Source organism: Ananas comosus, linkage group 17 (genome assembly GCF_001540865.1).
Source record: "Ananas comosus cultivar F153 linkage group 17, ASM154086v1, whole genome shotgun sequence".
NCBI classification, from domain to species: Eukaryota; Viridiplantae; Streptophyta; class Magnoliopsida; order Poales; family Bromeliaceae; genus Ananas; species Ananas comosus.
In genome coordinates this window covers 5,818,474-5,886,718 of record NC_033637.1, presented here as the reverse complement: position 1 = coordinate 5,886,718, position 68,245 = coordinate 5,818,474, and the positions used below count along the sequence as shown (strand labels likewise).

Genomic DNA, 68,245 nt, shown 5'->3' with positions numbered 1-68,245 from the left:
CCGTTCTTTCCGCATGTAAGCGCATTGATGCCAACTTCTGGGTCTCCGAAGGATACTGCACGCACGACAAACAACAAAGGAAACGAATAACCTTTTTGTAAAAAAACTTCCTTCTCTGCCAAAACAAAGGGGAACGGGATAACTAATCCTACAAGCTTGTTACAATCTAATGTTGGAGAAACTTTTAGTAAGTTTTTGATGTGATACATGGACTCAAGCTGGGTAAAAAGCATTACAAACTTTACGGTAAATACACACAGGTATATGCATTTGTCATAATCAAATTATATACTCGGGCATCAATTTAGCCCACAAAAACTAACTTTTCAACTTTTGAAAATCGAATTCTTACTTCCACATCTGGTTTCTCTGAATTAGACAGCATGAAACAACAAGGCATTGTCAAACAGTGCATCGTCTTTCCAGGTAGAAATGTAAATTACATAGAGTACTGCTTACCTGCACTCCGACGCTCGATGATTTGAGCAATGAAGGTTTTCTAACGATCGATCCTGAATGTGTGACTTGATTCGAGGTCGGGATTGGTGAGTCTGCTCTTTTATCTGTTTACAAAGAAACTTACGAGATTGAAGACTTCTGGACGCCATGCCAACTCAAACACGGTGAAAACAAATTTCACATCTATATGGACACGAATCAGTAGATACTGAGAGACCAAAGTGTTTCATTAAAAGAGATAAAAAAAAAAAGTGTTTCACCTCCACCTGCAACTTTTGCAGGTTGTGACGACGGTGACTGAGAACGAACTTTTTGAGCTGGTGATGAGGAACGAGCATGTTGGGAGTGTTTAATTCGAATAGATCGCAGCTTCCTGAACAGGAAAACCAATAGATCAAAATTTTCAGTATGCCATATTTATCGTGCGGACTTGATATTTCAAGAACTACAGTTCCATGGACTGGGGTTTCAATGTAGACCTGAATGAAGGTGGTTTGTCTTTTGTTTTTTGTCGAATTTCTGCAAAAGGTTCGAGCGATAATCAACAGGTTAAAGATGCTCAAGTGTTATTCCTAATAGAGCGGAATGACTTCAGGAGACGGTGAGTCCAATGGAGCATACCAGCCTGAAACTGATGAGCTTCGGCACTATCCTGAAATCTATCCAACTCTTGATGCTTCGGCACAGCCTGGCTTCCAGACTCGGGCATGGATCCGCCAACTACGAAGAAGGTGGAAGATTAAATTGGAAGGAACAATGTAATAATTATTATGAGCATAAAAGCAGCAATTTCATAGTATTTCCAAATTTTGGATTTAAATTCGAGAGCGAGCTAACAATCTGGTAAGAGATATTGTGCGGCGGTGAAGGGAAGGACAGGACAGGACCGGACCGGACCGGACATTACCGGGTAAAGTGTATCGCTTGTAGAACTTGGGGGCTGTGATCACTAGAGACTGTTGAGAAAGGCCTTGTCGATCCGTATGCTCCTGACACGTCCGAATTCTCTACAAGTAGTTTCATCACGAAATGAGCACTTTCAATGCCAGCATTATGTAGTCTACGCATCTGAACTTCTAAGCATAACTAAGCATTCAATGCCCTCTCCATACATAAACACCGAAAGCAATTTCTCCATACCCGCTCAATGCAAGAAACCCGAAGCTCCGTCTCAGAGACCTCATCAAACTTGCGGTGGAGAAGACCGTTGACCTTGAATGATATGGATCCCAGATGATCTACGGTGTTGACGAGAGCCTTTACTGCATAATCCTTCAAGGTGTTCACCACTCTATGCCAGAAACCAACTCATCAGTCAGGAGCAGCAGCAGCAGTAGCTTCGTAAGAAAACAAAGATAGAATAAGGAGAAGACGGAGAAAGGAAGGAACGATATAGGCAGGCAAATTCTGACCCTCAATGGGATCCACATACACATACATCTCTTTCTGATCGTCGTTGGTGTAAGTGGACTCGAAATACTCTGCTGCTGAGTACAGCTGCGACCGCAACGTCTTCAAATCCTGGAAGCAGAGGAGGCAATGCGGCGGCATTCAGGGATTGCAAAAACAGCTCATTTTTATGTCACGGAGAAATCACAGGAAAAGGTTAACTAATTATGACGCATAGACACCGACTTTCTCTAGAACAAGTGACAAAGGATTTGGTGGTTGGTACTCGAGACCCAAGTTCGAACTAGACCCAAGTTCGAATTCTAGTTGATTCACATTTCTAGTTTAGTTTATTTCTAAATAAAATAAATGAAGCGGATAGCAAAAAAAAAAAGTTATGACGCATAGCCACCTCCTCTTCCGGAGTAGAATAATATAATTCAGATGAAGCGAAGAAACCCTACTAGCAAGTTAGTTTCCTGTTCAATTTTGCGAAACAGAAGAAGAGGAAAGCCCATGTATAAAAATAAAAATAAAAAAAGAACAGCAAAGTCCTCTACGTCCTAAGGAGGGAGGCAAACAAATTTCGTGTCGTGTAATCCGGCACGCGTAATTAATTAAGATGATGATGCTCTCTTAACAGATGCTGCATATGCGTGGTGTGATCTGGAAATTCGAACGGAAATAAAGTGAAGAAGAACATATATATATATATATATATATATATATATATATATATGCACACTTAGTGTGTAGGTAATGATTTTATCATCTATACTGATAAACTAAGTGAAACCTTTTTAAGAGCTTAGAATCCTGATATTGCATAGTTCAGCTAGGATATGAAGCAGGAGTCGACTAAGAATAAGCAATTAGCATTAGCAGTTAATTATACTTTGGTAAAAATATATAATACTCACCTCACTTCGCCTATTTTGACATAACTTATTTACTTTTAAAATTTTTGATTTTACAGTTTAATATTTTAATTTATTTGATTTGAGCTAATAATGATATTTTAACTTCAAAATTTAAATGAATCATTTATCTTTACGAGTTTAGTTAATATATTTTATTTAATTCACGTAACTATAAATTTATTAAAATAAGTGTTGGGTTTGATGAGATCAAAATCACTCATTAGCCGGTTAGCTTTTATTTAGGTTTGGTTCAATAACTCATGAAGTAGGTTAGCAGGTATTTAGTTTGGGCTTCAGTTAACCCGTTAGCATATTGGGCCAAGTGGGTTGTGATAAGAGATATTTTTATTTGCTAAAGTATAGCGTTAGTTCTCATTTTTGGCTAGTTCGTATAGAGAGAGTTGGAGAAGGAGCTTTCTTATTCTTCTTGCTTGATTTAAAACTTTCAAGGTTGATTTGAAAATTTTAAAAGACATTCCGAAACAGGACCCGAGATCAGAAAGGCTTGAAAGGAGGTGCAGTTAGAAAGTTTTTTTCCTAGTTGAAACATTGTATATTTGTATGCCATCGTAATAAATGAGTAATCTCTAACCAAATTTTATAATCTCTTCATTTGACGTTCTGCATGTCCATGGATGTAGTCCGGTTTGGATGAACCACGTAAATTTTCTTGTGTTATTGTGGTTGTATTTGGATTTTCTCTTTCCATTTCGTTTACTCTCATTTTTACGCTTCTTAATTGTGGGTGATTTAGATATATCATATTTATTTATTTGTGTGGTTAATATCTTGATAGTGCGGATTTCATCATTGCCGCGCTATAGTAAGCAAGTAGCTTAAATTTTCTATCTGAAGAGTTATCAAATTATTGAATCAAATAAATGAAAAGTTAGATGCTAAAATCAAAATTTTGAATTCGGGTAGTTGAATCAAACTAGTCTATAGTTGAAATGAGTTTTATATATTTCAACTTCATACTTTTTAGACCCTATTCTCACATGCAACTCAACAGAAAGCACAAATTGCATAACCAAACCAGAATGAAATGTGCTTCCAGAAATTTTTCATTTGAAATAACCCAGTACATGTACAGCCAACAGCCACAAAGCCAAGAATGCATAAGAAGGCTATTAGCAGCTACCTGTCACAGGACATCATTTTTTTTTTTTTTCTTCTGATTTCTCCTTTATAATTATCCAAATTGCTAAAGGAGATTATTATTGTTAGAGATTTTACTGGGCTTTTTAGAAGCATCTCTATGGGTATCGAGACAGGACGCGGATGCTGAACAGTCAAGAGTGAGTTTCTAAAAGAGTAATAAGTGCAGTCTTGAGGATGTTAGATAGATAGAATAGAAGTAACAAACTTGTAATCTCATAACAACCTGGACGAGTCTATCCTATGCCGGCCAACAATAGTATAGATAAGAATAAGGGTTTGTTGTAAATAGGTTGTTAGGCCAAGATATGGATCGGCTTGACTGGTTGTTATTCTATGAAAATCTTGGCGCGCTTTGTCGCCCTATATTAACACGCAGGCAGCGCAGGGAGAAGGTGCGACTGCTTCCACCAAACTGCTCTGCTCCTCTGATAACTTTCATGGTATCAGAGCCTAGGATAGATACAATCTAAATCAACATGGCCGGCACCTCTTCCTCCTCGCCTGGTCTTGCTTCCATGATCTCTCATCCCGTACAAGAGAAGCTCGCCAAGAACAATCATGCTACCTGGAAAGCCCAGGTCCTCGCCACAATTCGTGGTGCTCGTCTCGAAGGATATCTCACTGGCAAGGCTGTTAAGCCTCCCGTGCAGATCGATGGCAAAGACGGTGACAAGATCATCAAGGTGGACAACCCCCTGTATGAAGATTGGCTGGCGGCTGATCAGCAGGTTCTCAGCTACCTGCTCGCCTCCGTGTCCAAGGAAGTTCTGGCTCAGGTTGCTGCAAAGCAATCTGCGGCCGAAGTCTGGACGGCAATTGAAGTAATGTTTGCGTCCAAGACGCGAGCTCGCGCGGTGAATACGCGCCTTGCCCTAGCCACCGCTCAAAAAGGAAACATGACGGTGACTGAGTACGTTGGGAAGATGCGTGCTCTTGGGGACGAGATGGCTGCAGCAGGGCGGCCACTTGAAGATGATGAGCTGGTTGAGTACATCCTCACCGGCCTTGATGAAGAATATGACCCGGTCGTGTCCTCCGTGATTGGCCGGTCAGATGCAATCTCAGTTAGCGAGCTATATTCTCAGATGCTTGCATTTGAGACTCGACTGAGCCTTCGCAACTCCGGTGGGCACTCCTCTGGATCCTCCGCCAACGTTGCCAATCGGCGTGGGCGAGGGGGGTTCGGGCGCTCCGGCCGTGGAGGTCGTGGTGGCCGCTTCAACAATGCTCCGGCAAATAGGGGTGGTCGTGGACCTAACCCCAACAACCCTCATCAAGGAGGGAATGGCGCCCACAACAGCAACAACTCCTCCGATGATCGCCCGCGATGTCAAGTGTGTCGCAAGTTTGGGCACACGGCGGACAGGTGCTGGCACAGGTACGATGAAAATTTTGTTCCAGATCAAAGATATGCTGGTACTGCTGCCTCAGGATCCTATGGTGTCGACACAAACTGGTACACTGATACCGGCGCCACCGACCACATCACTGGTGAGTTAGAGAAGCTCTCGCTCAGGGAGAAATACAATGGCGGCGACCAGATTCACACAGCGAGTGGAACAGGTATGAATATTAGTCATACTGGTAGTACCAAAATTCACACCCAGCATCGAGATCTATGTCTAAATCACGTCTTACATGTCCCGCAAGCCACAAAAAACCTTGTGTCTGTTCATCGTCTGGCCTCAGACAATAATGTTTTTCTTGAATTTCACCCCAATTTCTTTTTGATTAAGGATCGGGACACGAGGAGCACACTGCTTAAAGGGAGATGCCACAAAGGCCTTTATCCCCTGCCATCCATCCCTGGAAAACAAGCTCTTGGAGTCACCACCAAACCATCCTTTGACAGGTGGCATAATCGCCTTGGTCATCCTGCGGCCCCCATAGTTCAGCGAGTTATTAGTAGTTTCAATCTCCCGTGTCATGCTGAGTCCAATAAACAGGTCGTTTGTGATGCTTGCCAACAGGCAAAGAGCCATCAGCTACCTTATCCTAAGTCGTCTCATGTATCGAGTCATCCTTTAGAACTAGTTTTTTCAGATGTATGGGGGCCTGCACCCAACTCTATTAGCAAGTACAAGTACTATGTGAGTTTCATTGATGATTATAGCAAATTTACTTGGATTTATCTATTAAAATTCAAGTCTGAAGTGTTTCAAAAATTTCATGATTTTCAAGCCATGGTTGAACGCCTTTTTGATCGCAAAATCATCACTATGCAAACTGATTGGGGTGGTGAATATGAGAAGCTCCATTCCTTTTTTACTAAAATAGGCATCTCCCATCATGTTTCTTGTCCTCATGCACACCAACAAAATGGATCTGCCGAGCGTAAACATAGACATATTGTAGAGGTTGGGCTATCTCTCCTTGCTCAGGCTCGAATGCCTCTCAAATTTTGGGATGAAGCTTTTCTAGCCGCCACTTTTCTCATAAATCGTACACCAAGCAAAGTAATCTCCTATGCTACACCTCTTGAGCGTCTATATAAAGTCAAACCTGACTATTCCTCTCTACGGATTTTTGGGTGTGCATGTTGGCCACATCTCCGACCTTACAATCATCATAAGCTTCAGTTCCGATCCAAGGAATGTGTATTCCTTGGGTACAGCAACATGCACAAAGGGTTTAAATGTCTTGACCCTGCTTCTGGCCGTGTTTATATCTCTCGTGATGTTATATTTGATGAAAATGTCTTTCCTTTCTCTAAATTACATTCCAATGCAGGAGCCACACTACGGTCTGAAATCCTGCTCCTTCCTACACAGCTTCTCCCACATAGTCCAACCTCGGCTGGGCCTGAATCTGTTGGGAATCCAGTGATTAATATTTTGCCTGCTAATGATTTTTCTGGAGAAATATTTGGTACACAGGAAGGCGCTCAGGCCACAGAGGATCTGGTCTCACCTACCGAAGCTGCTCTGCCGACCGAATCCTCCCCGGGATCGCCACCTCGTACGGCAGCAGGCTCTCCCATACAGGACCTGGGTGCGTCGGCTCCGCCCCCACAGGACCTGGCTGAAGGGGGCACTGATGCAGCAGCCGCCAATTCTGCGCCGTCGATAATCACGCCTGGATCTTCTGCGTCGCCGCCATTGTCTGTGGAACCGGCGCCAGTGTTCACCGAAGCAGTACAACAAGAAACTCAGCCGCGACCTCGCACCAGACTTCAAGCTGGAGTCAGAAAACCTAAGGTATATAGAGATGGCACTATTCGCTATGGTCTCTTTACTGCAACGGGTGAACCCCAGAGTCTTGAAGAAGCACTAGGAAATAAAAATTGGAAATCTGCAATGGATGACGAATACAATGCTTTGATGCAAAATAAAACATGGCACTTAGTTCCACCTCAAAAAGGTCGTAACATAATAGATTGTAAGTGGGTCTATAAAGTCAAACGTAAAGCTGATGGCAGTTTGGATAGATATAAGGCCAGACTTGTTGCAAAAGGTTTTAAGCAAAGATATGGTATAGATTATGAGGACACATTCAGCCCTGTTATCAAGGCAGTCACTATTAGAGTGATTTTATCTATAGCAGTATCTAGAGGGTGGAGTCTTCGACAACTTGATGTTAAGAATGCTTTTCTGCATGGTCTGTTGGAACAAGAGGTCTATATGAAACAACCACCAGGCTATGAAGATAAAACCAGGGTTAATTATGTGTGTAAGCTAGATAAGGCTCTATATGGGCTAAAGCAGGCTCCAAGGGCATGGTATTCAAGGTTAAGTGAGAAATTACAAAGTCTTGGTTTTACTTCTTCAAAGGCCGACACTTCTCTGTTCTTCTTTAATAAGGGGGGTGTTATTATATTTGTGCTAGTATATGTTGATGACATCATAGTAGCCAGCTCAACGCAGAATGCAACAGATTTGTTACTAAAGCAACTTGGTCAAGAATTTGCCCTTAAAGATTTGGGAACACTTAATTATTTCTTGGGGATAGAAGTAAATCCAGTACATGGTGGTATAGTTCTGACGCAGGAAAAATATGCATCAGATCTGCTAAAAAGGGTTGGCATGTCAAAATGCAAGGGTGTACCTACACCCCTACCAGCCGATGAAAAATTATCTTCGGTCAAGGGATCTCCTTTGGGATCTAATGATGCAACTAATTACAGAAGTATAGTTGGTGCTCTCCAATATTTGACACTAACAAGGCCAGACATTGCATTCTCTGTTAACAAGGTATGTCAGTTTCTACACAGTCCTACTGTTGATCATTGGGCAGCAGTCAAAAGAATTCTGAGATACTTAAAACAGTCCATCAAGGTAGGGCTGAAAGTTAGGAAGTGCAGTTCATTGTTGATTAGTGCCTTCTCGGATGCTGATTGGGCCGGATATATTGATGATAGGAGATCTACAGGAGGTTTTGCTGTATTTCTGGGATCAAACTTAGTGTCATGGAGTGCACGGAAACAGCCTACTGTGTCAAGATCGAGCACTGAAGCTGAATATAAGGCAGTAGCTAATGCAACGGCAGAAGTAATGTGGATACAGACGCTATTACAGGAAATTGGTGTTAATGCACCACGAGCTGCTAAGCTCTGGTATGACAATATTGGGGCAAAGTACCTTTCTGAAAATCCTGTGTTTCATGCAAGAACTAAGCATATTGAAGTTGATTACCACTTCCTGCGAGAACGTGTTACAAGGAAGCTTCTTGACATTGACTTTGTTCCATCAGGAGATCAGGTGGCAGATGGTTTTACAAAGGCCCTTCCTATACAGAAGTTAGAAAAATTCAAACACAATCTCAACCTAGTCCGGTTGTGATTGAGGGGGGATGTTAGATAGATAGAATAGAAGTAACAAACTTGTAATCTCATAACAACCTGGACGAGTCTATCCTATGCCGGCCAACAATAGTATAGATAAGAATAAGGGTTTGTTGTAAATAGGTTGTTAGGCCAAGATATGGATCGGCTTGACTGGTTGTTATTCTATGAAAATCTTGGCGCGCTTTGTCGCCCTATATTAACACGCAGGCAGCGCAGGGAGAAGGTGCGACTGCTTCCACCAAACTGCTCTGCTCCTCTGATAACTTTCAGAGGAAGCTCGTAGCCTTCCGTGTTGGCTTTTAATATTACGCCAGTTGACGTCTTTTTATTTGCTAGCTTGGGTGATGAGTTGCCTAAATCAATTGTAACACCTATACTCTCAAATATAATACAACATTCCTCAAACTCTCTTTCTTATACTTAGTCGTTGGGCGAGTAGGTCCGGACTAGTGAGCAGAGAGGCAAGCTTGTCGTAAGTTTGAATCTCCGAAAGTTTGAATCTCTGCATGCTTGTTTAAAAATAGATTGATTTAGCACTGGCTTATTAGGAGAAAATAAATTGTGACTAGTGTAGAGGTTAACAAGAAATATATCTACATTGGTCATCCAAATCTGAAAAATATGATCAACGGCGAAAAAACGATCCGCGGCTCACTTTGCGAAGGAAGGCGAGTATCGTACGGGCTGGATAAGCGTTTTCGCTTAAGTTCGTGACATACTACTTGCTTATAACTCCAGGAAGGTCTTTGCATAAAAAGGTTATCATGCATGTGGACCGTAAACGCTAATTAATTATCCCGAAAATAAGCACTGATAAGAAGAGCACATCCATCGCATTAAAAGATCAACTACAACTAGTGATTTATGCGTTTCGATCTAACTCAACCAACCTTGACATTAGATCTATTACTCGGTCTTTTGCCGTTAGGTCTATTGTAGACTTGAATTCCACTCAATTTATTGGGTTCAACCTAATTCAACTTATTAATTTTCTGGTCATATAGATCTATTCTAGCCAATAGTAAATAGCCAACATATATATCAGATGAAGAATGTAATTAGGGGGTAATATAGCTCCAAGAAGGTTATAGAGCCTGTGAAGTAATTAGCAAAATTTAAATTTTCTTTTAACCCTGTAACAAAAATAAAAAAAAAAATGAAAAGAGAACTCATATTCACTCTCATTTCTTTATAGGTTCAAAAAAAATATTTATACATTATTTTTGAGAGAGAAAATTAGTATGCTATCCTCTTCGTTTATTTCTTTTAAAAATAAACTTAGCTAAAAATGTGAATCAATTAAGATTAAATCCCTTGCCACTTGCGCTAGGGACAGTCGGTAGAAATCATACGTTTCCATGTTGCATTACAAGATTTTAAAACTTTTCCAAGAACTCTATCTTGCTAACGACAAACTTATGCATGATTCAAATTTCTGTCAGTTTGATGCACTGTGGCATCTAAATAATTCATCTCCATATTTTGTTACGACAAGCGCACAAGCAGAAAACGAAAATGGCGAACACAAAATAAACGAACCACAAGCGGAAATAAAAGAATACATAGATTTACGTGAAAAATTCTTTATAAGAAAAAACTACGGGCGAGAGAGAAGAGAACTTCACTATCGAAAAAGGAAATACAATATTCAGAATACAACCAACATCGATCCGTTGCCTCTAGGACAAAAAACGAAAAAGAAAACTCTTGGCAAAACTATTGGCGAGTTGAAATTTCAAACTGAAATCGATTATTAATTTCGATCCTCATCTAACATATTCCATTTCAATCTGGAAAAACAAAATTGACAATGAAAAAAAGAAAAGACGAATTAAAATTTTTGTTACGAATAAGTAAGAGCTGCGAATTCCCGAAGAAAAGGAAAAGATAAACGCCTCCCTAAATTTCTTCGCATGTCATTTGCAATTCCCACGGAGGAAGAAGCGGCTGCCGTCAAAGAGGAAAGCAACAGCACTAAAATCTATCGACTGCCTTTTGCAGTACGCCTTCGCGTGGTTCCGGTGCTGAGCCAGATGTGTGATTCTCAACAACACTTCATTACTCTCCATTCTGTGTAATAAAATATAAACCGTTAGAAGGAAAAAAAAAAAAAAAAAAGCTTTTCAACCATTCAATACATATCAATATCAATGCATGTTATTAATAGCATTAATTTGATTCTTAGTTTAATTAATTCAAGGGGATATGAGTATCTTCTTTGGAACGTAATTAATTTGTCAAAACTAGGGATGAAAATGGTCAATCGGACGCTGTCCCGCTTTGGTCGACAAAATCATATCCACATTTATATTTTTCTTCCACCGCAGATATGTATCGAATCTTAAATTTTCATTACCATATATATTCGTTAAAATAGATTTGAGTCATATATATAAATACATACTAGATCGAATTTGTGCAAATAAAATATAGTGCAACTAAAGATCTACACTTGTGTTCAAATTTTATATAACTATATTTATTCAATAAAGTTTAATATTTAATTTTTAATATGAAACTCATAATAAAATCAACGAAACTTGTTTTTTTTTTTTTGAGAATAGAAATCAACGAAACTTGTTAACTCATAACGATGAAAAGGGTCCAAAAATGTTAGATTTTTTGACGAAACCATATTCGTATCCATATATTTTTTTTAAAATGCAAATTTAGATACAAATACGTGTGGTATACTAAATTTTGACATCCATATTCACAACTTATGAAATCTGATGTCGGATTCGATCGGAGTATATTATAGTTACCGCTTTCACCCGTAATCAAGCCCTAGAAAAGCTCAAAGCTTCTCCAACGAGAACAACATGATCACTAAACTCAAACTGTTCTGATCACCCCAAAGGGCATGCATGCACTTATATATATATATATGTACCTGCCCCATGACCTTGAGATTAATGTGGGCATGCGCATGCATGGCAATGTTTCTTGTCCTCCTCTCCCACTCCACGTCGTTCCTAATCACTTTCTTCTCATCTTCTTCCTCCGCTTCCGTCGACATTCCTATCTTCTTCTCCTATTCTCTCACTCCCCTCTCCTTTCTATTTCTATTTTTCGACTAGGATAGTTTTTTTTTTTTTTTTTTTTTTTTTTTTTTTTTTTTTTTTTTTTTTTTTTTTTGCTCCTAGGGTTTCACAGAGAAATTAACGAGCTTTTCTATGTCGATCTCTCGTAGGTTAATCTCACCCTCTCTTTCTCGAGCGAAGTGGGAACCCTACGCTCTTCTCTTGCCATGGGCTAGGGTTTATATAGGGCTTTGAAGAGAAACGAAACGGACGCAGCGTCGCGAGGGTCGCGTGGGTTGGGGGGTTTGGTGCTGCATGCGAGGAAAACGATACCTCCTGTGGAAGAGCTTTTTTTTGAACCCTGGCGCGCGCTCCTCGTGAACGCACCCGTCACCAGAAAAATCTACTTTACCATATTTGCATCACATCATCAATAATAAATTAATTATATTTTTTATTTTTTAAAAAATATAATAAAAATATTTTTCTATAAATTATGATGGAACGTATCAATTCAAAAAAATTGATTTTATTAGTCGGAGACAACACGTCAACGTCAGCAATGTAATCGGTACATTCTTTTTTCTTTTTCTTTTTTTTTCTAGCGCCCACGCAAGGAGCGTGAATCATGACCGAGGGAGGGGAGAAACTGTTGCCTGCATGCAGTGTATTTATGTGCTTGACGGACTGCATTTAATTTTTATAACAAAATACATAAATGCTAATGGGGGTATTTTGCTTTGCCTAAAACGAATCAAAAATTTATTTCTAATTTCCAATATAGAAAATACGCTTGTTTGGCTCAATCACAATATTTTTACGGATTTAGGAATGAAGTTATCACTTTACGCAATTTTTCAATGAAAAATGAAAATCCCAGCTGCGTAAAACTTTTTCATTTATTTTTTTCACCAAATCAAACAAATATAGTTTTTTTTCTTCCAACTAAATAAATATTAATGAAAATTATTTTTTTTACCTACGGATCAAATACTACAAAATCTAAAAGAAAAGTTTCACCGAAAATTATTTTTTGTGATTTTACGTTGAACCAAACGGACCCTTAGCCAGACATTCAAAATGGAGCGTATCTCTTTTATTGTACTAACTAATAGCATATATTGCATTTTCGATAAATCAATTACTTAAAATCAAGATCTAATCCGATAAAAATGTTCTACACTATCAATATTATTTATATTTAAAAAATTATTAGATTTGTGAATCTATAATTTGATGTCTAAAGTTTTATGAGTTTTTATTTGTATGCCTTTGAATACCACATAATACACCTAGTGGGTTAGATTTTAATTTTCATGCTTCTACAATAGGGTAAATGTTTGGATTAGTTGTTTTTTAGGGCAAATTGTGTTTCTAATCCATCGAAATTAAATTTGACATTCAAAACCCTGGCTTTCAATAATATTTTGCTTTGGTCCATAACCTTTCAACAATATTTTATTTTAGTTCTTATCTCAGAACAAAATTTATTACTTGATTTTAGTTCATCTGTGTTCCCGTACATTATAAATTTATTTATAATTAGTCTTTTATTCATCTTATACTTTTAATTTAATGGTACAAATTCTAAATAAAGGTGGGATTGAGATTGGCGCAATAGATGATATAGGGCGCTAGTTCACAAATATTTGTTATTTAAACATAAAAACACACTAGATCTACTCAATAATTTACTCATGAACAGTAAATATATTTTGAAACTAAAGTGAAATTAACCATTGTAAAAGTTCAGAGTCACTAACATCTGTATTGAAATTTTGAGGACCAAAATAATAATTTACTGAAAAGTTCAGCAGAACTAGTGTAATTTACCTAGGGGTGAAAGTGGGTTGTAGTGTCCCGGGAGTTTGGTATCGGATTGGCTATAGTTTTAGCGATTGCTCGACACATCTGGAGAGTGTCGGACTGAATCGGAATCGTTTTTTTACAAATGGATGCAGAAACAGACTTGGTTTACTCAAATAAGTAAAACTGAAATTTTGCCAGTTTCGGGCGCCCAGAACTTGGCTTGGATCGCCCAGAACTGAGTGCTGAATTGAACTGAAACCGGAAGCCAATTCGGATCCTGTTTCCGGGCGCCCGGTTGTGGGCTCGAATGTTTACCTTGGAAATATCGTTTACGTTGACACGTGTTTTGTGGTAGGTGAGGTACGCCAGACCACGTTAAGGACACACCATACCGCAGGCGGAGGAACCGAAGAGGGAGCTTTGTATGGCCTGGAGGTTTCGGCGCCCAGAAGTGGGTTCCGGGCGCCCGAAAGTGCTCGTTTCTGCAGGAACAGTAGATTAGTCTTTTCTGTTCCTTAGGGTTTTTGTACCATTCCACCTCCCTATAAAAGCTTGGGTGCGATCCTCTGAGAAACTTTTTCACCCTTCTTCATAGTGGAGCCTCGAATTTGCATTTTAGCCCATCTAAAGTCTCCAATTTACCCAATTCCACCTAAAGGATTTCAGTTCCAGCAGAGTTCCAGCAGCGATCGTCAACGTTTTGGCTCGTGTCCGACGTAGGAAGATCGGATTGCTGCGAAACTTAGTTTGGTGATTAGCTAACTTCTTGGAGATTTCGCGAGGCCAATTTGACAGCATTTGATTGAGGTTTGTTTAGTTAATTTGGCGTTTCTCTGTACTGTTGGTATTTTTGAGCCGAATTTGAGATTTTATTGGTTTTCTTGATTCAACCCTTGGAGGAAGCTGGATTTGCGGCCAGAGGATGTTGTTCCATCATATTCTACTAGTTTTGGGACTTTTCTTCACCTGAATTGGAGATTAGAAGGTAAAGTTGACATTGAATTGAAGGAAATTAAGTTTAAGTGCTGAATTTTTGGTATATTGATGGAATTTGGTGTTTTTGTGTTCTAGTGCTATTAGAAGGTTGCTGATTCTAAGCTGTTCATGGTAGGGCCTCCCCTTGTGACTTCTGGCAGTGGTCGGACTCGCACTAGAGATGGGTTAATGTGAAGCTTTCCGAATTCTGCGGATTTTCTCCTAAGTCTAGTTGTTGTCAGTATGTATTATTAGTCTTTGTCGATTATATTAATTAGCTCAAACTCATTGATTTTCATACTTTTGGAATCTGAATTTGAAGCTTTGAATATTAGATAATTATACATGTTAGACTTGGATTTGACGTAGGAGAAAATTATCGATTCTACACCGTCACTTTCTGAAACTATCAGATTTAGCTCTAGGAGCCGTAGTTTGTTTGTATCGCCGCAATTTGTGTGCGATGGATACCCAGAATAGTGTAGAATGATATTACGCTCGTGCTGAGATGCCGAGTTTATTTTTATTGTATTGTATAGACTGTTCTGGACTGTCGGATGCCATTGTGGTTGACAGTGGACCCAAATTGCTGTTTTTGCATCAGATTGTGCCGAGGATATGTTTAGTATGATTGTTAGACCAGTTAGACCCTTCTGTTTTGATTATAGTCTGTGAGAGCCTGATTGAGCTCGGTAGAGACACGCTTGTATACTCGGTTGGGTAGCACCTACGAGTGCTACTCCGGAGTCGGGCTTAATGCTTTTGCGTTGTTGTCTGTTTGTCCTGGTTGGACTTGCTCTCCGCTGACGGCCCAGCGTGGTGGTAGTTAGTGTAGCTTCGGCAGGCGGGACGGATGTGTTCACAATCCCTAGTGAGATTGGGTCAGAGATTGCATTTTCTACAGGTAGTTATTGTTGGATCATGATAGTATAGTGGCATATAACTATAGATTATTTTCAGTTTCTTTACTATCATTGAGCATATCTTCTGGTAACTTAGTGGGTGAGCCATTGAGGTCAGTAGCAGTACCCACTGAGGACTACTTCTTTTTGCAATAGTTCTTACACCCAGTGGGTGACTCTTTTTGTAGAGCTTTCTCCTTCGGCTGCTGCTATTGTGGATACAGATCGTGGAAAGGGAGCCGCGAGTTAGATCTCTTCTCGTGTTGCTGCTGAGTTAGAGATATACCCACTACAGGTAGTGTTAGTTTTTGGGTTCTTATACATACTGATGTTAGTAACTTGCTCCAGCGAGTGTTTTGTATCAGGATACTATGTATGTATGTTGAACCGATGTTATTTATATATGTTTTTTTTTTAGCAGCTCTATACTACTGGTTGTAGTATTATACGATTAAAGGTACAGGTACAGCTATCGCTTCGTATACAGAAAATTTCTTTCTATACGGCGGATTTGTCGGCGTGCCCAAGAAAACAAGTAATCCGAGGGGTGACAAGAGTAGAAAAAACTTCGATCGAATTCTTTGATCTGATGCGAATACGAATGTCAAAATTATACCTTGGCCGAATTTGAATTCGAATTCGAATATTATATTTATAATATTTTAAAATTCAGATTTGGATACAGATATATTAAAATATTTCGAGTTTGGATTCCATTTCGAATATCCGAAAATTAATGTATATTATTAATTCATATATTGTGGAAAAATAAAAAAGTGTGTGGTGTAGCTTAGATGGTAAAGAGTTTTCTCATATATAAGGGCTGTGAAATTCGATCCTCCACACCTCAAATTATAATAATTATTATTTAAATTTAGATATAGTTTTGTCAAATATTGGATTGTACCGACCATTTTTACCCCTAAATTTATCCTAAATTTACTTTTCTTTCCTATTATTCAAAAACCTACACTTTGCCCCCTTAAAAAATAAAAAATGTTCACTTCGGATCCCATCATCAGTGTTCCGTTAAAATTTCGCTTATATCTTTTTTTTTATACCCAAAATATTCCTGAAATTCTCATTTATGCCCACACACATACCCTCGGCTGCAGCCCCCGCCCCCGCCCCTACCCCTCTTCCATGCCCAAACACACGCCCTTGCCGTCTTCTGCCGCCAGAATGAGCAAGATTGGAGAGGAGGAGATGAAGAAGATGAGCACAATTTGATCATTTTGTCACATCATATTTTTCTGTGAATATTCTTTATTTTTTAAAGGGGTAAAGTATAGATTTTTGAATGGCGAGAGAAATAAAAAAACGAATATTGACGGGAAAGTTTTATATAATTTAGCCTTAAAAATATAAGAGGAATGGTGATTCATTCCCGTTTAAGGTCCGTTTGGTTTAACGTAAAATCATGAAAAATAATTTTTCGTAGAAAAAAGGTTATACATTTTGTAATATTTAGTTTGCAGAATAAAAGAAAAAAGAGTAGATTTTCATTAATATTTGTTTGGTTTAAAAAAAAAATTTATATTTATTTAGTTCGGTGAAAAAAATAAATGAAAAAAAATTTACGCAACTTGAATTTTTATTTTTCGCTAAAAACCTGAATGAAAACTTTAATTTTCCTCCAAATCCATAAAAATACTTTTACAAAAAAATATTTTATGGCAGCCCAAACAAGCACAAAAGCATTTTTTTATGGCCAATTTGCACAAAAAATTCACATATTTTGGGCTTTTGCAAAATCGGGCCATTTTTTTGGTTTTTGCAGATTCGGTCCGCTTTTTCAGCAAACTGACCAAAATACTCTTATACATTTTTCTCTTTCCTCTTTCTCTCTCCTCTTTTTTTTCTCTCGTTCTTTTTTCTTTTTCTTCCCAGAGAGCGGCGAAGACGGAGCGGAGGTGCCCTTATACCTTTTCTTTTCTCTTTTTTCTCTCGTTCTTTTTTTACTTTCTCTTCCCAGAAGCGGCGAAGACAGAGCGGCGTCGCCGCCGGCGCCCCCACCTTCCTCGCCTCCGATCCCCCCAAGGCCGGGCTGTGACTTTTTTTTTTTTTTTTGCATTTTTCTTTTCTTTCTTCTCTGACTCTCCTCCACAGTTTTCCGACGACGGCGCGCTCTCTCGCTCTTCCCGTGCCCTTCTCATCTCTCCTTCTCCTCCTTACTCTGCTGCCTCCTACGACATGCATCTTCGCGACACGCGCGACGCCGACACCGGTGAAGATCACTGCGGCGCTGCAGCCTCGGAGTGGGGGTCTTTAGCGGGCGGCGTACCGACGCCGTGGCTATTGACAGAGAGGGGTGACAAAAAAAAAAAAAGAAACAGAAAAAAATAAAGATAAAAAAATATATAAAAAAAAGGATGAAGATGAAATTGTATCGTTAACTACAAAAAAAAATTACAAGTTTGCACTACTTAAGATGTAAAACTGCAGCTTTAAGATGAAAAAGTACACTCTTTAAATAAAAATTACACTCTTTGAAAGATATTTACACTGTTTCTCTTCTTATTGCACTCTTTCAGATATAAACTGCACCCACTAAGATAAAATTTACACTCTTTAAATAAAAGTTGTACCGTTTCTCCTCTTGTTGCACCGTTTCTCCTCTTGTTGCACAATTTCTCCTCTTGTTACACTGTTTTTTATCTTAAACTGCACCTATTTAAGAGATATTTATACTGCTTCTCCTCTTGTTGTACTGTTTCTCCTCTTGTTGCACTGTTTCTCCTCTTAAAAGAGGAGAAACAGTGCAACAAGAGGAGAAGCAGTATAAATATCTCTTAAAGATGTGCAGTTTAAAATGAAAAACAGTGTAACAAGAGGAGAAATGGTGCAACAAGAAAAAAACTGCATCCATTTATCTTAAACTGCACCTATTTAAGAGATATTTATACTGCTTCTCCTCTTGTTGCACTGTTTCTCCTCTTGTTGCACTGTTTCTCCTCTTTAAAGAGGAGAAACAGTGCAACAAGAGGAGAAACAGTGCAACAAGAGGAGAAGCAGTATAAATATCTCTTAAATGGGTGCAGTTTAAGATAAATGGGTGCAGTTTTTTTTCTTGTTGCACCATTTTTTCTCTTGTTACACTGTTTTTTATTTTAAACTACACATCTTTAACAGATATTTATACTGCTTCTCCTCTTGTTGCACTGTTTCTCCTCTTGTTGCACTGTTTCTCCTCTTTAAAGAGGAGAAACAGTGCAACAAGAGGAGAAACAGTGCAACAAGAGGAGAAGCAGTATAAATATCTGTTAAAGATGTGCAGTTTAAAATAAAAAACAGTCCGACCCCGTTCGCCGCGGCCGCTGCCGCTGCGGCGACGGGATCGGGCTGGGGGTCCGCGGCGGACGCGGCGTCTCGACGTCGTCGTGGGAGAAGCAGAGGCGCTGGTCGGCGGCTTCTGCGCGGCGGCGGGAGGAGGGGCGGCGCCGACGGAGAAGAACACGCGCGGCGTTGGTGCCGGCGCCGGTTGCGCTTCCGCCTCCCCCTCCTGCGCCCTGCCGCTCGGCCTCCCCCTCTTCTTCTTCGCCGTTGTCTTCTTCTCCGCATCCAGCCCGACCCCGTTCGCCGCGGCCGCTGCCGCCTCGGCGACGGGATCGGGCTGGGGGTTCGCGGCGGCGGAGTAGAGGAGGAGGGGGTCGCGGGTGGTGGAGATGATGGTGAGGAGGGAGGCGACGGTGAAGAAGGATGGTGAGGAGGGAGGCGACGGTGAAGAAGAAGGCGACGATCCGCCTTTTTTTTTTTGGCGAGAAAAAAAAAAAGAACGACAGAAACGAAGAGGAGAGAGAAAGAGGAAAGAGAAAAAGTAATAAGGGTAGTTTGGTCAGTTTGCTGAAAAAACGGACCAAATCTGCAAAAACGAAAAAGATGACCTGATTTTGCAAAAGCCCAAAATAAGTGAATTTTTTATGCAAAAAGACCTTTTTTTATACCCAAAAATACTTTTTGGCTCATTTTATGCAGAACCAGATGCTCCCTTAGCTCATTGTCTCCAAAAACTGCTTTTCTCATAAGAATTGGAATCGATTGAATTTTCCCTTAGCAGTTTTTGGCTAGTTTAAACTTTAACGTAGTAAACCAGAAGCTTTTCTCATTGATTTGGCTGGATCGGACATGAAACAAGCAGCCCAAGCCACGGATATATCATAATCTCTATGTTATAGTCTTAACTAGGTAATTGCCAATCCTTTAAAATTGCTATATCAAGCAAAAAAAAAGATTTATTAACAGAAGCGACAACAAAATCAATCTAATTTAATTTAATTTATTTGCTCAGATAATAATAATAATAAAAAGCCTAAACTACTGCACGCCAAAAGGTGACTACATATCACGGAGTTCGACTGCGGTATCAAGCACAAATAGCCAATGAGCAACAGTAGGATCAAACCATACTTCATTTTTCAGATAACTTTGATACATCAGCAGTTAACAATCACAATAAGCAGAAGTTCAAAACCACAAAATCAGACCATAAAACACCGGATAAAAAGGTTATTAGAGGTTTAGAACTCCTGAAGTTTATGATCCTACTATTTTGAACCTTACAGCAACTTTGTTAACTTCAAAGATTTAGAAAAGAGAATCATATTTTACGACGTTCAAAAGTAGTATGTTCAGAAATCTTTCCAGAGTTCTACCCAACAAAACGACTTAATCATGCATTTTCTGGACCTCCGCCAGTTTGGTGCAACATAGCATCGATTTCGTCCCCATCCTCCATTTCCAGCTGAAAAGAAATCAGTAAATGAGAGACAAACTGTTAAAATTTGGTGATTAGTAAAATTACAGAATTCAGAGGTAAAAAAATGTTCCTAACTTACTTCGTCGGGGGTTTGCTCTGCGCGCAAGCGGCGGCCATCAAACAAGAAAGCGATAGCATTGAAATCCACTGATTGCCTGTCGCAGTACGCATTCATCAACTTCCGCATCTGCGTACTACGTTTGATCCTGAAGAATACTTCATTGCCATCCTGCATAACAAAGAAGAGTGCATCATAGCGAATTGAAAAATTTTTCTAAACAGTTCAATAGGTCTCTTCTTGCACCAACAAAAATTATTCCGATATAGTTAGTATTATTCTTGTATAAAGTAGAAAGATCAGACTGGATAGAGAGCATATTAAGCACCAAGTTTTGATCTCATGCAAATTTAGCTTCAGAAATTCAAAAAATAAAATTTCCAAATGTGCTCCATTGCAATAATATAATTACATAAAAGAACCTTAAATATATCTTAAAATAAAAAAAGTGACATAGTAAATAATATGGAATAACAAAATCTTTGCAGGATTCTACTGCACACTAATCATGGCAAAATTAACAATAAAGCAGTGGTTATATGTTTGGGAAAATGCACAAATCTCCACAACATTAAGGCCATCTTTGGATGTCAAAACAAATTAGATAACTGATATGCTATGAATTCTCCTCTTTTTTTTTTGGTGATTAAAAGTTAAAGAGTTTGATTTTAGCTCCATGAAAGGTCTTGACGATCATGATTTGGTGAGATAGTGTATTTTACTTACGAAGTTATCTTATTCTAGAAAAATGAGCAGAAACAAATGAAATAAGCCTAAGTAGACATTTGATCATATTCATTCACCAAATACTACAAACTTCTCGAGTAAATGATAGAGATATGCTGAACAAGATGTTCAAGCATCCACATTGGCCCTAAAGGGTGATCCCGTGCAAAGAATGGAGGGGCTCACAAAAAAAAAAAAAAAACTGTAATCACCATCTTATTTTCCCATTATGACAAGGCAACTCGTTCAAAATAAAGAAGGTTCTATGACTCATTTTGATTTAGCTATCAAACTTCCAAAAATTTTGAGCTTACTATCTAGTATCTAATTCTAACCTTTTAATTCATTTGATTTGAGATAACTCTCACACTTCAAAATTTGAATGTGTTATTTATTTATACAGGCTTGATTATTACACTTCAAATTTTAAATGCGTCATTTACTTTCATGGGCTTGATTAGTATATGTTATGTAATTCATGTGACTATAAAACCGTCAAAGTAAAAAGCCTAATTTTTATACTGAAGAAACCATCAAATAGGATAAATCAAATAAATCGAAAGACTAAATACCACAATCAAAACTTTAAAAGGTTGGGCACTTAAATCAAAACAGATGAAAGTTCAGATGAGTTTTATACAATTTTACCAATAAAAAATCCACTTAACCCTTATGTCGAGATGATTTATGAAATGAACAACACACCAGTAATTTGGTATCACAATGGCTAGTTTGGAAAAAGATACTAATCGCTCTTTAAACTGAATTCAAATTCCACACAAACCAAATTATCAAATTTAACTCCCGATACAAACCCATCACACATTCTCAGTCACCTTTCCACAAATTGTTCACTTAAGAGTATTGCAAAATATAATTTTAACAACAAATTCCGCTCCAAATAACCAAAGAAAAATAGCAATCAAAGCCAAAAATAATTTACATTTTGTTTCTTTGAAACCCAAGCGAAACTCAATTATTCTTTCTTATAAACCCTAATAAAGTTCCAATCTTCTCCCAACTAACCAATCTCCCATCTGAATTCAAAATTCTACACAACCAAATCATCAAATTTACCTCGCTACATAAATCCGCAACCCAAAAAATTGCATTTTGATCTCCTACCGAACACAATTACTAGCAAATTACACAGTCGCACTCACTTTCGCACATATTCTCCGCAAAATAACCATAGGAAAACAACAATCGAATCCATAAATAACCTAAAATTTGTTTCTCGGAACCCGTAGCAAAACATCATTATTCTTTCGTATAAACCCTAAAAAAGCTCAAATTTTCTCCAACAAACATCAGATGAGCGAGCAATCCATCACAATCGAACAAATTAATCACCAAAAAATTGAGATCGAAACGAATACCTGACCCTTGACTTTGAGATTGATGTGGGCCGATTGATCGCCCGGTTTCTTGTCCTCCTCTCCCGCTCCCGACATTTCCAACCTCCACTCTCTCTCTAAACCCCCTATCCTCTTCAATCTCCCTCTATTTTGCCTTTCTCCAAATCGAAATCAAAACCCTCCTCCTCCTCGCTTTCTTTGGGCTAGGGTTAGGGTTTCACGGCGCCTCGTATATCTTCGATCTCCTCTCTCTCTCCTTGTCACTCTCCTGTCTTTTCAGTGGCCAAAACACACCACCTTCAAATACCTTTTTTTTTTTTTATTACTTCCAAAAATCCATAATTTGCTTGATATACCGAGGAAAAAAATATACTGTATCACATTTGCATTAAATCATCAATAACAAATTAATTATATATTTTTAAAAAATAATATAATAAAAATAATTTTTATTAATTATGATGAGGCAGGTGAATTCAAAAAAATAATCCTATTGATTGAAAACATCACGTCAGCAAGCATTTTAAATTTTTTTCTTTTGAGTACCCTGTAGTCGGCATATGTCAATATTCTTTGTAATTTTTTATAAATTATGACTAGTGTTGAACCACTTTTGAATCAGCCTTTCAAAAGATGAAAAATAAAAAATAAAAAAAGAGACATTTTATTATACCTAATTTTGGACCCCTTACAGAATATTAGAGATGAAAACTACTTATTGGGCCAAATTTTGAGCTAGCCCATAAAGACGACATACGAACAAGATACATGTAAGATATATTTTATTAGGCCAATATTTAGGTTCATGTATAAATTATTAATAGGAGGCACCTTTCATTATAACAGATTTTGATCCATATTCAATTAATGTTGGGCTTGGCAAAAGAGAAAGGTTAAAAAAAAAATCCTGACAACTTCCCACTACTCAGTATTATCTCATTTCATGAACCCGTTCAAGTCTAAAACAAACTCCCCAAACTCATCATTATTTCACTATCTATTAACTATCCCATTACTCCACTATTTATTAACCACCCATTACCCCACCACCCACTCCACTACTCACCCAAAAATAACGGGCTCGTCTAGCATTAAGCACAGTTTATAAAAAGAGGAGTGGATAGAGAATTAAAAAAAAAATAATCATCAACCTATTTTACCATGTAACCCCAACTTCCTATTTTCCTCTCACGTATGTTAACAGAGAAGAGGAAAAAGAAGTTTTCCTTCGTCGCTGTCACCCAACGTCGCCACCACCCCAAGCACCAATATTGTGGCAATCTGCGACTTTCACATTGCCACGGCCCAACGACGACGCTCTAACTCGTGTGCCGCTGCGGCTCGACTTTGACGCGTCCAACTCGCGTGCCGTTGCAAACCAACATCAACGCCTTCAACCCGCGCGCCGCACCAAACTACCCCACACATCTATGGCGAGCTCCAGCGGCGACGTGATTGAGGCTGCCTGCCGCGGAGTTCAACTGTGGCGTCCCCATGGCCTTCAAGCCCGATACAACCGTGGGCCATAACTTTGGTATAACTTTGGTGTGGTCACGATCTCTACATCGAACACAGCCGCGACCTCCAATTCAGTTGTCATCACGGGTCCCAACCTGATGTAGAAGTGACCTCTAGTTGAGGAGTCACCAAAGCTGCAACCTCTAACACTATGCATTCGATCTATCACCTGTTAGCTGAAATACCCAAGGCAAATCTTTGCTCTGTTAGGTTTTGGTTAGATTTGTAATTGAATCACATTTGGATAATAATTAATATTTAAATCTGTTTGAGATAAATTAAGATTTAAATATTAATTAGATGATAAACCTAACTAGATTAGGATTAATATTTAAATCTATTAGAGATTAATTAAGATAGATTTAGATATTAATTGGAGTAGAAATCCTAAATATATTAAGATTGGGGTACGTTTTAGTCGAGGCTTATAAATAGCTCTTTGTGGGTTTGCTTTTGAGGTGAAATACGGGAGAGAGAGAGAGAGTCTCTTGGGTTGCCGTACCAGAGAGAGAAAAAGAGAGAGAGAGTTATTTAATTATGCTTTGAGTGCACCTAGTGCACGGGTGCATGTGAAGGATTGTCTTCTTTATGGATTTATAGAAGACGAGAGAAGGGTAGAAAAGATTCAGAAAGAGGGCTCGGGTTGTAGCTACTCTGTGCAGAAGAGGAGTCAGGTGTAATCTTCTCTTATTTAACGAATCTTCTTTTACTCGTATATTTTCTGTTTTTTTGGTATTTCTCTCTTTTATGATTGTATCAGCTTTTGCTGAGGAGACGGGTTTATGGTAAAAACCCGATTCGACGCTTCCGTTGCGGAATCCCAACAATCGATACCGGATCCACAGCAGTCGGTATCGGAGCGGGTTGCGGATTCACGAGATCCGGTACCGGGGCGAGTACCGGATTCCCAACAAGTGGTATCAGAGCCGAAGGTTACCGATCTGCAGGAGAGATCGACGGAGATGGCCACGAAATTCGAAATCGAGAAGTTCGACGGCAAGAACAATTTCGGATTATGGCAAATTAAAGTACGAGCGATCCTCGTACAGCAAGAATTGGACGAGACGTTGAACGGGAAGGAGGCGAAGCCGGCGGAGGTCACGGATGCGGCATGGACGAAGATGGAGCGGAAGGCGCTGAGTACGCTTCATCTATCATTAGCAGATGAGGTTCTTTACAATGTAGCCGGCGAGACGACACCGGCGAAATTGTGGAAGAAATTGGAAGATCTGTACATGACCAAATCCCTGACGAACAGATTGTATCTGAAGCAGCGACTGTTTACGTTGCGGATGCAAGAAGCGGCGAGCCTACATGATCATCTAAATGAGTTCAACAAGGTGGTGGCCCAGTTGACCAGCATCGGAGTCAATCTGGATGACGAAGACAAGGCGTTGATCCTACTATCTTCGCTACCGACGACATATGAGCATCTGGTGACCACGTTGCTTTATGGCAAGGAGTCCATAAGCGTGGAGGTGGTCACGGCGGCGCTTCTCTCGAACGAGATGCGGAAGATGACTCAGGAGTCTAGCACGCAAAGTCAGGATGTAGGACTGGTGGTGACTGCGAAGAAGGAGGCAAGAATATCGGCGACCGGATATCGACAGAAAAAATCGCTATCTGAGGTAGAATGCTTTTACTGTCACAGGAAGGAGCATATCAAGCGCAATTGTCGAAAACTTCAGGATGATTTGAAGAAGTTAAAGCGACAGAAGGAGCAAACTGTCGTGAACCAGGACGAGATGGTATCAGCGACGGCGCAGACAGCAGAGTCGGAGATGATCGATTCTGATGTATTGTATGCGGCGACCGGAGGTGCGAAAATTTCGGACGATGCGTGGGTGCTCGATTCGGCGTATTCTTTTCACGTATGCCCGGAGAAGGAGTCTTTTGCCACCTATAGGCGGATCAAGGTGGAAAGGCTCTTCATGGGGAACGGGACGGCGTGCAAAGTTTTGGGAGTCGGCATGGTGAAGATCGAATGCACGATGGGGTCGTGAGGACGCTGACAGGCTGTTCGGCACGTTCTTGGATTGAAGCGGATTTGATCTCGTTAGGCGCATTGGATCGAAGGTTGCGATATTTCGGCTTCAGGTGGAGCTATGAGGGTCCGAAAACGAGTCGGGTTTGTTTGTGCGAGGCGAACAAGCGTGGGAACTTATACGTTCTGAACGGAAGCACAGTCAGAACAGAGAGCGAAGACTGTTTGGGTTCCAAAAGTTCGCGGAGGAGGCAGTCGCTCGAAACGCAACAGCGACGGATGCGGCGACATCGAGCCGAGGAGACAAGCTCAAGTGCGGAGCTTGCATGGTGAGCTCGACGTTGACGGTTTAAGATTACAAATCCAACCAAGGTGAGGAGTGTTGGTTTTGGGTTAGATTTGTAATTGAATCCTATTTGGATAATGAATTAATATTTAAATCTGTTTGAGATAAATTAAGATTTAAATTTAATTAGATGATAAACCTAACTAGATTAGGATTAATATTTTAAATCTATTAGAGATTAATTAAGATAGATTTAGATATTATGGAGTAAATCCTAAAATATTAGATTGGGGTACGTTTTTAGTGGGGTCTTATAAATAGCTTTTGTGGGTTTGACTTTTGAGGTGAAATACGGAGAGAGAGAGAGAGTCTCTTGGTTGCCATCCATAGAGAGAAAAAGAGAGAGAGAGTTATTTAATTATGCTTGAGTGACACTATGTCGAACTGTGGCATGTGAAGGATTTCTTTATGTGGGTTTATAGAAGACGAGAGAATGGTAGAAAAGATTCAGAAAGAGGGCTCGGGTTGTAGCTACTCTGTGCAGAAGAGGAGTCAGTGTAATTTTCTTATTTAACGAATCTTCTTTTACTCGTATATTTCTGTTTTTTTTGTGTTCTCTCTTTTATGATGTATCAGCTTTTGCTGAGGAGACGTCGTTATATGGTAAAAACCCGATCGACCGCTTCCGTGCCGGAATCCAACAATCGAACCGGATGCCACAGCAGCGGTATCGGAGGGGTTGCGGATTCACGAGATCCAGGTACCGGGGCGTAGGTATCGGAATTCCCATGACTGCGACCATTTGCGGGTGCCCATCCGACAAAAACATGGAGATCACCGACGCGCGTCGTTTTCTGCTTGGCGCTCTTGCCCGTCGGCGGAAGAAAAGATTTGGTGATATTGTCGTGTCCTTGGTCGTCGACAAGTAGTACGGAAATGGCGGGACCACTTCTGACCACACATCGACAACCACGTTGTTTGAGAAGGAATCTCTGGTATATCCGCTGGTTGCTTAGTCGCGGCGGAAAGAAGATTCGTAACTATGGGATGCGTGCGTTTGGCGCTTAGCTTGCGGCGAAAAGGAGATTAATTGATACATTATCCCGTCTTGGCGATTTAGCGCCGGCGAAATAGAATGATTTGATAATTACTCTGTTCTTGAGTCTTAGCGCGCGGAGAAGAGATTTTATAATAATCTATTGGCGTTGCACCAAGGAGGAGTGCAATTTTGGGTTCAAATTAGGGGACCAATTCAGGCATCTATAAGATCCAAAAAGCTGCATGCTAGATGCTGTTAGCTTCGATTGAAGAGTCTCAAATTAAGACTTTTGGAGAATTAGAATTTGGTGGCAATTATGACTTGCAATTATGATGAGTTGATATAGGACTGGGTGTGGGGCCAATAATGTCACGCCCCGGATTACACTTTCCGGGGCGGCGCGCCGACAAATCCGCGTTATAAAAGAAATTTTTCTGTATACGAAGCGATAGCCTGTACCTGTTAAAACTCGAACTCAGATTACGGAAGCTGAATATTTATGAGCTGATAGAAAAAAGAAGCTATACAAACTGTTGTTCAATATAATGTACCAAATCAAAATACAAAGTAGCTGCACTGCGAGTTAAGTTCACTTATGTACATAACTCGAAACAAACAATCTACTGCAGTAGCGCGTGCTTAAACTCTGTCAGTGGGTTATGCTTAAACTCACACGCCCTTGCTCGATCATGATCCGCGGGTTAAGGCCGCTAGAGCGAACTGTGGCTTGCAAACAGAGTGTAACAAACCTGGGGCGTTGAGATACTAGCTGAAAACGAAGTATCAATCAGTGTGGAACGCAAAACACATGGGTCACCCACTAAGTTCTACAGAAGGGGCAGCAATGTAGGAAGCAGAGTCAACCACGCCTATACAAACTCATACACTATATTTCTTCTACCTAACCTAACTGCTAGAAAATGTACATAATCTGACCCAATCCAATCGGGATCTGTCCATGATTGTACCGTCCGCCTGGGACGTGAATAACGCTCCCCGTTGCGCTATCAGGCTCTATCCACACTATAACTGGTCGTTGCGAGAGCAAGTTCCGAACTGGCAGCCGATGAGCGCGACCAATGCTCGAAAGACATAAGCCTGATCGGAGTGGGCACTCGCGTTGCGTGCGTACCCACCCCAATCAATTGTCAACCACCCGTGATTCGATCCGAATTCACCGCGTGGTGTCACCTTAACTCCCCGCATGAACATCTCCCAGCGTTAGTCACCCACGCTCTCCGACCAGGGCTAGCATCGGCCCAAATTCCGCTTCCTTCGAGTAGCAGGTTATTCTTTGTCGAGCTGCAAACCAGGCTCAACTAGCCAAAGTCAATGTGAACTAGGGTCAAAACAGGTTACAAACCAAACCAGTCGCTCCTCCGGCATAATCTTGTGACCTAAAAAGAATCTTGGGTCCACCGCTAACCGACGGAGCGACACCAACGACCCGAAAAAGCCTAATATCTTTTTTATTTTTTTCTTTTCTTTTTTTACTAAAAAATAAGCTCGGCCCTCAACGAGCGTAAATGTCATCTTTAAACTACCCACAGGTATCACGATAATACTGCAAACGATTACAATCGATTTTCGGTTTCTGTAGCTAAATTTGGTAGTTTAAGCATCATGAGGGAGTCAAAAACGAGGCGGTTTTCTCCTGTCAAATTTCAAGTCCAACATGTATAAATATAAATATTCTCACTCTTCAGCATGCTTTTTAATATTCATATTACGTCAGAATGCTAATCGCATGAATTAAAGCAGAGTGATATACAATAAGTCGAAACCTCAATCACGTCGATAAACATGCACTTAGGAAGCGAAACGATGATATCCACGTCGAGAGAAAAATCTTAGGCAGCCGAGAAGGTCACTCACGCTGCCGGAAACACCCCTGACCTGCGAACACATTTCACACCTGCTTACGCAAGCAAGATCAAAATCAGGATCTAGACTTCAAATCACCAAAAACAACTAACAAAATCAATTTAGACACTTAAGCTTGGATTTATCCAACTTCAGATGGTCAACTCACCTAATGAGCTCCAATTTCGGGTTGAGGAAGATTTCCAAATCAGCAAATACGATGCGGTGATCAATCTCAGGTCAAAATCCTATTGCCAACAAAGATAGAAACCATCAGAAAACTAAAAATCCATTTTCAGCTAAAAGACAGCAGTCCAGAAAACTCAATTCGACAAGTTATACCTTCCAACCAAATCTGCAATTTAGGACTTCGTGCGATCCTCTGGAAAGTCTAGAATCAGCAAACCCAAACAAATGTTTTGTCGAAATTCCGACTTTCCTACGTTGCGCACGAGCCCAACACTGGCGGGTCGCCGCTGAAAGAAACTGCAGAAATCCAGCATCTCTCAAGATGGATCAATGGATGTTTGATGCCAATTTGAGGAAATCGAGGGTAGAGATGCTGCCTAAGAGGGGATTTCTTGTGGAAGAAGGGAGGAAAAGAGCAGCAAAGGGGCGTATTCCATCTATTTATAGAGAGTTAAAATGATCCAGAAAGCCTCAGGAACTCAAGCTGCTATCCAGTGTCCCTACAGAAACGGGCATTTCTGGGCGCCCGGAACTATGTTCTGGGCGACCAGAACATCCGGCCTGCACAAAACGGGCTCCTCGGACTCTCCGCCCGCGGTGTGCTGCGCCCGTAAATGGCTCCGGCGGAACTCACCTACCGCCTGCCACGCGTCGAAGCAAGCGATATTCACGATGTCGAATTTCCGGACCCACATCTGGGCGCCCGGAACATGGGATCCGAATTGGTTTCCAGTTTCAGTTAAATTCAACACTCAGTTCTGGGCGACCCTAAAAATGTTCTGGGCGCCCGAATCTGACAAAACTCCAATTTTGCTTATTTGAGTGCGCCGAGTCCAATTCTGCATCCAATTCGTGCAGAATTGACTCCGACTCAGTCCGACACTCTCCAGAAATGTCGACCAGTCACTAATACTGAAGCCAATCCTATCCAAAGGTCAAGAACACTACAATAAACAAATACATGATGGACTTGGCATGGACCATTTTGAATTTGATTTCTTATCTAAAATCTGAATGAGTTTTTTTTTAAATGAGATTAAAATTTGATTAAAACTTAAAGTAAATCAAATTAAAACTTGAACCAAAGTTAAACTCGACTAAAACTGAATTAAAATTCAAACGACAATTAAATTTAAAACTCAAACTCCAATTTAAAACTTGAATTAGGGATTCAAATTCAATTTAAACTAACTTCCAATCTAAAATTAAATTTAGACAAAATTAAACCAAAATCATAAAATCAAATTAAATTCGTTCTAACTTAAATTTGAAATCTAAATCTAAATGCAAAGTTAAATGAAAATTTAAAATTCAAATTTGTAATCAATGTTCAAATCTTATCCTAAACTCAAGCAATCCAAATTCAAACCACTATCAAAATTCAAATCAAAATTTAATCAAATTTAAAATCTGACTAAAGCATAAATGTAAATTTTAGATTAAAATTATTTAAAAATATTCAAATTCAAATTTATTTCTAAAACCAAAATCAAACCAAAATTTAAGTTTAAACTCAAATTTAATATGCAAATTTAAATAGAGTATGAATGCAGACTCAAACTTAATCCAATGTAAAGTTGAAGTAAAATTAAAATTCCAATTTGAATTGAAATTTAAACCTAAAACGAAAATTAAATTCATTCTCAAACTCAAAACTCTAATTCAATTTCAAAATGAAAACTAACTCAAATTCAATTTTTAAAATTTAAATCTAAAATTTTATACTCCATTCAAATTTTATGCTAAAATTCTAAATTTTAACTTGAAATTTAAACATTTGAATTTAAACCTTCAAATTCATGTATGCCAAGTCAAGTCCATTTCGTGTACTTGTCCTTCACCTATGTGATGCCCTCCAAACTCAGAATTTAAGCTGAAGGTGAGTCCAAGTTGAGCAAATCAAACCCAATCGACCGCCATGTCGTTAAACTGAGCAAATCAAATCTGATCGACCGCCATGTCGTTAAACTGAGCAAATCAAATCCGATCGACCGCCATGTCGTTAAACTGAGCAAATCAATCCCGATCGACCGCCACGTCGTTAAACTGAGCAAATCAAACCCGATCGACCGTCATGTCGTTAAACTGAGCAAATCAAACACGATCGACCGCCATGTCGTTAAACTGAGCATATCAAACCCGATCGACCGCCATCTCGTAAAACTGAGTAAATCAAACCCGATCGACCGCCATCTCGTTAAACTGAGCAAATCAAATCCGATCGACCGCCATCTTGTTAAACTGAGCAAATCAAACCCGATCGACCGCCATCTCGTTAAACTGAGCAAATTAAATCCGATCGACCGCCATCTTGTTAAACTGAGCAAATCAAACACGATCGACCGCCATCTCGTTAAACTGAGCAAATTAAATCCGATCGATCGCCATCTCATTAAACTGAGCAAATCAAACACGATCGACCGCCATCTCGTTAAACTGAGCAAATCAAATCCGATCGACCGCCATCTCGTTAAACTGAACAAATCAAATCCGATCGACCGCCATGTCGTTAAACTGAGCAAATCAAACCCGATCGACCGACATGTCGTTAAACTGAGCAAATCAAATCCAATCGACCGCCATGTCGTTAAACTGAGCAAATCAAATCTATTCGACCGCCATGTCGTTAAACTGAGCAAGTCAAAATCTAATCGACCGCCATGTCATTAAACTGAGCAACCCAGTTCAATCGACCGCCATGCCTTTGAACTAATCATTTTCTCTTTTATGTTATATTCATGTACATTGGGGGTATGCCCTTGGTAAGTTATGTAATTATACAACGAACTATTTTATAAAATCCATCTTTTATCAGTCTCTTTCAGCATTTCAGAGGTCTCTTAATCGAAGGTGCCCTAACATTTTATGGGGTTAATTAACAGTAACGCTTGCGTTTACTGGAAGTCATGGATCCACAATACTTGATACCTATATATACATATTTAAATATTAATCTGAATCATGAATACTGCACCACGGAAAATTTAAAATAGATTAACCGTGCGAGGTGCGTCATTCGTGGTCGCAGACAACTAGATATGCTGAAAATATTCTTCAAAATAGCAAAATTATATTAAAAAATTTATTTTTTCTAGAATAAGTAAGAATAGTTTGTCATTTTGCTCTCTTTGTTAATACGATAAAATTTTTTGAAATTTTAAGTGGTCAAAATATAAATTTTTGAAAGTTAGAAGAAAGTGAGAAAGTGGATATTACTAAAAAATTTTCTGTATTTTAGCAATTTTTAGTTGAGCATTATTACCGATACATCCAAAAAAAAGTGTAAATTTTATATCTTTTGATATAGGGGCTTATATTGAATCCTCGCTTAGATTGTCAAAAAAAAATAAAATAAATAAATACTAAATATGTAGAGTTTTAAATCCTAGGACTTTTTTGATGTACCAATGGCATTTCTCTTTCTAGCTTGAGCACCATATTAATACACCCTAATAGGCTTTATTTGGTTCGAGGTTAAGTGAGAATTAGTTATTTCAGTGATAAGTATAAGTTCAGGGTTAAGCTTGAAATAGGCTAATTTTACGTTTGGATGAAAATTGAGTTGTTCCCGAGAATAAGAAAATAGCGTTTGGACAAATAAAATAGAATAAGAAGAATAGCAAGTAATTATAAATAGAAAATAATGATATTATCCTTTATATTTAAATTTAACTTTTTAAATTTTATATTTAAAATTTAAAATTTAAATATATAAGGGTGGGGTAAACTTACATTTTTAATCTATAACCCGTTAAAGGTGGGGTTAGCTAACCCCACCCTTATAAAAAAAGTGTTTAGGGATTAGGGGGGGATAACCGCTTATCCCTTCTCTTAACCCCCAACTAAACACCACCTAAAAGAATTTTAAATTATACACTGCTTGATCTATATTAGGTCCTTGTCTTATCAATTTTCTTAAAAAAAAGTTTCAAAAATTCAAAAAAATTTTAAGCCCTAAGATGAGAGGATGTAAAATTACACCTCCTTTTGGGTATACCAATAGGTTATTTTCAATGTACCATTCTATGATTCAAAAATTACACATAAATATTATGTGGTTTAGCGCATTTTTATTTTATCACTCTATGATTTAAAAAATTAAACTTAATTATTCTTTGGTTATCAAAAAAACTTCTACTCTATTTGATAATAGATTTTTTAGTAAAAATAAAGATAAATTTATAGAATTATTAAGTACAATTTTTAAAATTGAGAAAGAAAAAGTGTAGTTGCGCTAACCAAAGAGGTCAAATTAAAGCTAACCATTGTATTTTTGAGCCATGCTAGCCTTACAACCTCCGGGTGTGGTAAACTTTCAACTTCAATTATCCAAGAGTCGCTCTTTTCCAACTTGTCTTGTCATTTTTTTTTAAATTTTTTATTAAATATAAAAAAATATGAGGTAGACCTTAAACCCTTGAACTGAGGGTTGTAAAAATTACAACTTCTAAGGATTGTAAATTTAGTATTTCTATTTATATTTTATTATGTTAGACGCCAATTATTATTATTATTATTATTTAAGAAAAATGTCGCATAGTACACGTTTCGTTTTTTTTTTTATTTAGCTGAACTTAACTAAAAATATAGAACAATTAGATTATGAACTTATGATTTTAAATATCAATCATCAAGCCTTTAGCTAGTTGCATTAGGTGCTCCACTAGATAAATGCATAAATAAAATAGGTTAAAAACCAAAAATAAGAAAGTGGGCAAAACGAAGGGACTAATAGTGCTACTAATCTTGATTACAAGGATCAAATTGCAAAAAAAAAATTGGGAATAAAGTAACAAATTGGGTAAAGCTTTGGGACAATTGGTAAAATCAATTCTTTTGAAGTAAATGTCTTATTTCTTTGAATTTAAATTTTTTATTTTTATTTAAAAATTAATTTAATTAGTGCTTGCTAGATTATGCTAATTGTTTTGAAAAAAATTATTAATGTATTATTTTCTTATCTTTCTATATTGCACTTTTTTATTTGCTATCTTACATTTTTTTTTCAATGCTTAATTATAAAAATTCATTACACTTTGCCCTGTGTCTCAAATATTTCGTGAATAAAAATTTTAAATAATGCCCCTCCTTCGCTTCATTTTTGTCTCAATAAGTCATTCCGTTACAATGTTTCAACTGATATAACAGGTATAGTTTGACATTGTATTACATAGCCAACCACATCCGTATCTATATTAGGTTAAAAAGGATTAAAATAACCCCTCAACTATAAGACGTTTTGAGCTAACATCCTTTCCATTTTTTTATTTTTATCCAAACTTCTCTTTTCTTACACTTCGCTCTTCTAACATGTTTAGACAATAACTCTTCTTCCTCTTCTATATGTCTTCTTTTTTAAATCAATTTAAAATCCTAGAACTTATGAAAGTTGTTGGTCTTATTTTATGGTCTCTCTAAGCGTTAGCAGATTAAGCAATTAGAAGAAGAGGAGTTAGGTTTGTTGTGGAAGGAGAGAGGGGAGAGAGGAAGGGAGAGCGATAGGCTAGAAAAGGAAAAGGTAAGATTTTTGGATAATAATAAAAGAGAGAAGGGCACGTACTTTGGAGGGGTTGTGTATTATTATTTTTTTACTTTTTTTACTAGAGCAATGATACATATACACCTCAAAAAGAGTATATATTGTATATCTCATTCATCTTAGGGTGAAAATTTTTTCACTAGTCACATTGACTAGTAAAGGCTACCATACCTTAGGATGAATGGGGTAAACATTATACATTTTTTGGGGTGTATACAAGTACCTTTTATTTTTTTATTGAGCGTAGATGGTTGTCCACATTGCGCAGTATCAATCTACAATTGTTATTTTGTATGAAAACTTTTGACGACGAAATTTATTTAAGACAGAAGTAAAATACACCAGAGATTAAGTCTTTTTCCAAAGCCCAATATCAAACTGTTATTTTTTTAACTAAACTATAAATTTCCTACAAAAATAAAGGGTTCATTGCATATAGGTCCCCGCAAATATAGTGAATTACAAATTTATCTCTATAAAGTTCAACTTTCATAAGTTATTCCTGCAAAAGTCCTAATGTTTTCAGATATGTCCCTCTGGTTTAATACGGTTAGAGAACCGTTAGAAAATTATTTATATTTTCGATTTTGCCATCACAAATATGTTCCTTCAAAAGTTATAACAGTATAATATAAGAGGGGTAAAAATATCAAAAATTAACCCGGGTAAAGTATTTAACCTATAGTAAACTAAACTTTTCTAACGAATTCTAACCGCAAGGATATATCTGAAAACATTAGAATTTTTACAGGAATAACTTATGAGAGTTGAACTTTACAGGAATATATGTATAATTCACTACTAGTGTAGTGGCCCGCGCGATGCTGTGGATAGGTATTATTATAGTCAATTTTTATCATATCTATTAATTATTATAGTCAATTTTTATCATATCTACGAAGGCTTAGTTTGGTATTGAGGTTTATCTAACGCTATTAGATAGAATGAAGTTGAGAAAAAGTATATAGGGATATGCTTCTACGTTCTCCAATGGAACCGTAGAAAATATATTGTAACCGACTGACCACAATATGCGGAACGGAATATTACGTACGAAAACAAACATCATATTTTTCCATTGTCGTTTCTCACCGCACATGACACAATCTCATCACAATTCCAAATGAAGTCTAATTCTGCTCCTTAGTGGGTAATATATTTTTTCCATCTTTCAATAAATTTTCTTTTGCTTTAGTTTATTTTTGTAATTTTCAATATGTAACTTTGATTTTACTATTATAAAGTTTGTTACTTTTTCCTCTTCTATAAATTATGTTATTCGATTTTCTTTTTTACTATGATTCTAATTTTAAAGTTTATTCTTATCCTTTATTTTCGCATGATCATCATGACTCAAAGATAGATAGTCGAATAGAATATGAATAATATCTAATTGAATTGCTTAGAAAATGAGTGCCTTAACATTTTATATATTGGAAAAATATTACCGTTCCAAATAAAGCTAACTAAAGGGGAAGATAAAAGGGAAAAGACGTATTAGTCTAATTGGGCAAAATATGCGGATAGTTCTTGTAGAAACTAATAATGCACGACTTGGTCCGTGTACTTCTCAAACCTTTTGCAAGTTGAGTACTTTTCACATCCTAAACAAAGAAGATGATGAGAATAGGGATTAAATGCATAAATTTTTTTAAATAAAGCTTCATAGATGCAAGTTTGAGTACATAAAGTGATATTCATGTAGAAATTTCTTCTGCGGCACCTGAGAAACTTCAATGTTTAATTAAGAAAAATAAAAAAGAATGGTGATTGGCTCACTTTATATATGAAATAAAGGTAAAATTATAGTTGCTAAAAAAAGTATACGCTCAACTTAGAATGTAGACGAACTAAGCCAATTTGGTGAGATGCTAATGCTGCCCTGACGAATCGTGAATAATCAACATTTGAACTGTACGTATAAAACATATTATAGCTTCTTCTAGTAAAAAAAATCTTATAAATAAGAACCCTAGAAAATAGAAAAAAAAAACACTATATTTTTTGCATTTGAAGATACTACTTAATCGGAGAATATAATTAACTTGGAAACTCTTAAAAATCAACCTTTTTTGAGTTTAATTCTACATATTTCATAGTTTTACATTGCGCTACAAATAAAACTTTCTAAAGAATAGGACAAATGAAAGTAGATATATTTCTCCAATTAGGTAAAATTTTGGGATAGTTCCTGTAGAAATCTAATATTGTGCTGCTTAGTCCCTGTACTTTTTATACCAACAATCTTATTTTGCTTGTGAAGTAATCATTTTATCTTTCTACCCTAAATAATTCACTTATAATTCAAATATGATTAAAAGCCCAAATTTCTAATGTGCGAGGACTAAAAGTGTGACATATGTAAAATTCAAGGACTCAAGATTTTAAAATAAAGATACGGGGACCCTTATACAAACCGACAAATTAGAAAACAAAAGAAACATGACATATGGTGAGTAAAGAAAAAGATCATTATATCAAGCGTGAAAAAAGAATCCAAAAAGAACACCCAAAAGCACATAGTTCAAAACTTTATTAATGTTTTTAACGTTATGGACCTGCTCCTCCATTCAAAGTTACGATTAGTTCCTCCATATATATAGTAGTAACACTCAGTATTTGTCATTTGTAGAGTTCCATTTTAATTCTTCATACTCACATGGTAAATCCAATCTCCATATATTCTAACTTACCAAGAAGCAGGATCATCAATTATCCTTTATTGAAAGATGTACAAAAAAATAAGCACACAGAAATATATGAACAAAAAAATGATTTCAATGCTAACGAAAAAGGGAAAAAAAAAATGACAATGTTTCAAATCAAAAATAAATATAATGCTAAAAAGTTATCTCTAGTTTAATAATGTTGTAATGTAAAAAAACCGAAAAGCATATTCACCTTAAAAAAAACACATTTACCTACGAATTAGGAACTGATAACTTATGTTCTAATAACGAATAGAAAAACTGAATAATAATAATTGGGGAACACACAGTATCTGAATTAAAATACTTTTATGATTGGATATCTCGATCCGAAGTATCCAAATGATATACAAATACTTCCAATCCATGCTCAAATTGATAGCTATCTCCCACGTCCTCTCTCTCTCTCTTCTTGATCATATAAAAATAATAAATAATATCAAATATACCCTTCAAAATTTTTAAAAGATCTAATATATTCCTAATTGGCCAAATGCCTCTAAATTAACATTTATCAAACAAATACCGAACATATGAAGAACAATATTACCTTACATAAATTTGGGAGCAAGCGAGACCACCTTGCACGTATTTGAAAGTTTTAATGAAGCTTAATAAAAAGCAAGAAAAATAAAAGATTGATAATAAGTTGCAAAATTCAAACCAAATCGAAAATGTTAAGTGAAAACTATGAAAAGAATGGCTCAGATGGTAATATACTTATTCATCATTATTTGGTATATAAAATAGACTCCTAATTTTTATTCTCAAGTAAATCAAATTTTAGAAAGATTAAGGATGGCAGTGATTGCCATGAGACCATTCTTACTACCCTTCTATTAAAACTATTGGGTAAAAAGTAAAAGAATCTTTATTGAAAGGTATCTTATCATCATTGATTGCTTTCCCAAAAAAAAGAAAAGAAGGTATGAATTATCATCATCCAAACCAAACTTAATTATTGTATAAATATTTCCTCAGAAAAAGTGCAAACAAATCTAAATTTGCAATCCATCCAACATATTGAAAAGCAATACAATACTCGTACAATCCGACAAAATTTTAAGCCACATACCTGAAGTGACCATGCATTGAACACATAAAAAGCAAATATAAAAATTTGACAACAGTATATCTGAATTGGCATTTCATTGAACATGTAAAAAACGAGATCACCTTTTATAGATTTGGGAGCATAGTGCTTGAACAGAATTGAAAACACAAATTTGCAAGTAAATTAGTCTCAGAAAAAAAGGAAAAGAAAAACTAAATGCAAATAATCTGCTGCCAACGACAGAGTTTTTGTCACAACTATCAAATTAAATTATATCGTCTAGATTTAATGCCTCAAACTGAGGGTTTGAAGCGATAGATGTGGCCACCTTCAATTTGTTAAGTTTTTTTTTTTTTGAGAGATTCAATTTATTAAGTTAATAAGCCAATGATATATTGCTAGGTATTAAAAAGATTGGAAAGTTCAAGAAGTGAAGAAAAAACAAATAAGTGCATCATGTCATGTGCACGATTGGCCATCATTCATTCCTTTCAATTCAAAGTAATAAGAATTGCATCAAATAAAGACAATTCTACATTCAATCCCGTCATATGATATATAAGAAATGCTAAATTAAATATGCAACATGCAAGAAAGTATTGAACAACTATGTATGCAAAGTGAATGACTGTGAATTCATGTGTTAGAGAGAAAGAGAGAGAGTGAGAGAGAGAGAGAGAGCGTCCCTCCTAGACTTGCCTGTAGCTTTGCCTTCCTCCTCATGGAGGGAGGCCCTCCTCCCGACCCTCCACCTTTGAAGGAATCCTCGTCTCCGTCGCATGCTCAGAAGGATTCCGAATTGATGCCCCAATCTCGTTCGTGGGCACAAGTTACTTCAGGTGTGGGAAAGAACATTGCTCATATAAATGCTAACTTTATTACTGCTGATCAACTTTCTAGAATTAAGGCTGCAACTACAGATCGTGTAGTTATTGATCCAATAGAGCTCCAGGAGAGTATAAATGAATGGCAGTTCTCATTAATTGGTAAGTTTCTTACCAGACCTCCACCTTTACATATTATTAAGAATGTCCTAAGCACTATTTGGCCTACTGATGGGAACCTTGACATTATTGACCTGCCATCGGGTTTCTTCTTGTTCAAGTTCTCAAGCGAGCAAGCTATGCTATCAATCCTGTCAGCTAGCCCATGGACAGTGAGGGGTCTACCCCTTAATCTCATGCGATGGAGGCCAAATTTTAACCCAATGGAGGAGATGATCTCTACTGCTCTAGTATGGGTCCACTTCCACAATTTACCCATTGAGTACTGGAAGCAGCCTATTTTCTTGCAAATTGCTAGTCGGGTTGGTAGGCCACTCAAGTTAGATGATACGACGCTTACNCCATGCATCATATGAATTTTCCAAAAAAATGGTTAATGTGGATTGAGGCGTGTATTTCCTCACCAATGTACGCCTTGCTGGTCAACGGTAATCCCTCAAATTGGTTAAAACCAAAGTGCGGCCTTCGTCAAGGAGACCCGCTTTCTCCCTACTTGTTCATTTTAACTTCGCAATTGCTAACTCATATGCTTAATAAGAATTTGAGTGCGGGCAAAATATCTGGGTTTTGTATCGATAGTCGGACAAGAATATCCCACCTCATGTATGCTGATGATCTGTTGATAGTCACAATGGCTAAAATTCAAGAATGCAATGTGATTACTGAGACTCTTGAGTTTTATACCTCTATCACCAACCAAAAGGTCAACCTAACCAAATCCGCGGTCTATTTTCCGAACTGGATAAATAGAGACTTGAAACGCCGTATCCATCGGAAACTAGGCATGCAAGAAGGGTCCATCCCTTTGACCTATCTTGGCATCAAATTGGGCTATGGTAAGCAACTTCTGAGAGATTATGATGACTTTCAAGCTAAGGTGGATAGCAGACTGGCTTCTTGGAAGAGAAATAGCTTGTCCCAAGCGGGCAGATTGGTTCTCATCAATTCTGTCCTTGGGGCCATGTCGAATCACATATTTGCAAACTTTGCTGTTTCAAAAGGAGTGACAAATTCTCTCTCTAGAAAAATTCGTGATTTTCTTTGGGAAAAAAGGAATAATAAGAAGAGTCTACATCTTCTTAAGTGGGATAGTGTTACTACTGCACGGGTCAATGGAGGGCTTGGCATTCGTGACCCTAACATATCTCAGAAAGCTTTACTTGGGCCTAAAGTCTTCATGGTTCTAAATAACAACGAGCCCCTTTGGGTTAAGCTGGTGAGAGATAAGTACAGAGGTTTCCATCCTTGGAAGTTCACTGATAGAAAGTATAAAAAGTGCTCCCCAATCTTTAAGGCCCTTAGAGTTACAATGCATGTGATTCGTGATGGGATGTGTAAGCTCATTGGTGATGGTAAGGATACTACCATATGGGATGACCCATGGATCTTTTCTATACCTTTATCCTGGAAGCCTACTTATATTAATATGAATGTTCGATTTGGCAAAAAGAAAGTTGCTAGACTCATTCGGGCAGGCAATTGGAATTATGATCGTCTGGTCGAGTGGTTTGGGCCAATTCTGGCTCATAATATTTGCAAAATTATCTTAAGCCCTGATAATGGTTCTGATGAATGGATTTGGGCTCCTAAGAAGGATGGAAAGCCATCGGTTAAATCCATATACCATCACATAAATCAAGGTTTCTATGTCCCTCAAGCGACCAAGTGGATAGTGTTGTGGTCCTTACCGGTTGCTCCTCGTGTTAAGAACTTTTTATGGAAACTTCTCTGGAATAGGCTACCTACTAATGAGCGATGTTACTCACTTAATTCAGCCCCGTCTCCTTTTTGCATTTATTGCTCCACTCCGGAAGATCAAAATCATATCTTTTTGGATTGCATAAATGCTAGAAGAATTTGGGATGCCGTTATGTCGTCTACTGGCATTTTGTTTTCTTTCAATGGTGACTGGATTACTGAGGAGTGGATTGATGAGGGTAAAAATCTGGCGGTGGTCCAGCAACAATTTATCCGCGCCTTGATAGCCAACACTTTTTGGCAAATCTGGAAGGAACGAAATGCCAGACAATTCTCTAACAATTCCTCTTCGATCCAGGTCATATTGCGCCATATCATGCATATGACTTTGGATTATATTTCTAAAGTCCCTTCGCACACTATTGAACACTCGAACGCCAACAAATGGTGTCCGCCACCAGATGGTTGGATTAAAATTAACACCGATGCGTCCTTCAAGTCTGAAGAAGGCACTGCCGCTATTGGTTATATAGCTCGTACTAATTTAGGCCATGTTGTATTTGCTGCAGGTAGACAGATTGAGGCAACTTCAGTACTGGAAGCTGAGGCAAAGGCAATGAAGGAAGCTATTGCGGAGGCGCATCAACATGGACTTCAACGAGTATGTTTAGAAAGTGATTCCTATCTTCTTATTCAGTGCCTGCGACATGCCCAATCACCTCCATGGCCTCTGAGAGCTCTTGTGCTTGGCATATCTAGCACCATGAAGAAGTTTGCTGCTACTCAAGTCCTTTTTGTTAAAAGGGAGGCAAACATGGTAGCCGATTGGCTGGCTACCAGAGCTAACTTGCCTCAATCTTCTGTATTTACTAATGCAAATCGACATCCAGAGTTATGTCGCATGTTAGATAAGGATATAGAGCCTTTTTTACTTTTTCGTTGACAAAGATGTATTTTCTTTTGAACTCTGCTTTGAACGCCTATACTTCGGTATCCTGTTTTGTTTGGCTTCTTGCCATATTTTGGTAATGAAAATTTAGTTTTCTTTGAAAAAAAAAAAAGAAAAAAAAAAGAAAAAAAAAAAGAACAACTATGTATGAAGCTGATAACACCATCACCCAAAATCCTATTGTGCTCAAAAACAAAAAAAGCATTTAGTATGTAAACCATATATGAAGTTGATAATTTTGTCTATTATTAGTCTCAGCATGTTAGACTTGGGAGATAAAGCAAAAAATAGTAATGCATGTCCGAAATAAATATTGAGCACTTTACATATATATTCCTACAAAATCATCTATTTACCGATATAACAATAAAGAGTCTCAATATTTCATATATTTTTCTCGAAAATGCAGTTTCTTATATAGACGCCCCTAAGTTTCTAATAATTCAAATATAGGGAGTAACTAATTTTGTATCGGAAAAAGTCCCTTTTGTTTCACTCAAAAAGAAAGTTCATTTAAAGTGTGATAAATAGTATATAATCAAGAAAAAGTGAACCAATTAACTTATAATAATTTTGCAAACAACACCGAGCAAGATCCGATAGCACAAATAATGGTGCAGGAAAATGGCAGCAATTTGCACCTATAGACATAAAATCAGACTAAGAAGTTGAGAGACTATTTCTCCTTCCTATATATGTATGTATGTATGTATGTATGCAACTTAAGAACCAGATTGTAAGCCTAAAATGCAAATAGTAATGGCAGTGCTGTGAGGAAGATGGCAAGAAATTAGAGAAAGAGACCCTTATTAACATTTCATCAAACAGTTGGCAGGCGCAATCGAAAGCACAACCAATTTGGAACTTCAATTGCTTTGCCTGGTAGAGAGAAAGAGATTAAGGAGAAAAAGAGCGAAAGAGACTTCGAAGGTGGCGAAAATAAATGTCGGCTACAATTGATCGCGATGTTCACCTAGTGTAGAAGTTGTCACAGTCAATGGGAGGTAGTGGCTGATACGACTATGTTGCGGCGCTGAAACTCACATGGCATGAGAGATCAGGGGACATAGTTGAAGGCATTGAGGTCGTTATTACCATCAGCGTGGGATGTTGCGGCAAAGGCGAGGCAATAGAGAAAGATGAAGAAGGGGGGTTCAAGGAGGGAGAAGGTAAAGAGTTACCATGCCTTAATGTCGAGGCATAAAAACGGAACAAATCGTTTGGGGGAGATGTACCTGCGCGAGGGCATAGGGAACGAAGGAACAAATTGTTTGGAGGAGATGTTTCGACTGCGAGGGCACAGGGAACGAAGGAACGAAGCAATAATAGCCGGTTAATGAGAAGATGAACCGGTTATGAGCCGGTTGATAAAAAAATTAACCGGATATAATCTCAAAATTAAGGAAAAGTTGTCACGTGGACATAGAATACGGGGATTAATATAAGTTTATAGATGTTTGCGGCGACCTGGATGCAATTGACCCAAAAATAAAACTCTTTGGAGAGTTTAGGACTTAGAAAGTTTGAGGAACGAATTAAAACTATGCTGAACTTCGGGAGCAAATTGTAATTGTCCCTTTTACTTACCACACGGTCCACACCCGAACTCAAAATAGGGCTTCGCCTCGAGTTCTCACTCCATGGCGGATCCGCCATCGCCATCGAAGCTTCATCGCCGCCAATAATGGCGTCGCTCCGCCCCCTCTCCCGCGGCCCCTTCCTCCTCCTCCTCATCTTCTTCGTCTTCTCTCTCTCCCTCCTCCGTCCGATTCAGGGCAATGGCGGATCCGACGGCGGCGGAGGAGGAGAGGAGTTCTCCGAGGAGCTTCTTCTAAAGCCCTTGCCCGATCGAAAGGTCCTCGCCCACTTCCACTTCCGCAGCGCCGCCCCTCCCTCCGCCGCCAATGGCCGCCACCACCACCTCTTCCCCAAAGCCATCGCCCAATTGGTACCTTCCTCTCTGATCCATTTCAATTTGATAATGAAATTAGGGTTTCATCTTTTCCTCTCGTAATTCCCCGCCTTGATTCTCTAGCCTGAGCTATTACTGTTCCTTTGTCGAGAAAATCTTAGAATCAAAGTGTTATGATTTTGAAAGGATGAATTGCTGAATTAGCTTAATCGGACACCTATTAAAAATATATCTTGAAATTTTATGAAAATCGAACATATGAACAAGTATCGGAATGTTTATCTGAAGAATAATTGAATGTTGTATGTGCAAGTGAGATCTTGCGAACTATTATTTTTAATGGATGATAATTTATTCCCCCTGAGTTCTTGACTTCACTGATTTATGTTTGCTTATGTTTTTGCTGGTAAAGTTGGGTTTTGAAAACACAAGTTTAGTCTAATATAATAGCTTACTGACTTGCAATGAGATTATTGTTTGCTTGTAAGTCACAAAATATTCAGTGTGTTGCATGTAGGAGCCGGTTGGTTTGACGTAATTGTAAATCCAATACAGGTGGTGATGTACGTAGTTAGAAATGCAGCAATTATAATTACATGTATTTTGTTTGGTTGGATGTAGTGGAAAGCATTCCAGCCATAAATATTTTGCTTGGTTGCATGTGGTTGAGAAATGCATGTATGAATTTTTATCATTTTATATATGGGATGTTGAGATTATCCCATATATAGTAGAGAAAAAAAATCTATGAAAAAGGTTATTAGGAGGTAAAACTCACATTTGTTTGAAATTACTTTCTCCAAGTGTTGTAGTTGAAACTGCTGCCAATTGGGCATAGTGCCAACTACTATAATTGAGCATCCTCACGCAGTTGCAACTGCAGCAGATGAATTCAAATGCATCAAAACAAACGCCCGGATTTAGAGCTACATGTAATTACAACTGAAGTGCAACTATGTGCAATCAAACAATCCTGTATAGTGGAAGTGTCACCACGGGTGAAAGCAGTTATAAAGTTAAAAATGTTTGGTCCTTTCGGATTTGTTTGTTTTGGATTTGTTCGTCTGTTTTATCAGTTTTCTTTTTTGCTCTTTTGGTTGTTCACTTGTTTGCATATATACCTTATGTGTTGCCGTGTTTGGACTTTTCATCTCTTCGGGAAATGCCATGCAAATTTGTTTGAGTGTGAATAGAAGCCAAACATCTCTTAGAATCTTGTCACTAGACACAAATTTTCAAGATTTAAGACTTGATCCAACTAATTATGAGATTTACAGTTTTCTAATAGAGAACTTACAATTACTAAAAATTTAAAATTTGTTTTATTTTATCCTCCGTTTTGGGCTGCCTCGCCTGGCCTGAACGAAGAGTTTAAAATCTTAAGTTTGTGCTACCTACTATATCCATTATCTTTACACAACCAAGGAGGAAAAAATTGGAAGTGCTTTACTGCAGGCCGAGCAAATTAAATAAGCATTTGTTTTCATTCTAAAATGATACCTTGTTTCCTCCTTAAAGATCAAGAAGGGAAGAGCTCCACTAAACAAGTCAACATGCTCTTTTGGCTCTGTCACTCGTGTAGGAAAGCTACATCCCTACAATTCAAAAAAGATGGTCAATCTGAGGTATTGTGATATGTATAGAAGTCAACAGTGAGAGGTATCCCTACCATAAAATTTTCTCTTTTCTCATACTGTCATACTTTGTAAAAGATGGTAACTTGTCCATCTCCAAAACAATGAGTAATGCCTGAGCTATGCAGTTTTCAGAATCTTTCTCAACAGCCTTAGCTTCATTTTGTACTTAAAAGGCCGTCCCATCCTTATTACGTCAAAATGGGAGTATCTGTAGAGAGCTAAGCATCAATATCCTTACAAATATCAACCAAAAGTTCTTTTGAATGCTGTTGGCATAAGATAATACTCTTTCACAAAGCCAAATTTGAACAAGGCCCCACAATTGGAACATGTTGAGCTAGTTTGACTAACTTTCATGCAACCACTACCGAAGCAATCTTACTATGCAGCATCTAGCTGAATTACGAACCTCGATAGCCTTTTTGGTGTTCAATTCCATAGCAGGTGCCATATAGACTGGAATCTTCTACACAGCCACTATGTATTGACTACATTAGGCTTCCGTAGGTGAGTTTAGCTGACTAGGTCTATGCTATTCTCTTCACATTGCAGGTTATGTTGTCAATATATATATATATATATATATATATATATATTTTCTATATATGTTGTTTTCTGTAGATGTTTGTTACATCATGAGTGTGCCCCTGTATATAGTCTTCCAGATTCTATTATACTATTATCATTTGTTTGATTCCTTGCTTGCCTATTTATTTGCTGAATATCACAGTATATTCTAGCATGTAATATAGCACGTCCTTGGCTCAAAGCCTTGGGTGCTATAAATTCCTTGTTTGCTGTATACTAACCTGAGCATTTCTGCATCTCAATATAACAAAGAAGAACAAAGAAAAAAGAGAAAAACCCAACTGGGGAAAAAACTTTAATCACAAGTTTTATCATATGGAGCTAATTTAAACCTTAGACACATATTGAACAAAACTTTTAAATAGATACAGTTATATTTCATACTTCATTGGAAACATTTATATCTTTTACTAATCTTTCTAAACCATGAACAGACTAAACACCTTCCTACAATCTTTTTCAATGGCTGAATCTCATTAGAGCATCTTGCTTGTCATTATTGTAGTGCTTGCAAGATTTTAGCAATTATCAAGACAATTGTAAATTTGCCTTATATCTGCTTCTGTGAAGGTACTTGAGAATTCCAACCAGATAATTGATGATTAAGAACAGATAATTCGAAGCTATGTTCCATTTATCTATCCTTAGCTTCTGTGTTCTTTTTGTCTGTTTCATGGGCACTGAGAGATAATATATGATGGGTTAATAGTTTGTCAGAATAAAACCAATTTAGTAGATTATTTGTCATGAAGTTAATTATTGTGCATTTACAGAATTGATGTCTTCAAAGTCATATTGTAAATTGCTAGCAAGCTTTCTTCTTTTGTAGGTAGCACCTTATCAGTAGATTGTATATCAGTAGTCTTCCTATTCTTTGAAAAGGTCAAAAACATAATGATTCTTTCTATATGATTAAATCAGGTCCAGAAGTTCCAAATTAGGGAACTGGAGTTGTCATTCACACAAGGAAGATGGAACTATGAGAGATGGGGTGGATCTGATCCCATTTCAACTAGAAATGCAAAGCCCCCTGGCGTTGAGCTGTGGGCCCTTTTTGACCTTCCAACAGAAGAGATCGATCCCACATGGAAAAATCTCACGCATGCCCTGTCAGGCCTATTTTGTGCTTCTATTAATTTTCTAGAATCCCCCACTGCTTATTCTTCTCCTTACTGGGGATTCCTCTCTAATAATGGCAATTTACGATATGGTGCTCTGCCCCGCGAAGCTGTATGCACTGAGAATCTAACTCCTTGGTTGAAGATTCTTCCTTGTCGAGACAAAGCTGGCATTGCTTCTCTCTTGTACAGGCCTTCCATTTACAAAGGATATTACCATTCCCAAAGATTGCGATTATTATCATCTGAATCAAAGGGAATTATTCTTGAGCAGACATTGACGGTTGTACTCCAACCAAATTCATATACAAGTAGCCTACTATCTTCTAGTGATGCACAACTTCAGCCAAGTTGGTCATTGAGTCAATTGTTTAAGAAGGAGATGACCGGAAAATGCGTTCTTGCTAAGTCCAGCAAAATATTTCTTGAACTAGAGAGGGGTTTACTTGAAAAGATTGTTGAAATACGTGATGATTCTTGGAGTAATTCTTTCTTTGATTTGTTCCCTTCCCCTGATAGGGAAATTAAAGAGTTGGAAAATTCGAACGGTCAAGTTGGTTCTTCCCTATACGAATACAAAGTGGATAACTCCAATGAGAACAAGCCTTTGGATGTGGGAATAACATGGAAGCTACCTTTGGTCTGGTCTAGTGTCCATGCGCCATTTCAAGCAAGCCGGTTTCTTATGGGAAGTGGTAATGAGAGAGGATCTATTGCTATCTCACTACAGTCCACTCAAACACATGATCAATACTTTGGTGATTTGAATGATTGTACAGTGCCGGTCATTGTTTTACAGGTGGTTCCTTGGTACGTTAAAGTGTATTATCATACTCTACAAATCTCTATAGATGGGAAGCCTCAGACTTTGTCAGATGTGATTGAGAAGATTCAAGTTACTCCTTCAGAGGACAAGCTGTTACCGGGGACATTAGAAATTATGCTCAGATTTCCTTGCAGCATGCTCTCAGCTACATTATCATTAGATTTTGACAAGGTATATTCGTTATCTCTTTCATATTTTTGTGAACTACCCCTTTAATACCTGTAAAGATGTTATACGATCTGATACTTTCTGTTAAAGCCTATTGCTGATGTAGTGCCTCACTCAGGATGTTCATGTTAAAATAAACTTGACTTTTTCAATTTTATTGGACTTATTTAACTGTTACATAATTAAAACTATATTGCAGGGATTCCTACACATTGACGAATATCCTCCAGATGCTAATCAGGGATTTGACATTCCTTCAGCTTTGGTTACTTTTCCTAATATTTATTCAAGCAGGAGCTATCCTGATTATGATGTATCTGACGATTCCTCGCTGCTCCACAATCTGCAGGTATCTGATATCGTCATTAAATATATTTAAAATAGTATTTCAGGACTGACATTTTATCTTGTTGAGCATATACAATGTTGTTTACAAACAACAAGTAATAAGTATCTTTGCCAGTATTTATTTTCATTTGCTTACATTGATTTTCTCCTGGCTTTATTGATGGCCCTACAGGAAAAGTATCTCGTACGGTCTTACACTGAAGTATTGCTCGTGCCTTTGACAACTCCTGATTTTAGTATGCCATACAATGTCATCACCTTTACGTGTACCGTATTAGCACTATATTTTGGCTCGTTGCTCAATGTCTTGAGGAGGAGGATTGGTGAGGAGGAGAGATTATTAGCCAAAAAAGGTACTTCAACATCCTTAAAATTTTTTGAATATTCCTGGAACCTTTACATTTCTTCACTTTTACTGAAGTAGCATTTACATCATTGCATGAGTTATTCGTAAATACATTGACTTGTGATTTGGATAGTCATAACACATAAAGTTGTCTCTAAGTACTTATGACTCATGAGTCTGATAGTTGTAAAGTTAGATTCATAAATTATTCCTTCTCTATGCCGCATGAGACAAATAATGGTCTTTTAATACCTGATATTTAATTACCAAGAATTTTTTTGTTGATAGCTACCACCTTTGTTCGGAAAAAACAATTCATCTTCCTCATCATATTACAGGGTTCTCCGGTATTGTAGCAGATAAACCTCACTCATCAGATAGAAAACCTCAAAAGGCTTCTATTTAAATGATACTGTTATGCTTTTTGCGACAGCTACCTGCATAGTTGCGCTCTTCCCATGAGAGAGAAAACATAGTTCGTAATCATGAACTGAGCCGGTAGGAGTTCGAGTTCATGCTTTAATGAAGCATACTCTCTTGTTCTCTTCCATCTTGTCATTTTTTATCTGAACTCAACAGTTTGATCAAATTTAATGTATTCATCCTTCTTTTCAAGTTATGAGCTAACATCTAATGTGTCAAACATAAGACTAGGGACGGGGAAATATTCAAGAAAACCTTGAGAATTGCTTTATGTGTTTCTGCCAGATGAACAGTAAATTATTTTACCTGCAAAAGACTGTTCACTCCCTTAATTCACCAATTGTTTTTTTCACTGTTTTTTTTTTTTTGTTACTAATTTTCCACAAAGTCTAATTTGTTATTTTTTTCTCTCTGCAGATTCAGCAAGGCCTGGTCTTGTGCCTCTACTATTTTCTAGGCTATCTTCCAAGCTAAAAGGACGTAAGCTTCTTCTAAAAGTTGTATTTGTTGCTTTAGTAGCTGTTGTTTGGCATTATTTTTTGAACAGTAGCTGAGATTTAGAGCTGGTTAATTTTGGAAGTATACAAACTTCTGATTGATTTTTGTAGGTGATATCGTGACGCTATCTAGAAAAATAGTTTATTCCGGAACACATTGCCTGTGCTTTGTTCATAAACTCTTATTATTCGGCTAATGCTTTTCTATCGTAGGATCATGTGTTGCACCTAAATATGAACCCAGTTTAGATGTGTAGTAAGTGCCATTTTTGGTAGGAAACTGTCAATAATTATGCTGGGCCTTGCTTCTGATGCTTGTGCCTTATAGGACTTGTTTGGTTGCTCGTGAGTACAATTATGCTATAATTTTAACTGTTTGTAGATTCAAACAAGGTATATGATTCGAAATAGTTGATATAGTTGGATTTAATTGCCCTAGTTATAACTATGTAAGTGTTTGATATAACAGTTGGAATTAATGCATAAAAACAGACGTTTTGCACCCTTTTTTTTATTTTTTTATTAAGAGGTAACACGCTATCCCATATATAGGATATGAAATTCATATTTATAACGCAATTAATAAAATAAATTATTTATAATTCCGGTTTATGTTTAAGGTTTTGTATCACTTCGTGTTAGCCAAGAAGTTTTGATCTTCTACACAAGTAAAACAGCATTGTTATGTATAGAGATCGTTGTTACACAAAATGACCTTTTTCGAACTAAATGTTTTGAAGTTCAAATTAAAAATTTTCTACGTAGAGGGCGAACTCGGATCTTGAACATAATTGGAAAAATAAATGCCACATGTACATTCTATATAGGGTCTACATTTCACACCCTTAAATTTTAGAATAAAAAAAAAACTTAAAATACCACCATATGGTTTCGTACTTTCTTAATTTAAATATTCTTTAACTTAATAGGTGATAACTACATGAATATTTTGAAATAACAAAAAAACATATAAAAAATATATTAAAATGAAAAAAAAAATAAAATATTTTTAAAATTTTGAGGGATATATAAGCAATTAACCCTTTTCATTTTGTATAGTACAATTTCCTCTCCAATACTATAACTTTATTTATTTTTTTTCTTTCTTCTCTACTTTCTAGTCTTTTTATTTTTTCTTTACTTCAGCGTGGCCACCAAAACACATAACCTTCTAAAAAATATATTTTTTCATTTTTTTCATTTGTTTTTTCTTCTGCACCTTTTTTACATAACCTTCTAAAAAATATATATTTTCATATTTTTTTATTTGTTTTTTCTTCTGCACTTTTTTTTTTATTATTGTGCTCTGTACCCGCTCTCAGCCACTTAGACTTCGTTTGGTTAGGATATAAGCAAGAACTAATTGTTTCAGGAATAGGTATAAGATGGGGTATAAGGTGGGTATAGAATCATTTTGTATTTGATGAGTATTGAATTTAGTTTAGATATAAGCAAAATAATGTTTGGTTGGAGTAAGCAAAATAGCCTAATTTCTTACCAAAATATTTTTTCACTATTTTTTTTGCCTCCTTCAAATTACAAATATTTTTATAAAATCTATTAAAATTTTATTTTTTTGCCTCTTGTGAATTCTTGCGTTCAAATTACAAATACTTTACCCAATTTTTTTGTTAAAATATTAGCTACAAATGAAATCAATTTGGAGGTAATTGTAGTTCTAGCAAGATCGCACGAGCTGACATGAAAAGGCAAAGAATCAAATAGCAATTAGCTTGAAAATAATAGTATGATACAAAAAACAAATTCTTTTCATTACAAAATTAAATTAATTCAACACTCACATAATACAAGACAGAAAAAACTAACAAAATTAAATTAATTCAACACTCACATAATATAAGACAAAAAAAACTATTATTACAAATTTGTAGACAATATAATTGAGTATACCGACATTTATATACATGAAAAATATCTTCAAAGCAATTAACAATTACAAAGACAACAATATATTGAATCAAACAAACTTACATATATAACCAAAACACTTTCAAAGATGACAACTACAAGATATGATAATATCTACATCTATCAACATTATGCTTATAAAATTACGCAAATGAGAAATCTCAAAACATCTAGGAATATTACATGTTCCAAAATAACAAAAAACCAAGTAAACAAGCATTACAAACCACATAAATTTCACGCATGTTTATCTTAATTTGCTCCAAATCCAATATAAGCATTGCACTTAGTTCTACCAAATATCAATACAATTCAAATTTATAGCAAACTAAGTTCTACTATTCCACAATTAGTTTGTAATATTAGCACAGAGATCCTCATCACGTCGGGACTCATCATTTCCTCCCAAAAAATTGGATTCTTCATCTTCATCTTTTCCATCCTGTGCATCTGGCTCGTCGGAAAAAAGACTATCATTGACTTGGTGACGACGAACAAAATTATGTATCACGCAACATGCCATAACAATCAAGCACTGCACTTTATATGAAAATAGTGTTACTACATTGAGTATTTTAAAACGCTTCTTCAGAATGCCAAATATCTTTTCCACCACATTTCGTAACTGAACATGCCGGTAATTATACAAATCTCGTGAATTTCGATGTATGCGAGTCCGTGTGTTGTTGTCAAATTGACTAATATGGTAACATTCTCCTCTATAGGGAGTAAGAAATCTATCTGTATTTACGTATCCCGAATATACTAAGTAATATTTACCTGTGATAGTTGTAGATTACAACTTGTTAAATAACTCAGTATGCAACGTTTTAATTACAAACATTTATTGTAGGCAACAAAAATTAAGATATTACCTTCGGGAAGGACGAAACCATCACTCTCACACGCCCAGCGAAATACTCTCATATCTGCAGCAGATCTTTTCCAATTTGTGCATACAAATAAAAAATTATGATCAAATGAGATGGCAGCCATTATATTTTGGGATGTAAACCTTTTACGACAACGAAAACGAGCTTACTTGCTTCTGCAAACCACCACTGGAATATGTGTCCTGTCAATTGTACCAATAGCATTCTACAACACAAGAAAAGCATTATATTGAAAATTATTATCAATCATTTATAATTCAATATTATTTTACCTATCTGCATGATAGTTTAGCTTGAAAGGATAAAAATTTAGATTATTCCTAATCCTTGGATGCACGAGTGCATTATTTGCTGACAAAATTATGTAGTCATCTTTCAACATCACAATGCCTCAAAAAATATTGTTAAAATGTCTATTAATTTTTTCTTCCGAATGTTGGAATATTTTCGCGAGGATCCTATTTGCCATACCATGACCTACACAAAATAAAAAAATTGCTAACTGTTCGTCAGTAGTCATATTTCTTGTGCTACTTATCAACCCTTTCCCGACTAACTCATCGCGGAGTGCAATAAATGTAGGAGTACTCATACGAATGTGATGGTAGCAGCGTTCTAGATGACCACTAAAAATATTACAGAGCCTCTGATGCCCAGTAAAGGGCCAAGTTTGACATAGTTGTTTGTTCAATGTATTTGTGGGTGGCAAGAATCTTTGCTCAAGTAGCATCACAAACACTTGCTCCCAAGATTCATCATCTTCATATAAGTGTCATAATATTCCCTACGATTGCAAATGAAAATAAATTCCGATAATTTGATGAGTCCATCACTACCTTTATCCAGATAGAAAGTCGTCAGGGACAAATACTTGAATACAAATTAATACATTACCATAAATAGTAATTTTGAATTACAGACAGTATTACAAAGCATAATACAAATATAGGAATAAGCTCCGCCAATTTTGCTTTCACTTATGTAAGACAAATAACACAATAAGTAGGACACGATGAGTAAGCTAATATCTTAATATAGCACTAGATCCAACATTCACCAGACTTTTGCAGTTGTTATATACATGTATACAAAACTTATCAGTACACTTAAACACAAATTAACAAACATAGAGCATCATTATAACATTATTCTGAAAATCAGACATACGCAAAGATTAGCTAATTAGAAACATAACACAACATAAATAACCTAAACAACTGACATGTAAAGATTAGCCCACTAGAAACCTAACACAAAGTAACAAACCTAAACAATAGATATGATTGTTCCAACTAAACAAAATAAATACAAAGAGAGATCTAGTCGAAACAGGACAGAGTAACAAACAACGCATAACATTACGACCTTAGATTACATCTCTAAAAAGAACTGCTTACACAATAAATTTTGTTGTGCAATTTGCCAATCAACCCATATGAATGCTAGTTCGTCATTCATAGTCATGAAGACTTGCCAATTCTTATCGTCCTTCAAAGCATCTCTTGTTGTTAAAATATTTTCATTAGTTATCCCTAACAGATTATAAACTCTGTGCATGCATGCCTTAATCGATAGAATATTAGGGCGATTGGTGATCTCGTTGTGATATAATTGGCGCGTAAGGTCAAGTTTTTGTTTCCCAATTTCAATCATCTCAGCAATCGCCTCACTCGCGAGATCACTTTTCTTCTTTCAGCCACTAGAAGAAAATGCATGCTTGCGTTGAGGATTGGTGGGTTGTGAAAAACGAGGTCTTTTCCTACCAGAGCTATGGCCTGAACTAGTAGCATTTAGTTCGACAGTTGTTTGCATCGGGGGAGGGCTTGTAGAGTATTAGGGATTAATGCCTCCATCATTTGCATTTAAATCCTAGGGTTTCTCCCTTTTCTTGGGTTGTGTCACCTACTCTTTGTGCCTTCTTCGACGTTGCTAGGAAGCCTCGTGCTGTCACTCCTTCACGGGCTTGGGCTCCGATCTTGCGCCTTTTGGTGGTTACCCTACGAATCTACTTCCTTTGGCTTTGTTGTTGGCAGAGGTAGCCCTGTATTTATTATCTTTTTTTTTTTTGCAGTCTGGCCTAATCCGGCTCGTGCTACCTGCGCCATCCACAGGTAGGCTTCGTGCCTCTATTTATTACAGTCTCAGCCTCCGATCTTGGTTCTTTTGCTATAGCAAGGTTTGTTTTCCGTGACATTTCTTTTTCATACACCTCTATCACAATCCTTATGTTATGTGATGTTGTTTTGTGATGTTGTTTTATAACTGTTGAAAACCATACTGTCATTCTAATGAAGCTTTTCTTGATGATCACACTAATACTATGTAATTTGATTGTATCTAGCAACGTAAAAATAACGTTTGATCTACACGATATAGAGGTGCCAATTACATGAGCAGAGAGAAATCTAAATGCAATAGCAAAAAATGTACATGTAGTATCAATGCGAAGTCAAATGCCTATCCATCATAATTTATGTCAACCCGATGTCGGCGATGATGACGATTTTCATTTAATGTTTGAAAAACAGCATAAATTGTAAAATTTGTGCAACCCCATATTAATTGAAAACCAAATGAACCATACTACTGATGCTACTACATTTCGGGCCTACGGCGAAATCATTTGGGTAGAATATGGTTGCAACTTTGCATTACCCTATTGCGTGTTGAATATTGCTCTAATCATGTTTACTTTCGTTTGTCGACTATACGTGACACCCTGATTTCATTTATGTATACCATTTACTAAAGCATATATCTCCATTTCATATAGATGAACTATGGTATTAAAATAAGCACTACAATTGCACTTTAAATTGAAAGCTGTTTAATAGTTTACGTATAGTTGTTGGGTGTAATATAACCTATATATGTACATCCCTTGCATATCTTGTAAGTTTCCTCTACTATTGTATATGCAGGGTTTACTTCTCTTACATATGTTACTTTATGTCTAACACTTGATTAACAACTATTTACTTAATCTCATGTTACAACTACAGATGCATGCCTTCAAAAAAATTTCTAAGAACTTTCATAAGGAAGGTGGGTTACTAGAGAACTCACCTAATAAAATGCAACATGTTGAAAGACGAGTCAATATTCAAAATGAAACAAGAACAAGAATTGCCAATTGGATCGACTCATTGGATTCATCTTTGTTAGTTCTAATGAGGGAGGAACATATGTTAGATAACTATGTTAATGAGACTCTCACTACCATAGCTTGGATTAGGATCATAAGTAAATTCAACATTAGAAATAACGTTAATCTTACTAAGAATCATATGAAGTGAAAGTTTTGAAGAGAACTTTCATGACATATAATTTTGCCTTGCTAATAAGAGCGAATAGGGGTGGGATTATGAATTCAACATTCCCACAGCTGGTGACCTAAGTATCTGTGATGCTGTAATAGCGGTAAAGTTAAAATACGTTGCATTAATTTTTCTAATCATTGATTTTCTTTTATAGTATTATATTGTTATTATCCTTTCTTCAGAAGAATCCAGCGTACGACAAGTGTAAGGATAAACCTTTTTTCGCGTATAAGGATCTTAAGTTCCTTACTGAAAAGACAACTGCAATTGAAAAATATAAATTTTCCACTAAAATGGTGAGCCCCGCTATAGTTGAAAGCTTACCCGGATAATTCCCTGGTGAGGAGGAAAGTCTTATTGGCGAGAGAATGTCAAGCTTTAATCTCTCACCTAGTCCATTTGAGACAGGGTCATCAGGGGACAGCTTAAATGCAAATAATGGAGGCATTAATCCCTTATGCTCTACAAGCCCTCCCCCGATGAAAACAACTGCCGAACTAAATGCTAGTGGACCAGGCCATAGCTCTAGTGGAAAAAGACTGTTCTCCACAACCCACCAATCCTCAACGCAAGCATGCATTTTCTACTGGTGGCCGAAAAAAGAAAAGTGATCTCGCGAGTGCTGAGATGATTGAAATTGGAAAATAAAATCTTAACCTTCCACGCCAATTATATCACAACGAGATCACCAATCACTCTAATATTTCATCGATTGAGGCATGCATGCACAGAGTTTATAATCTTTTAAGAATAACTAATAAAAATATCTTGATAGCAGGAGATGCTTTGAAGGATGGTAAGAATCGGCAAGTCTTCATGACTATGAATGACGAACTAGCATTCATGTGGGTTGATCGACAGGTTGCACAACAAAATTTATTCCACAAACAGATCTTTTTAGGAATGTAATCTAAGGTCGTAATGTTATGTGTTGTTTGTTACTCTGTGTCCTGTTTCCACTAGACCTATCTTTGTATGTATTTTGTTTAGTTGGAACTATTATATCTATTGTTTAGATTTGTTACTTTGAATTAGGTTTCTAGTGGAATTAATCTTTACATGTATGTTGGAACACTATTGTCAATTGTTTAGATTATTTATATTGGGTTATGTTTCTAATTAGCTAATCTTTGCGTATGCCTGCTTTTTAGAACAATGTCATAACGATGCTCTATGTTTGTTAATTTGTGTTTAAGTGTACTGATGAGTTTTGTATGCATGTGCAAAAGTCTGGTGAATATTTGATCTAGTGCTATATTAAAATATTAGCCTACTTATCGTGTCCTACTTATTGTGTTATTTGTCTTACATAAGTAAAAGCAAAATTGGCGAAGCTTATTCCTTTATTTGTATTATACTTTGTAATACTGTTTGTAATTCAAAATCACTATTTACGATAATGTATTAATTTGTATTTAAGTATTTGTCCCTAACGACTTCCTGTCTTGCTAAAGATAGTGATGGACTCTTCATCCGCAATCGTAGGGAATATTATGGCATTTTTAGATGAAGGTGATGAATCTTGAGAGCAAGTGTTTGTGACGCTACTTGAGCAAGGATTCTTACTATCCACAAATATATTGAACAAGCAACCATGTCAAAATCGGCCTTTTAATGAACATCAGACGCTCTATAATATTTTTATTGATCATCCAGAACGCTGCTACCATCACATTCATATGAGTACTGCTACATTTATTGCACTCCGCGATGAGTTAGTCGGGAGGGGGTTGATAAGTAGCACAAGAAATATGACTGTTGACGAACAGTTAACAATTTTTTTTTATTTTGTGTAGTCTATGGTGTGGCAAATAGGATCCTTCCGGAACTATTCCAACATTCGGGAGAAACAATTAGTAGACATTTAACAACGTTCTTCGAGACATTGTGATGTTGAAAGATGACTACAAAATATTGTCAGCAAATAATGCACTCGTACATCCAAGAATTAGGAATAATCCAAATTTTCATTCTTTCAAGATAAACCATCATGCAGATATAATATTGGATTATAAATGATTAATAATAATTCGCAATATAATATTTTTCTTGCGTTGTAGAATGTTATTGGTACGATCGACGGAACACATATTTCAGTGATGGTTTGCAGAAGCAAGCAAGCCCATTTTCTTTGTCGCAAAAGATTTACATTCCAAAATATGATAACTGCCCTTTCATTTGATCATAATTTTTTATTTGAATGTACATGTTGGAAAAGATCTGCTTCGGATATAAGAGTACTTCGCTGAGTGTGCGATAGTGATGGTTTCGCCGTTCCCGAAGATAATATCTTAATTTTTGTTGCCTACAATAAATGTTTGTTGTTAAAACGTTGCATACTGAGTTATTTAAAAAGTTGTAATCCACAACTATCGTGAATAAATATTACTTAGTAGATTCGAGATACGCAAATATAGATAAATTTTTTCCCCCCTATAGAGGAGAACGTTACCATATTAGTCAATTTGACGATAACACACGAGCTCGTATATATCGAAATTTATGAGATCTGTATAACCATCGGCATGCTTAGTTACGAAATATGGTGGAAAAGATATCTGGCATTTTAAAGAAGCGTTTCAAAATATTCAATGTAACAACATTAATTCTACTAGATTGCTATGACATGCTAATGTGGTAAATAACTTTATTCCCTAAACCAAGCTAATGATAGTTTTTTTTCCAACGAGTCAGATGCACAGACGGAAAAGATGAGATGTAGAATCCAATTTTTTGGAGAAAAAAATCCAATTTTTTGGAAGGAAATGATAAGTCCTGACATAGCCCAATTGTGAAATAGTAAAACTTAGTTTGCTATGAACTTGAATTGTATTGATATTTGATAGAACTAAGTGCAGTACTTGTATTAAATTTGGAGCAACTAAGATGAACATGTGTGAAATGCATGTGGTTTTTAATGTTTGCTTACTTATTTTTTTGTTATTTGGGAACATGTAATGTTCATAGATATTTTATTTTATTTTTATTTGTGTAATTTTATAAGCATAGTATTGGTAAGATGTAGATGTTATCATATCTTTGAAAATATTTTGGTTGTATATATAAATTTGTTGGATTTGATATATTGTTGTCTTTGTAATTGTTAATTGCTTTGAAGATATTTTTTATATATATAATGTCAATATACTCAGTTATATTGTTTACAAATTTATAATAATAATTTTTTTTGTCTTTGTTTTATGTGAGTGTTCAATTAATTTAATTTTATAGTAAAAGAAATTTATTTTTAGTATCATACTATTATTTTCAAACTAATTGCTATTTGATTCTTTGCCCTTTCATGTCAGCTTGTGCCATTTTACTAGAACTACAATTACCTCCAAATTGATTTTATTTGTAACTAATGTTTTAATAAAAAATTTGGATAAAGTATTTATAATTTGAATGCAAGAATTCACAAAATGCAAAAAATAAAATTTTAATAGATTTCATAAAAATATTTGTAATTTGAAGGAGGGAAAGAAATAGTGAAAAAATATTTTGGTAAGAAATTAAAATAAATCTAAGTGTGCTACCTAAAAATTTTTATATATAATTCAGCGAAATATTAACGAAGAAAGAGAAAACGAAGAAAGAGAAAACGAAATAGGAAAGAAAAAAAAATGATAGAGAAGGAAGGAAAAGCAAAAGGAGTCGAACCGTTTAAAGAAACAAAGAGGAAGAAACGACGAAAAATGACAAATAAATGAACCAGAGAAAAAAAAATCAAAAAAGAAGGCAACGAAAATTCTAATTAGTTTTCTAAAAAATTTATACCAAACCTGTAAAATAAAAAAACGGGCGGTTTTTTAATGAAATTTGACCTACAAATTAACTAAAATTGCTCTTTTTTAGCCAAAGTTATTTTCTAAAAGATAAAAATTTAAGCAAGTCTCCATAAAAATAAAAAAAGGTACAGCTTCCACAGAGGACATTTTGACATGGCAGAGACGCTCCATACATTACTTCTAACTTTTGAATCATTCGAAAATTACATTCTCACCATTCAAAAAAAGAAACATCCCGTGTCACCATATTATAAAAATTGCTTCTTTCACTGTAACCTTCTTATCTCAATACAAGGATCATAAGAAGCCCTCTATTTTTTTTGTTCAGTAACAAGTATAAAAACAATTTTCATAGATTATTTTTACTAATATTTTACAAAAATGCTGTTCCTTCTTTTTTTTCAACATTTTGAAATTTAGTGCAGAATAAATCTAAACATAAATATTGCCTCTTAATTTTGCGTCCTTGTTTTTTTTTATGTTGTTGTTGTTGTTGTTGTTGTTCATAAGTGCATTGCAAATTGTTGTGAGAAACACTTCTATATCTCAGTTCAAAGAAAAAAATATCGAAGTTTTTGTCAAATTAAAACCTTAATAAAGTCAAAATAAACTATGTTACTAATAGTTGCAATGGGTAAGCTATAGAACTATTGTTAATACACTAGCTTTTTATGCTTCTCCGAAAAGCGCTTCTCGTCCGAGCAAATTCTTTCTCAGAGAATGTGAATTGTGAGGCCCAGATGTACACGTGCCAGCATGGGATTGGCCATGGCCCGTGTAACGATAGGCCCCGTTCAATTATCTCAATCTCCCAAGCATGTAACTGTATTAGCCATTGGAGTATAATAATACTTTTAAAAATAAAATAATCTCTTTATGCTAATACATGACTATGCCTGGTTTCTCAAAAAAAAAAAAAAAAGAAGGAAAACTCCGTTTTGACTTGCAATTTTTTAAAATTAAATTGCTTTAGTTAGATAAATCATTGGGTAAAATTTAACACTATAATAATTAATCAAATTTTTTGGAAAATAAAAAATAAAAAATATAAATAAATAAATAAGAAATTGAGAAAGCCGATCGAGAAAAAGCTAGAGATCAAGATGAGAATTAGCGAAAAATTGAGGCAAAATTAATGGAAAATGTCACGACCGTGGCATGGGTGAGATCGGGGGGGAAATAAAGCAAAATTGAACCAAAATCACCCGTAAAATTATGATCGTGATCTTTTTTTTTTTTTGAAAAAAAGGAATTAATTTTGCTGGTTATGGGAGGTGCGAAGAAACCGGAGAACCAATTCTCAGCACCACATCACCAGCGAGATCGGATCAAGAAAAAAGAGGAAAAAATCGGAAAAATTGGGGAAAAAATTAGGAGAGAGAGAGAGGTGTATCGTGTCGTGACAAGGGCGGAATTGTGGGGAGACGTGGCGAGATCCAACCGGTCAGATGATCGACGGCTATGATCTCGCTGTCCTCAGGAGGCGTTCGATCATGGCGAGGTCGACGCCGCTTGTGCAGCATAGTAGTTGATGAGCAAATTTGTGTTAGGGTTAGGGTTAGGGTTTTGGTGGGGAAGGGAGAGAGAGAGAGAGAGAGAGAGGGAGAGAGAGAGAGAAGAAGAACCCGAGGTGAGTTGAGTTGAGTTGAGTTGAGGTGAGTTGAGTTGGGTTTATATATAGAAGGGGGTGATACGTGCAATCCACCGTCCAATTGAACTCCCAGTCTATTTGGACGGCAGAGATTGGCTATTGGTTTACATACAAAAGGATGTGGTGACTGAATTGATTAAAATATTCTTTAGTGAAAAAAAAACTTGGTGTGATAAGTAATATATAAATATAAATATATATATATATATATATATATATATATATATATATGATCTAGGATGTAATATATACAATATATACTTACATGTATATTTTATACCTATGTCATCCAAAGATCATCATTTCTAACTTATCATTTTTTTTAACTAATTTTTTTTTTAATTTTGTGAATTTTAGAATGGAGGGTGTAAGACTTGTAAAGCAAACTTTTAATTTTTTTTTATACTTTCCCTTAACAAATCTCCAGTTTATTTTGAGTAAATACCTCAAATTAAATTAATCACATATTTACATGCTACAGTGATATCAATAAGAAAAAAACAAGGTAAGAGAGATGTCAATAAGAAAAAAAAAAAAGTTGGAGGGCCTTTAGTTGAGTTGAATCCTATAATATTTTTTCATAATATAAATAATATAATGAAGGAAAAACTTCAAATACCATTCTTGTGTTTTCACACTTTCTCATTTTAGTATTCTATGATTTAAAATGTATAAATTTAGTACCTTGATTTTTTATTTTTTTATTATCAATTTCACTAATTTTTTTTGTTAAATCACTGACAAAGTTAAAATTAAAGAATACTAAAATAAATATTCGATAAATTTAGGTGGGGCATCTAAAGTTTTTTGTATATAATTTCGAAAAAGCTAATGAAAAAATAAAAATAAAACCACAGGACACTAATTTAATATATTTTAAACCATAGAATACTAAAATAAAAAAGTGAAAAACCACAGGAATGGTATTTGAAGTTTATCCTATAATAGAAAAGTTTGGCAAAAGAGATTTTCAGTTCAAAACTGCACAAGTTTCACCAAACCCCAGCAGCTCATAAAAATTTCTGATACAATAATTTTTTGTCAACAATTTTTTTTTTTTGACAATTTAAAACACCTGGGTAATCCAACTTTTCTTTCTTCAAGATTAGAGATGAAACTAGCCATGTTATGAATTGAACGAAAACACCATATGTCAGTTGTGATTAGGGGTGGCAATCCAGCTCGTTCTTTGCGAGCCAGCTCGTGTTCGCTTGAAATGACCTCGAGATCGAATCGCTCGCTTAGTAAACGAAGCCGAACACTGAGCCGAATTTTTCGGCTCGTTTAATCTCGATTATTAAACGAGCGAAACGAGCTGGGGTCCGCTCGCTCGTGTTCGCTCGATAACAGCTCGAATACATATATTTTACATTTATATAATTTATATAATTTATATTTAATATATAAATAAATAATTATATATAATATATATTATTATTATTTAAATTTTAGTAAAATAAAAATATACAGGCGAGTTTAATTATAAAAAAACTCATTTATATGTAAAGTTTCAACTATTAGATTAAAGTCTAATGAATAAGTTTTCATAAATTTATTTTTTATATATATTCAATTTAATCCTTTTAACTTATTGTTCGTTGGCCAGCTCGTGAGCCAACCCGTGTTCGGCTCGTTTATAAACGAACCGAACACGAGCTGAATTTTTTGGCTCGATACTTTAATAAGCCAGCTTGTGTTCGACTCGTTTATTAAACAAGCCGAACAAATAAACGAGTCGAACACGAGCCGACCCCCAGCTCTCTCATGTTCGGCCCGTTTACACCCCTACTTGTGATCACACTAAAGCTCATATTGGGACACCCCATGTAAACTTTGCCAATGCCTACATGAGTTACAAATAAGGCTAATTTGAGATTATATAATTTATAAAACTTTTTGTGGCACCACTCAATAAGATTACGGTGTAGTGAGAATTTTTATCCTTCACCATCCAAAAGCGTCTCCGAAAAGAGGAAGTCTACTGTACCACACTTGCACTATATCAGCAATAACAAACCAATCATATCTCTCTTTTTAAAAAAAGATACAATAAAAATATTTTTTTATAATCATGAAGTAATGGATTAATCCAAAAGGATCAATTTGATTGGTTCGAGATGCCATTTCACCAACATAATTGATGCATTTTAAAATTTTTCCTTCGAGAGAGTGAAAAATAATCTTATATAATAAAATATCTGAAGTTCAGAGTTCAGTGCAGCAGTGAGATATTTACTGAGATGAAATTTACTGAAATTGTAAGGCAGTACGGAAATGCTGCACATATACATCATTGTATAACTTCGCAATACACAATAAACTGATTTTTGCACATCATTAAGTTACAATCATCTCATATAGCACAACAGCAAAACTTGGACATAATATAAGGAAAACATGTCATGTACATCTCAATATTAACAGGGATTAGTGGCCAGATACAGCTAAATCAGCTCATAATGAAAAGTTAAAACTCAGGAGTTAATGACTACATGATCCCCTGTACCCTCCCCTGAGGGGGAGGAGGAAGTGGAAAGGATATGCATAAAATTTCACGGAGAAAAAGAATAATAATGAATAAAGATGAAAGGAATAGATCGCTGCCGAATACTCGAAGTTCGTGAAAAATAGTCCATTAACCTTTACCTAATCCGGCAAAATATTGCCTCTCAGCATACACCAGACGAGTGTGGAACCGTGACCACTCTAATTTACACCTTTCTCTCACCTGTTTATACAAGAATTAATTGGGGTGTCATATAATTCATCAAAATAAAAACAATGGAATGTGAAATGGTACTACAAATGCTTCAATTTTGCACAAAATAGCATTTGCTGTGAAGGATGGTACAGCTTATTTAATGATAAGGTAACCTCTACAAGCAAGGAAGAGTTATTAGACGAGATGGACTCATTAGCAGATAAAATCAGAAAAAAAAAAAAGAAGAAAAAGCAGCAGCCATATGCTTTTACAAGAATAATCTAATAGTTTAATGGTATTGTCACTGAGAAGATGTAGGCTGACTTAATAATGATACCATTATGGTGCAAACAAAAAACATAAGTCGAACATTTTTTTGGCGTCCCAGCACACTTCTGGTTTGAGAAAACTTTCATCGACGCATATTAATCAGATAAGAAACATGAGAAAAATATAATGTGAAAATATTTGAATCGTACCCTTTGCCATGCTGCTTTCATACCCTTGCGCTCTCCCTGCAAATGATAGGGGAAATATCAATTGGAAAGGAGAGGGAAATGAAGATTTACAGATGACAATAACAACAAATTGCCATACTAAGTGATTAGTCCTAGTTTGTAACCAAGCTAACAAAAAAAGATGCTATTATAAGAATTGGATAGCCAGACCACTGTATCCAAAGTGATAAGGTAGGTCTGAAGGGGTGGTGGGGCATATCTAAGATAGGAGTGCAGAGACCAAGCTCCCAACTCCCAAAAAAGAAAAAGAAAAGAAAAGAAAAGAAAAGAAGCAAGAAAAGAATCTGTTCGTAACTGAGATCTAATAAAGGGAATATATGAAATATAGATTCAATGATAGTTAAATTTCTAGTGGAATTCAATCCTTGGTGAAATCATATTTAACATTATACTGTTCTAAAAAAAGATCAGTCATCTAAAATCTTAAAACTCTATGAAGAACTACAATGATAATGTAAAATCAGAAAAGGGTGCAAAAAGATTACAAATGCTGATTTCAGTTTATGACGTAGAGTTATATAAATAACAATCCAAAATGATTTTCCACAAGAATTTCAAAGAGAGAATGACTGACCTGGTTCCCAAGAGAAGGAATAAGTTGATGAACAATCCATTGCGAGTCAACAACACCTATCTTTTCATGCGCAGGCTGCAAATCAAACAAATATGTCAAAACTTATGTTTAAAAAAGGTTTCTTATGCCACAAGATGGAATGAAACCAACTTCAAGATAGCAATTTGAGAACATTCTAAAATCAAATGTTGCAGGTATATATCCGGTCTATCTTTTAGGAAGTGTTCAGTCTGAGAAGCAGAATATAAGAAAAGGCTTGTCGCTCCCTTCTTGCGGTATGAATGGGAGTATTTTCAATAAAGTTGCATCAGAATTTCCTTTTTCTGCTCACATCAACAGTTATAAGAGATTTCTTGGGCATTTTGACATATTAGGCTTCTAGACAAACTTTATCTTTAGAAAAAGTTGGGTTAACAAATCAATTATGAAGGAAGCTCCTCTTTTAGTATGCTCAAGCAAGCAAGAGGAGAGAAACAAAGGGCAAAAGAACAAAAGTACCAAAAATGGTCTGGATACAATAAACCAGACTAGGGCTTGATTTGCACTGTGGTTGAACTTTTGGTTGGAGCATCGCCTGAATAGCACATAGACCAAGAACAAACATGGCCTACCAGCCCTACCCAAATCTCAATCTCGTCTACACACAATCTCAGCTCAGGCCAAGGTCTAGCCAATACTATGATTTAGGAAAATCTATGGCTGAACCATTTTGTATAGCTTATCAGCAAACCATTGTAGCCTAACCCTTTTGGCAGGACTGATTAGCACAAGGCTATGCTCCCAAGAAACTAGCCAAAAACATCACAAGCAGTTTTGTTGGCTTAAATGGGTCAGCATCCTTCTTACATGGCAGAAGCCGGGGAGGGCCCAGTCAAAATTAAAGCCTGCGGGCTATGTGGCAGAGGCCGGAGTTTATCAAAGTCACAATTGAGACCTATGGATGCTATGTCTAAACGCTTTAAGTGAATCGGTTGCTCTTTTCTAACCGATCGAGCTTTTGGAATTAGTGGTTAGCGCCCACGATCCAACAATGTTGAAAAAGAAAAGGCCGATTTAAGTACAAACAATCATTTCCATGTGCAGCCACAACTCTTATTATGAACCTGTCTGCTAAGTAGTTGATTTGCATAGTTGTGTTAGTCTGGTCGTACCACACAGGTTTGATTCATAACAGTTACTTCCTAGTATTTGATTCTAGTGATGAATCTTTGTTCATAATTAATTACTAGGTTACTCATCAAGAATGTAAGCATACCTCCACACATCTTCTTAATGCGAAGTCCAAACCCCACCCATGAACCAAGTCATTCTGAAATTATTTATTTAAGAAAGAAATAAGGCACCCTTTCACAATACTGGAAAGATAACTAACATAGAATAAAAGTGCAATGTGAAACTTAAGCAGTCTAAGAAAAAAAGAATAAACCTGAATCATATGCCATACGCAACGCCAAGCATCTCTAGAAAAGACGGGTGCCATTAATTCTACAAACCTGAAAAAAGAATAAGAAAAGAGGTCTCCAAATTCTCAATCCATCAATTGTCAAGTAGACAAGAACTGTATGCCAATTTCAGTTGTTTAGTTATTTAACGCTTTAAGGACAACAACTGGATAGTAGTGTCTATGGCTTAAAATTTACAACTTAATGCACAAACAAAAAATAAAAATAAAAATCACATGGACTTACATTCTTGTTATCAGTTATACTAAAGAATAAATAATGAAGGAATAGTTAATCGACACAGGCATGCCTGTTTAGCCTGACTGTATCTTCAGCAGAAATGCTGCTGAACTTATTCTAATTTTTCAGTCATATCCTCCCAATCAAGTTCCCGCTAAAATAAAACCAAAATCTCCAAAACTGGAGCATCTGTCTTGGGGTCTGCCACAGCAAAAGCTCCAGACTTTTTGTTTGCTAAATGCCTAGTTGAAACTTTTCAAAGTAGACAAACTATTCCAGAAGCTAGGGCAAACAGGCATACGCCTAGTACAGTTAACTGAATCTTTTGTAAAAGAGAGTCCTTACGCTGCACATGGTGGCGAATGGGGATCAACACACCAACCAGGTCTGTCCAATGTTTCTCTAGAGGAAAGTTATTAAAAAGAAATCAATCTATTAGGAGAAGAGAACAATAATAAGGTTTTCTCAAAAAAGGCTAAGACTCATAGCAAGACGATTATCCAAAAAAATGCTAATGATTAATAAGATAAAATAGATTGGAAATTAATATAAGATGGGAAACTTCTATATTTATCCTACTTGTGAACTTCACTGCTGCTTCTTCGCTTAGTCATCTCCCACATCATTCCTCTCATTGGTTCTAGAGCTGGCTGTGATATCTCCAAGCGATGTTTCTTTATTATGTTTATGTACCTAATATATATCAAGAAAAATTAGGAAACGCTAGCTATCATGACCTCGGAGTTATATGAAAACATAGGCTATTATGGATTGAAATAGAAATTTACTTCTCTGGATCAAAGTGTTCGACTCCAATATCTTCATCCCATATAAAAATGTAATCATAAGCTGCAACGACATTTGGATGCAGAAAACGTTTCGCATACCACCTAAACATTTGCAAATTAATACAAAATAATTAATACACAATTATGGTCGCAGCTTAAAAGACTCTTCCTGGCAAGTCTAGCTGGAAAATTATCCAACTTCGCACCAACAGAAAAAAGAAAAAGAAAAATTTAGAAACACATCCAAATGTAAGGATAAGGAAAAAAGAAAACAAGAAAAAAGCAACACAGTTTATATTCAAAGTTCTAGATGACTTTACCATTTAGTCTGCCTCTTTATGCTGACGTGGATTGCACGTTTCGACCACTCAAATTGATCCCATTCACT

At 36.6% G+C, this 68,245-nt stretch overlaps 4 protein-coding genes across 6 annotated transcripts in view; 1 reads left to right on the top strand and 3 right to left on the bottom strand.

Moving 5' to 3' along the window:
* LOC109723392 (putative protein ABIL2) lies at positions 5-2,135 on the bottom strand (the record flags this gene model as incomplete). Its single annotated transcript, XM_020251736.1, has 8 exons — positions 1,898-2,135; positions 1,600-1,750; positions 1,367-1,466; positions 1,081-1,179; positions 939-978; positions 720-832; positions 460-563; positions 5-55 (listed from the first exon to the last, which is right to left on the bottom strand). Coding segments are annotated over exons 1-8 (771 nt in total), but the record flags the coding sequence as incomplete, so codon positions are not given.
* On the bottom strand, positions 19,813-22,609 carry LOC109723569 (small ubiquitin-related modifier 2). Its single transcript, XM_020251997.1, has 3 exons — positions 22,341-22,609; positions 20,257-20,406; positions 19,813-20,162 (listed from the first exon to the last, which is right to left on the bottom strand). Exons 1-3 carry the CDS (start codon positions 22,413-22,415, stop codon positions 20,091-20,093), a joined length of 297 nt encoding a protein of 98 aa, XP_020107586.1. The 5' UTR covers positions 22,416-22,609; the 3' UTR covers positions 19,813-20,090.
* Positions 43,633-50,246, top strand: LOC109723104 (GPI transamidase component PIG-T). The gene is made up of 5 exons (XM_020251319.1): positions 43,633-44,098; positions 47,209-48,402; positions 48,599-48,748; positions 48,920-49,100; positions 49,934-50,246. The coding sequence occupies exons 1-5, from the start codon at positions 43,835-43,837 to the stop codon at positions 50,068-50,070; spliced, it is 1,926 nt and encodes a 641-aa protein (XP_020106908.1). The 5' UTR covers positions 43,633-43,834; the 3' UTR covers positions 50,071-50,246.
* The window catches only part of LOC109723433, an 8,601-nt gene continuing 4,249 nt past the window's right edge, over positions 63,894-68,245 (bottom strand). For all 3 annotated transcript variants that reach the window (XM_020251787.1, XM_020251788.1, XM_020251789.1), the window contains 9 exons: positions 68,178-68,245; positions 67,858-67,959; positions 67,649-67,762; positions 67,415-67,471; positions 66,814-66,880; positions 66,643-66,696; positions 65,388-65,462; positions 64,775-64,810; positions 63,894-64,322 (listed from right to left, as the gene is read on the bottom strand). The exon at positions 68,178-68,245 is cut by the window's right edge and continues 48 nt beyond it. In XM_020251787.1, the coding sequence (XP_020107376.1) occupies positions 64,230-64,322; positions 64,775-64,810; positions 65,388-65,462; positions 66,643-66,696; positions 66,814-66,880; positions 67,415-67,471; positions 67,649-67,762; positions 67,858-67,959; positions 68,178-68,245 (666 nt within the window). In that variant the 3' untranslated portion in view covers positions 63,894-64,229. The remainder of the gene's footprint in view (positions 64,323-64,774; positions 64,811-65,387; positions 65,463-66,642; positions 66,697-66,813; positions 66,881-67,414; positions 67,472-67,648; positions 67,763-67,857; positions 67,960-68,177) is intronic.

What these genes read in the sequence shown, in the direction of transcription:
- LOC109723569 (XM_020251997.1), bottom strand. Translation starts at nt 22,415, where the DNA reads ATGTCGGGAGCGGGAGAGGAGGACAAGAAACCGGGCGATCAATCGGCC. An exon ending in ATCTCAAAGTCAAGGGTCAG is followed by an intron (nt 20,407 to 22,340) that starts GTATTCGTTTCG and finishes TTTGTTATGCAG; the next exon opens with GATGGCAATGAAGTATTCTT. An exon ending in CAGAGCAAACCCCCGACGAA is followed by an intron (nt 20,163 to 20,256) that starts GTAAGTTAGGAA and finishes ATTTCTTTTCAG; the next exon opens with CTGGAAATGGAGGATGGGGA.
- LOC109723104 (XM_020251319.1), top strand. Translation starts at nt 43,835, where the DNA reads ATGGCGTCGCTCCGCCCCCTCTCCCGCGGCCCCTTCCTCCTCCTCCTC. An exon ending in CCAAAGCCATCGCCCAATTG is followed by an intron (nt 44,099 to 47,208) that starts GTACCTTCCTCT and finishes TGATTAAATCAG; the next exon opens with GTCCAGAAGTTCCAAATTAG. An exon ending in CGCTGCTCCACAATCTGCAG is followed by an intron (nt 48,749 to 48,919) that starts GTATCTGATATC and finishes ATGGCCCTACAG; the next exon opens with GAAAAGTATCTCGTACGGTC.